This window comes from Salvia miltiorrhiza, chromosome 2, assembly GCF_028751815.1.
Source record: "Salvia miltiorrhiza cultivar Shanhuang (shh) chromosome 2, IMPLAD_Smil_shh, whole genome shotgun sequence".
Lineage (NCBI taxonomy): Eukaryota > Viridiplantae > Streptophyta > Magnoliopsida > Lamiales > Lamiaceae > Salvia > Salvia miltiorrhiza.
Window position 1 is genome coordinate 12,976,638 of NC_080388.1, and position 72,089 is coordinate 13,048,726.

The 72,089-nt window shown below is 38.0% G+C and overlaps 2 protein-coding genes and 1 long non-coding RNA gene across 5 annotated transcripts in view; 1 reads left to right on the top strand and 2 right to left on the bottom strand.

The window, feature by feature from the left end:
- Positions 1-8,747: 8,747 nt before the first annotated feature.
- LOC131011263 (uncharacterized) lies at positions 8,748-9,543 on the bottom strand. Its single transcript, XM_057939050.1, has 2 exons — positions 9,180-9,543; positions 8,748-8,935 (listed from the first exon to the last, which is right to left on the bottom strand). The coding sequence occupies exons 1-2, from the start codon at positions 9,442-9,444 to the stop codon at positions 8,763-8,765; spliced, it is 438 nt and encodes a 145-aa protein (XP_057795033.1). The 5' UTR covers positions 9,445-9,543; the 3' UTR covers positions 8,748-8,762.
- Positions 9,544-14,715: 5,172 nt separating this feature from the next.
- On the top strand, positions 14,716-20,656 carry LOC131011264 (uncharacterized). The gene is made up of 3 exons (XR_009096824.1): positions 14,716-16,506; positions 16,583-16,621; positions 16,927-20,656. It is a non-coding gene; the product is annotated as an uncharacterized LOC131011264 (long non-coding RNA).
- A 48,855-nt stretch (positions 20,657-69,511) lies between these two features.
- LOC131011265 (uncharacterized) overlaps positions 69,512-72,089 on the bottom strand; it is a 4,903-nt gene continuing 2,325 nt past the window's right edge. For 2 of the 3 annotated variants that reach the window (XR_009096826.1, XR_009096825.1), the window contains 2 exons: positions 70,417-70,480; positions 69,512-69,803 (listed from right to left, as the gene is read on the bottom strand). Coding sequence is in view for 1 of the 3 variants with exons in the window: in XM_057939051.1 (XP_057795034.1) it covers positions 70,458-70,480 (23 nt within the window). In the remaining 2 variants the exon portion in view is untranslated. The other variant, XM_057939051.1, reaches the window with a different exon arrangement.

Below are 72,089 nucleotides of genomic sequence, written 5' to 3' on the forward strand. Positions count from 1 at the left end.
TTAAACTTAGTTTTGTAATAGCCTTGGTGGAGCAGATTGTTGGATTAAGGTTTCTCTTTGCTGTTAGTCAGTGTTCAGTTTTATCAATAGAAAAGCACAAACTGAAAGCTGTAAATAACACAGAGACTTTTACGTGGTTCGGAAAAACCCTTTCCTACATCCACGGCTGGTTGATCAGACCAACAATCCACTCCGCAAATGCTTCACTGGTGCACTGCAAACCGTACCCGTGTGCTTGCCTGGTGCACACAACCGTAAACTGAAGAAAACCCTTCTTCAGCACCCACACACCTCGCGTAGGATTTCCCTGCTAAGCACACCTCGTGCTCAGACTTTTCACTCAGAGTTCAAAGTACCTTCCTGAACTCCAAACCACTCAAACACTCTTATGGGGGGGGAGGTTTGAACGAGTGCCAACTATACTTACAAAGAACAAGTTCTTGAAGCAAGTTTGACCTTTGGCTTCTGGGTAAACAGATATATGCCTAGGGTCTAAGAGAATGTATGTAATCAGCAGTGACTGATTTTGGCTTTGGAATTCTCTTCTTCGATTCAAGCTTTGGGGCGGTTAAGCTTTAGGCTGAGTAGCAATTTCGGCAGAGCTTCAGCTTATGTCGTTGAATCGGTGAAGGTTGAAGTGATCCTCGAGCGCTATTTGTAGGAGAACTCTTGAATAGATCCGTTGGCGTAAATCGTCCTCAAGATTTCTTCTGTTGGAGAGCAATTTGAATTTGGGCTGAGGCTTCAATCTTCGAGGTTCCTTGTCTGTGTGGAAACGGCTCTCTTTGATGGACAGGAGATGTGACATCTCTGAAAAGTAACCACCAGATATGAATGACCTCTGCAGAGATAAGATATTCTGAGATCTCTGCATTTAATGCGGCTGTACTTGTGCGTACGTGGCTTCCTCTGAACGTTGGAAGATCAGTCCTAGGAGGAATGTTCAACTGATACTTGACTTTAGTATCAGTCCTTTGCGCGCATTAAATAATCAGTCTTCAACTGATTCTTCAACTGATACTTCAGTTGGTATCTGCAGTCTTCAATCTTCAGTCTTCGTTCTTCAGTCTTCAGTCTTTGACACCGCAACTAAACTAGAAACGAACTCTAACACTTGAGTTCAAAACGATTCTAGTCTATTACATATAAGTCCTATGAATTTTGGTATCATCAAAACAAGGGTTAGGATATTCCACAAGGTTCCCAACAATTTCCCCCTTTTTGATGATGCCAAAACCACACAGCAGTTCTAGATAGCAAAAAGACTGAACTCACAGTACAAGTTCTAAACATGGGGTGAAAACAGTTCCCCCTTAACAATAGAACCTAAAAACGTGTACTTAGAGCAAGAACGAAAACAGTTCTAAAAACTGAACAAAATGAAGACAGAAAAACCATAATCAGAGCCTGGACAAAGAGTCATTGTCTTCAGGTTGAGATCAATAAGAAGTTCATTTCATTAAAGAAGACTGATAAGCCATCAGTCGAGGTACAGAGCAAGACTTACATTGGAGTAATATGAAAAAAATAAAAACATCATGGGAAACCCATGGACTCCAGCAGTCTGCTTGGCTGCACCTTGAACTTCTTGATCTTCATCTTCTGTCTTCGTGTCTTCATGTTCCTAAGCATGTTCCACTCTCACTTATGTTCCGTTGAATTGAGGTCTTTACTGGAACGTCATCCTTACAACTTCTGGTGATCCTTTGCTGTTCCATCATCAGTCAAGAGTCAGAGGACAGGAGCAACCTCAAGAAAAGGTTTCTCTCTGACTTCTGAATTTCCCAACTTTCCCCCTTTTTGGCAACATCAAAAAGAGAGATGGCGATGGAGGCTATGATCAGACGGTACCCAACTCCTGGTCTCAGAAGCTCGTGAGAAGATTTGAGAACAGAGTGAGTCCGGATAAACAGAAGAGGAGGACGCCAGTGGTGGGGTGAGGAGAGGATGGAGACGGAGAAGTGGAGGAGGACAAGAAAACGTAGAAGGCGGAAGATAGAAGAAGGCTACCTTGGAAGAAGGAGAGGGCTGCCTGTTTAGCCCTATTTTGTGATGATTTTACGGGTCTTGTTGTTGTGCATTCGAGCATGCTTCGTGTCTTTTTGATCTATCCTTCACTTTCTCGATGTTATTTGGGTGTATTACTGTTGTGTGCAGGAATCGGGAGCAGCCGCGCGTTTTGGCGTCGTTTGGAGCAGTTTCGGAGGCAGAGCTCACGGCGGCCGCCGTCCACGGCGCTGCCGTCTCACGGGGCCGCCGTCGAGACGGCGGCCGCGGCCTCGCGGCGCGGGCCGTGCAATTCTTGGAGGAAATCCGCGAAGGGCCATCACGGCGGCGCCGTCCCACGGCGGCCGCCGTCCACGGCGCCGCCGTCTCACGGCGGCCGCCGCCCCTGTGCAATTCCGGCAGTTACGAAAATTGCTATAAAATCCGATTTTGAGGGTTTCATTAGCATCCGATTTTCTCCCAGCCTCCACCTGCGATTTTATGCCTTTATCCCTTAGCTTAGGTAGATAGAAACATTTTAGATACTTGCGGATTCCGCTAGATCGTTGTTTTCATTGAATCGATTGTAAGTTCTTCATTTTGATTAGTTAATCTCTACAAGCTTTCTTGTTATTGCATTGCCTAGATAATCGAGCACTTAGATAATGATATTTGATTTATGCTTTTGATGTTTTCATCGCCTAGATAATTAGTGTTTATGATTGTTGATTTACTATCGTTTTCTAGATCGCTAGTTAGAACCCTAGGTTTACTAGTCTTCCTGCGTTCTTAATCTGCTTCCTTTTTATTTCGCCTAGATAGATTTATATGCTTCCCGTTGATTCTGCACTAGATAATTTTACAAGCTTAATTAAATTACGCCTAGATTTAAAGAGAGAGAGTGTCAGACCCAATTACCCGATTAGAGTGTTTAGGTTTTATTTCTGTTCTTGTGAGTAGCACAATTGAAGCCCTGCTAAGTCTTCCTTGAGAGACGACTTGAGTCACCTTACCACCCTAGGACGACCTCGTATAAATTCGAGTCCATCCGTTAGGTGTTTTTGGATGAGTCAAATTTTGGCGCCGTTGCCGGGGAGGGCTTTAGGCATTTGATTGTGTTGCATTTGTTTTCAGTGTTTATTTTGTTCCTTTCTTTTGACTTGGTTATTTTCTCCCTCCGGTGCGTTTGATTTGGTTTGCTAGTGTTGTGTATGCAAGGTCGCCGCAGCTTGAAGAGAAAGCTTGCACCTTACTTTGACAACATTCACCGACCTCGTGAGGTCCTTTCTAGCCTGGAGGAGGAGTCCGAGTCCAGTTCGAGAAACTTTGTGGAATCGCAGTATCAAGAAGAAGAAGAAGAGGATCATCCCAATCCTGACCAAGAAGCCATGGCGGAGCAGAATGTGCAGTACATGGGAGATTTCTCGAGGCCGATTATTGGGAACACTAGCACGTCAGCAATAGTGCTTCCCACTGCGGTCCGGAATTACAATTTGAAGCCCAACGATTCAAACCTGCTGCCGCTCTTTCATGGGATGCCAAGCGAGGATGCTTTACAGTTCGTCCGAGATTTCTGCACCCAAGTACAGACCTTCCCACTGCTGGAGCTCACCGAGGATCAGTTGAGACTCAAGTGCTTACCTTATGCACTCAAGGACCGGGCCAGAACGTGGTTGCTGTCGCTGCCTGCTGTGTAACCATCGTTGCCATAGGATCAGCGCTGGAAGAAGCTGCCACCCTTTTCAATTGTACTCTCTCTGATGGCCATTGAAAACTCGTAGCAGCCATACTCTCAATGATGCTCCACGCCTCGGAACTGCCTTTCTGAAGCAGGGAACCTCCTGCAGCTATGTCCAAATGCATTCTTGTACGCTCTCCATAAGCATTGTAGAACATGATAATGAGCGTGTCTTCATCAAATCCGTGGCTCGGACACTTTCTCAACTTCTCTTTGTTAGGTCCTGAGGGTCTCGAATAGGTGTATGGGGGGGGGGGAATACACCTATAGGCTATTTTTGACTTAATCTACTGACCTCAATCAGAGGGATCTCAGTCAGAGATCAAAACGAAACTTTGCACGCAAACAAGGACTCCTGTTTTACTGAAATCAGTTTTGACCAACAGGGTTGACGACTGATACTGAAAGCTCTTCAGTAATGAGTTATCAGTTAAGTTACTGGAACTTAACTGATCCAAGTAAGGGCTTCAGTCGTGTTTGCAAAGATAGAGATGATATCACTCTTCCTTACTATCAGAGGATAGTTCAGTCAGATTGATATCATACGCAGCGGAAATTAAACTTAGTTTCGTAATAGCCTCGGTGGAGCAGATTATTGGATTAAGGTTTCTCTTTGCTGTTAGTCAGTGTTCAGTTTTATCAATAGAAAAGCACAAGTAAGAATGTAAAACTGAAAGCTGTAAATAACACATAGACTTTAACGTGGTTCGGAAAAACCCTTTCCTACATCCATGGCTGGTTGATCAGACCAACAATCCACTCCGCAAGTGCTTCACTGGTGCACTGCAAACCGTACCCGTGTGCTTGCCTGGTGCACACAACCGTAAACTGAAGAAAACCCTTCTTCGGCACCCACACACCTCACGTAGGATTTCCCTGCTAAGCACACCTCGTGCTCAGACTTTTCACTCAGAGTTCAGAGTGCCTTCCTGAACTCCGAACCACTCAAACACTCTTATGGGGGGGGGGAGGTTTGAACGAGTGCCAACTATACTTACAAAGAACAAGTTCTTTGAAGCAAGTTTGACCTTTGGCTTCTGGGTAAACAGATATATGCCTAGGGTCTAAGAGAATGTATGTAATCAGCAGTGACTGATTTTGGCTTTGGAATTCTCTTCTTCGATTCAAGCTTTGGGGCGGTTAAGCTTTAGGCTGAGTAGCAATTTCGGCAGAGCTTCAGCTTATGTCATTGAATCGGTGAAGGTTGAAGTGATCCTCGAGCGCTATTTGTAGGAGAACTCTTGAATAGATCCGTTGGCGTAAATCGTCCTCAAGATTTCTTCTGTTGGAGAGCAATTTGAATTTGGGCTGAGGCTTCAATCTTCGAGGTTCCTTGTCTGTGTGGAAACGGCTCTCTTTGATGGACAGGAGATGTGACATCTCTGAAAAGTAACCACCAGATATGAATGACCTCTGCAGAGATAAGATATTCTGAGATCTCTGCATTTAATGCGGTTGTACTTGTGCGTACGTGGCTTCCTCTGAACGTTGGAAGATCAGTCCTAGGAGGAATGTTCAACTGATACTTGACTTTAGTATCAGTCCTTTGCGCGCATTAAATAATCAGTCTTCAACTGATTCTTCAACTGATACTTCAGTTGGTATCTGCACTCTTCAGTCTTCAGTCTTCGTTCTTCAGTCTTCGGTCTTTGACACCGCAACTAAACTAGAAACGAACTCTAACACTTGAGTTCAAAACGATTCTAGTCTATTACATATAAGTCCTATGAATTTTGGTATCATCAAAACAAGGGTTAGGATATTCCACAAGGTTCCCAACAATTTCCCCCTTTTTGATGATGCCAAAACCACACAACAGTTCTAGACAGCAAAAAGACTGAACTCAAACTGCTGGAACTGCACAATGTATCTTCCAGCTTTTTTGATGATGACACCTCTCCCATGTATCTGCCAGCTTTTCTCCCTCAAACTGCTGGAACTGCACAATGTCCATCTTTAATTTCAGGGTCAGGCCAGAAGGATGGAACTTGCGTAGGAAAGCTTGAGCTACATCTTCCCACGTAGTAGTTGCACTCAAATTCAATGTATGATACCACGACTTCGCTTTATCCCGTAGTGAGAAAGAGAAAAGACGAAGACGGATAATATCATCAGATACTCCATTCATCTTTACAGTGCTGGAAAGCTCCAGAAATTGCGCCAGATGCGCATTAGGATCCTCTATAGCGTGTCCTCCATACTGGTTCTGCTGGACCATCGTGATTAAACTAGTCTTCAGCTCAAAATTATTCGCATTAATACGGGGAGGTTCCTGATACTCATACTGAGGAACGAACATCTCTGCAATCGGAGGCTGATTCTGAGCTTCTTTAGCAGCTTGAGCGTCCAACAGCTGTTGCAGCTGCTCCTGTAGAGCACAAATCTGTTTATCAGTAGCCATCGTATGCAATGCCTGAAAAAAAAAATGAGAATTAGAAAAATAAAAATAAAGAGAAACAGTAAACGCCTGAAGTACTACTAAGTCCTATCGGAAATATTAAAGAAACTTCTAATCAGTCCCCGGCAACGGCGTCAAAAAGTTGATCACTAATTTCTTAGCAACAAAAACTGCAACTAACACAGGCAATTGTAGCAAATAATAAGCAATCGAGTATCGTATCCACAGAGACTGTAAAACCGAAATTACTTTAGCTATTCCCTAAACAGACACTCACAGTAGACAGGCAAAGCAAATAGGAAGGTGAATCAAAAACTAAAGTTGACAAAATAAAATCTAAATAGCAGAGAAACAATGATAACTAAATCAAATAGAAAGAAAACTCTGACCCTAGGGATGTACTTTTACTAATTAACTACATGCATTTAATATATTGATTCAATTACCAATTTAATCCAACCCTAATGAGAGATCACAGAACTATTCACAAGCTTCTCTAACGAACACCTATGAAAGTAGATTAATTTACCCCCTTCACATTCAAGACTCCAAGGAATAAATTAACTCCCAAACGTACACAAAGAATAGCTCCCTATAGTTTCACCTATCCCATTCAAGTGTCAAGGCTACTACTATAACATGCATTCCTGAATCGGCTGAACAATTATCGCATTCAAGACTCAAACTGAACAGCTAGACATGTAAATTATTGGCCAAATAATTCACAAGAAATTAAGCACCAGGAATCACGAATCACAAGTTGGAAGGCAAATTGATATCAATAAATCATACACACATAATTAATCAGCTATGTACAAACCCTAGGTTCAAATTAAAGAACTAGCCAGACATACTAAAAATAAAATAAAAGTATAACAAAGAAGAAAGCAATAATAAAAACTAAATTATATAAAACCGAAAGCAGAACAATTGTAGCAGCTTGAATCTTCAATCTTGTGGAAATCCAATCCAAGCAGTAAATACTGGAAAGAAATAAATTCTAAAGCTATGAAATTGAAAAATAAAAGCTGGGAACTCTAGATAGGTCAAAAGAGAACCTATTTATAGTCTTAGGGTAAAATACAGTGTTTGAAACCCAGAAGAACTCCAAAAACGCGCAAAAGTTGAAAAATCCGGGTAGCCGGCGACCCACCCGGCGGTCGCCGGCCCAAGCACAAAAATCCTTCATAACACGGCGATCGCCGCGTCTCTTCCAATGTTCCAGAAGTCCCGGCGACCTAGGCGGCGATTTCCGGTCAGGTCGCCGGAAATCCTTCTTCGGGCGGTGGTCAACAGTGTTTGACCGCCGAGTTCTGACTGCTACGCGCGATGTTTTTGTTTCAGCCATAACTTTCTCGTCCGAACTCGAATTTGTGATCCGTTTGTGCTCACGAACTCCTATCGAGACGATCTACAACTTGTATTTGAGCATAGTTTTCCAAATTCAAACTTAATAAACCTGAAAGTTCCTTCAAAGTTCGAGTAAGAATCGTGTTTCACAAGATTAAGCAAATTAAGCACAAAACAACCATCCAACACTCAATTTCCTATAAAAATGACATCATATGAATACTAAAAACCATGGAAACATGAGTGTTATCAATCATATGATTTTTTGCGAGAAGAATAGAATTCTACTTATGTTCATAATTAAAATAAAAATACTTAACGTATATATATTTGTTATTTAAAAAATTTAACGTGTATTTATTTGTAAAAATAATTAAATTAATTCAGCTAATAGGTCCACATATATGATATAAAAAAATTCAAAATATTTATTATGTTGTTCATCAATTTTTCCTCTATATTCATACAAAATATATTATACGAGTTATTTAGTGACATGTTCAGTATTGCATAATAATTATTCATAAAATTAATTGAGTTGTTCATTATATTATATATGTTATTCAATATATCATGTGTATTATTCTGCACAATTGGTATATCGTCCACTGATTAACTCGTTGTTTGGAAGTTCTAATAGTTTAGGACATCACAGTAATTATTCATTAAATTAATTGAGTTATTCATTATATTATTTCTGTTATTCAATATCTTATGTATATTATTATTCGCAAGTTCTAATAAATTATTCATTTCTATGTCTTATGATCTCAAAATACTATGATTAATCATGCCAATCGAACCATCTGTTAAATAATGGGCAATTGCGACATTATTTCATATGTTGTAACATATTCAGTAGATTGTTAATATTGTTCGCACAACGTGAAAGTTTATTTAGTTTAATATGTTAAATTATTCAGATCAGTTAAATGTTCATTCAGCAGAATCTGTATTTCATATTTTGTAACATATACAGTATATTTTTCACTTTATTCGCAAACATTGAAAGTTTATTCACTAAAATTATACTGGGTAATATTCGCTTTATTCGCAAATATTGAATGTTTATTCACTAAAATTATACTAAATAATATTCACTTTATTCGCAAACATTGAAAGTTTGGTCACTAAAATTATAGTGAATAATATTGAAAATTCATTGAATAACACTTTTTTATTAATCGAATAAGTAAAACAAGTAATTGAATAAATTAACTAATACAACGAATACATTATAGATATGTACAGTATAGTGAATAAGTCACTATAAGGTGTTGAATAAAAATACTAATTTTCTGAATAGAAAACAAATATTATATAAATCCAATACTTTGTATTAGCATAACACAATTCGAGCACAAGCATCGAGCTCAAAAACACCGCATACTGTATTAGCATATCTAGTATGGGATCCTTGGCGAAGGCTCCTACTTTCTTCAACATCCTCTTCAATGTGCAAACTATCTCACACACAAAGATATTAAGAAAACGAATTATTTTTGAACAAAATCAATAAAATTAAGAACAGATCCACTAATCAGAATCAATAAAATTAAGAACACCTCTTCGATGTGCATAGTCAGAAACAAACTGAGTTTATGATACCTTGATAGCCATAGTTCAACAGAGATTCACGAACGAAGATTTTGATAACCGTAGAGATGTGAACTTAGCTTTTAGAAGGGAATTGAAATCTGCCTGTACCCGTCGAATCAGAAGGCGAACAGCGAACCTCGCCGATTTCATGACCCAACATCGACGAAAATCGTGGACAGAATCCGGCTTCGGTGACAGCCTGCAATCCCGACGGCGGCGGCGTTTTAAGGCAGAGGCCGTACAGACGAGTGAATGAAATCTGGACACGCAGCAGCGCCTTCAGATGTGCGCGACGACCAGTTACCGATCTTCGACCACGGCGGCGGTTGGCGAAAGTGCAAAGAGGTGCCGGAGTCTGCCAGAGCGACGACATCGCCGGATTATAGAATGAAGAGGTCGCCGTCCAAAATCACACGATTTGAGTCGCCGCTGCACTATAGATGAGGAGTCAACATTTCTGGGATGCGTAGGGTTAGACACGTGTTGGTGGGATTTGGTAAATAGAGTAATTACCAACATTAATTTCGGATGGTTTGTTCAATAAAATCAAAATACCAACTATACCCATCAACGAATTTACAACCTTTTTTTTTATACATCACAAATTTAAAAAACAAAAATAATAAAAGGAATGGTGAGATCTTGACCGCCTATTTCTATTCAACTAGCGGTTAAGATTTGTTCTTTAATCTCTACTCTAAGGGGATTCTTTGTAGATCCCCACCCTATATATATATATATATATATATATATATATATATATATATATAGGGGAGCGCTCCAATGAGATCCCTTATATGTGGTGAAATCTTAGATTGATTTGTGGTTGTGGGTGTTGATTTCATGTATCCTATGAGATCCTCTACATATCGGGTGCGGTTCTAGTGAGAACCATAATTTTCGTGAGAACTTGAGAACCATTAAAATTACTGCATCTGCTATACATATTAATACCGTAGATCTTGATGATCGAATAGCTAAAAATGGTTCTCCGTTCTTTTTTTATTTATGGTTCTTTCTTGAACCTCTCCATATATATATATATATATATATATATATAGGGTGTGGTTCTAGAGAGAACTACATTATTTGTGAGAATGTGAGAACCATCAAATCTAATGCATCAACTGTAAAAATTAATGCATTCACTGTTAAAATTAATGCACTCAGAAAAATAAAAAAAAATTATTCCCTTCAGGATTCGAACCCAGGATCTGCATTCATCCAACAAGATGATGCATCCACCGTGGATCTTGATAATCGAATGGCTGAAAATGGTTCTCCGTTCTTCTTTTATTTAGTGGTTATTTAGTGAGTCGGGGGTATTTAGGGGCGATGGTTCGGCCGGAGCTTCTGAATACTCTCAACTTAGCCCACTAACTTTTTCTCTGTAGACGAATACTCTTTTTCCTTGCTAAGGTTTTTCCTTTCGGGTTTTCTTAGCAAGGTTTTAACGAGGCTTGACCCTTAGTCTGTTTTTCTGTGCTTTTAAGGGTTCTTAGGTTCTCCTTTCTCTTTTTTAATAAAAAATTATAAAAAATTTTATTCATGGATGAAAATTTTCTCTTACGTTTATAAAAAAAAATTGTTTATTAATGGATGAAAATTGAGCTTAAAGTAGGAGTATAATTAGTTCTTTAATTAAGTGAGTTTAAAAATGGGATGAAATAATTAATGGTAAAAGGTAGTTCAAGTAAAAAGGGAGGGTAAAAGGATACAAATAGCACATTAGGACTTTAATTGGTGGACAAAAATAATTATTATTTTAATTACTTAAATTTTATATTTAAAATAATTACAAAAATTATATTATATTACTCCCTCCGTCCCAATAATGAAGACACACTTTCCTTTTCGGGCTGTCCCAATAATGAAGACACATTTCTATATATGGAAATAATTAGGGTTGCCAAATTAGAATTAACTTAACCTTAATGACTAATATAAATAACAAAAAAAACCCTAGCCCTAGATAATGAAACGTCCGCCTCCCTCATATCAGCCTCATCTCTCTCTCTCTCTCGAATGTTCTCTCTTCTCCTTCACCATTTCTTCTCCGATCTAATCTGCCGCCCTCCAATACGTCGCCGCCCTTCTCCGATCTGATCTGTCGTCCTCATACTCCTCCGCTACGCCTCCCTTTGTCTCCGATTTTTTTACCCCTTCAAAAATTGCGCCGCCCTCCTGTTAGAACCCTAGGGTTCCGCCGCCCTCACCCTGAATCCGTCTCCACCATCTGTTAAATCCACCTCACCCATCGTTCAAATGGTCGATAAATTGGGTTGGGAGGCCTATTTGAACTCTGAATTCGTCCCTGATTCGGAGGACGAAGAATTCTTTGATCTTTTACCTCCGTTGCCTTCGCCGTCGTCTGGTTATGTGTATGAGAGCAGCGGCGATTTACAGGGGTTCCAGGAGTCCGGCGGTGCTTTTGAGGAGGGTTTGACGGTGGTGCCGTCTCCGGTTCGACGCCCCATTTATCGCCGGCCCTCTACCGCGATGAAGGTCGAAGACTCGGATCTACTCCCTTTTCTGTGTACGGAGAAGTGGGACGACATCGTGCGCGAGCGGGAAGAGGCTACCGGCGACGATTGGTGGCGCCGATGCTCCCCTGCTTTGCGAAGAATGGTCGAGACCATGTATCCGGCTCTAAAAGGGTGAGATTGTTCTATTCGCTCGTGTTTCTGTGCAATCTAGGGTTTGGCGGAGGAGTTCAATGTGGTAGATGGATTATTAATGCTGAAATGATGATTCTTTGCTCAATATGTTCCCTTTGGTTGCGTTCTTAAAAAATCTATGATTAATCTGCAATTTATATGATATTGTGGGCTGATTGCCCTCTGATTTCGATTTTGGCAGCCTCTGTGGTTCTTTCTTGTGACTAATTTTGTGTGATTGAATGTGGTGTTGGCCCTATGTGTTGGTATGAGGGCTGATTGCTCTCTGGTTTCGATTTTGGCAGCCAATGTGGTTCTATCTTGTGACTAATTTTGTGTGATTAATGTGGTGTTGGCCCTGTGTGTTGGTATGAGGGCTGATTGCCCTCTGGTTTCAATTGTGTTGTGGCATGCATATTCAAAAACTTCCCTCTAAAATCACTTAAGCTTTACAAAATGGGGGTCATTTACAAAATGGGGGTCATTTACAAAATGGGAGTCATTTACAAAAATTATGGTCCATTTTCTACTGATTTTCACATGTTTCTATAGAAATCCCTAAACCTGCCCCTTCAACTATACCCAAATGTGCCTTAAAAACTGAAAAGAACAACTAAACTAACCAATGCAGGCAGTCTCAATCAACATGAGTTGATTGAAGGCAGCCTCCATTGATCTAATACTACAAGTGTCTATTCCCAAAGCTTCTTTCAGTTGGGGAATACCTTCAACTACTCCTTTGTCAAGCAAGTACTGAATGCACTCTTCCACAAGCTGTTTTGGCATTTCCAAAGTCAATGGAAGTGCATCTTGTCTTGCAAGCACTCCCTTCTTCATATGTGGGAGCTTGTAACTGTTTTGCCCTCTCACTTTCATTATCTCAGTTAAGCAACCCTGTAAACTCAAGAAAACATTATTCAATGTTTGAGCAAACTGATTGCACTTAGCTCATTGAATGAAATCTGAACTGCTTTAACTAAATCTTCCACGTTTGAGCAAACTGATTGCACTTGCAAGCTTTGAATAGCCCTAAACCAACCCAAGTCATTGATGTTGGTGTCAGGGCTATTTGGAGGTTGATGGACAATCCTAATATCAAAGCCATCTGCTGTTGCAGCAGCCCTAAAATCTGGATCACTGTCTTTAATATGCGGCTTAGCATTATCTTGTTGTATGAAGATTGTTTTGCTTGCATTTGCAGGCCATTTTGCCTTTATTGCTGGAATAATCTGTTCAAGCATGCAACATAAAGGAAATAAATATCCATTGATCTTAAATTAAGTTACATATGAAATGAACAACTGAAAACCTACTAAATTAGAATGGCATTGCATACATTTGTCATTTGACATCCATACCTTATTGATGATGCAATCCTTGATCACTTCTTTAGTGATGGACTGAATTGTCTTCTCTTCTAATGTTCCAGCCTGCCTGTTCTTGCTTGATCTCTTGGCTGGAACCATCTCAGTGAAAGGAAAGATTCCTATTTTGCCATCAAACAACACACTCCCATCTGTGTCGAAAATTGGTCTACACACCGCACACATAAACATAACCTTAGTGATGAACTTCTTACTCTTGCATGTGCGATGTGGTTCAGTTTCTTGTGGTGTTAAGTAAAATTTGTGGTTTGTCTTGGTGATATAGAACCACTTCTCATCAATATGCACTACATTGTGCATAGGCTTAAACTTTAGGGCCATGCATATTCTATCATACTCAATCTGTTCAAGAGAGAACTTAAGCCGTAATAGCTTGTTGGGGGCTGTCAAATCAGGTCGGATAGCACTTGAATGAGCTCGGATCAGCCCTCTTGATATTCATCTACCCACTGTTGACTTCGAGCAGTTGATACCTGTTGCTAGCCTTCGAATTGTTCCTCTTTTGTGCAATTCCAAACTTGAAATTAAATCTAAATCGATATGAACTCTTTTCCTTCTAACCTTGTTGATTTTTTTACTTTGAACACATATTAATTGACCTTGTGCTTGTTCTTCCTTTGCAGCCTTCCCTAGACGAGCAATCGAACTCCTACAGCAGCCCCACTTCGTCATGGCAGCCTTTTGAGTGCCGTAGTTCAGCTTGCCATCTGCACTGTTGCGAAGAAGGAAGAGTGCAACAGCTTGCCTTTCTTCACTTGTTAAATCCTTTCTTCTAGTCATCTTTTTCTTTTTCTTTTTTGTGAATTTTGTGAGAAAGCTGGTGGGAAATGGCAGATTCTGAACTCCCTTTTATAAGCTGTACCTCTCGAATTTTTGGTGGGAAATTTAAGCCCCCAGATTCTGAAATGAAATTGAATGAGCCGCCATTTCTTTTCAATTAATGTCTCTTTTATTTTCAGTTTGTAAATTTTGAAAGGAGTGCAGCATCCTTTTCAGTTTTTCATTCTTTAACTTAAGTGGAATAAAAAATATTGGAATTAAAATGAATTTGAATTGATAACAGTGAATAAAAAAAATTAAAATCTGGATAAAAAAATTAATTTTAATAAATTAATTAAATTTTCAAAATTTAATTATTTAAATATTTAAAATATAAAGTCAAAACTTAAAATGAAAGTCAACAAATTCACTAAACTTAAATTAAGCAAAACACTAATGATGTGTGCCACAACACTTTATCATCTAAACTACCTCTCCTTAATCTCCGTGCCCAAATGAAGTGTGTCTTCATTATTGAGACGGAGGGAGTATTATTTTAAAATAAAACATAATTAAAAATATATTATTATTTTAATTAAATTTCAGATTTAATTAATTTAAATTTATATTTAAAATAATTAATTGTATAAATAACTACTTAACCACAAATTTACAAATATGCTTAAATAACTAAGCCATAGCTCTTTAATTTTCGTGCCCAAAAGAAACGCTTCAAGTTTGGCGGGACGAAGGGAGTAGTAAAAAAATTGATGGAAGAAGAGAGAAAAAAAAATGAAGGAAAAAAAAAATAGGGGTAGAAAACTGATCATTTTATTTGTATTCCGATAAATCAGCATACAACTAATATGGTTATTAGCAGAAACAGATCATGTATCCGTGTCCAATTTCAGTTGCTCCGTTGTTTATCTGCATCTTATTAACCATATTCTCGTGATGTAGTAATGATCAAGCAGACTTCACCAGTGATGTTTCCATCAACTGCGGCCCAACTGCAGCTTCAGCGGGAAGCAACGGTCGTCAACGGCCATCCGTCAGTTTAGTTCTGCTGATCCAATTCCCCACAAGACGGCGAGAATTTCCGGCTCACAATTCTCATATGCATTTCAAATCAATGCGGGTAAGAAAATTATCCGCCTTCACTTTAATCCCACTCCATACATAGCGATACTTTATTAGCGTTGAAGCATGCCCTTTTACCTTGCTTAGTAATTTTAGTGCTTCACTTACTGCTGATGCTCTTTGTGTGAGTACTTTTGCTAAGAATTCTGCAATAATAGCTGTAATATCTGCATTGAGTATCATTCTGCGGGAGATTTGGGAAGCTAGGAGCAGTGAGGACGAACACAAGCTGAAATCCAATTAGCCAATAGAAACTCCGATGGCAGATAAGATTTAGGGGTTTTAGAGGAGGAGCGTCTTTGGTCAAGTTGGGCTGTCGATAAGATTAATAAAGGAGAAGTTGATCAGATTGTAGATTCAAATTTAAGGGAGGAAATCTAGCCAAAGAGTTTGAAGACATTTATTTATGGAGGTTGCTGAAAGATGCTTGCGTGATGAACCAAAGTGTCGGCCAACAATGTCTCAAATTGTGGTACAACTTGAGTTTGCACTAGAGCAGCAAGAGAGCAAAGAACAATCTGATGCGCCAGATATATTTGATCATGTTGCTAATGATGTGTATCCATCTAATGAAGACAATATATCCTCCGAAAATGCTGAGTAACGGGGAGAAGCCTCTACTGAGGTGGATACATTTACATCTATTTTCAATACAATGCGTGATTCTCGAGCTGACAAAGGAGATGGGAAGAAACCGAAAGCACATAGCCTATTAAGATTCTGGATATGGGGTGTCTTTAGGAAAAGAATTAATAAGCTTAATATCAGGTAGACAGGTATGCATTCATTCTGTCAAGATAGATTTCAACTATTCTGCATCATATTGTGGGGTTTCAGTCGTTCCTTGCTGACTTTACCATGGCTTGATCTCAATGAGTTCCAAAATGAGATATTTCTGACTTCCAGAATGGACCACCAAAACATCGTTAATCTACTTGGATACTGCACTCCTGAAAATGGAGAGGCGATGTTACTCTATGATTACATGGCTCAAGCCAATTTATTTGACCATCTCTTCAAGTCCGGAAATTCCTCATTGTCATGGAAACAATGCCTTCAAATTTGTATAGACGCTGCCAAGGGATTAGAGTATCTTCAAACTGGGTGTGAGTACCCCATCATCCACCGAGATGTTAAGCCCACCACCATCCTGCCACCCATGGTGAAAGTCATGTCTGATGTATACTCATTCGGTGTGGTGTTGTTTGAAGTTTTATGTGGTAAGCCAGCAATATATATGAGCTCAAGCTTGGCGTCCAGGGTTGAAGTATTTTTGAAGCAAGGAAAACTGGAAGAAATAATTGATCCTAATCTTAATGGCCAAATTGATCCCGGATGCTTTAAGATATTTACTGAAACAGCCATTGCATGCCTGAATCTCCGAGGGAATGATCGGCCAGCAATGAGAGATGTTGTACATAATTTGGAGTTGGCTATGGAAGCTCCAAGCAGCTGGTGATGGCGGCGGCTTCATTACGTTTGAGCTTGGATCTGGTATGACTTATTGAATTTGTTATGATCTGGTCTTTATTTTTGTATACTCTTTTACAACTTTATTCGTTATTGACAGGGCCAGATGCAGGGAATACACTTTTGGTGATGAACTAGTGTAAGGATGTGTTTACTTTTGATCTGTATCTATCTCTAATATAAAATGTATCTTGGACACAACCTATATAAATTGCAGAGAATTGAAACTTCCAAGCTGCCGTCTTAAGCGGATGATGAAGGGGAGAAGAAGATAATGGAGAAAGTAACGGACTTATAAGATCCTTTGAATAAGGATACAGCAAAATTATGTGTTAAATATAAAAAATTATACAAGGATTTAATGAAATAAAAATAAAAGCATAGGGAGTTTTTTAACTGTGAATCCAATTTTTAACTCTGATTTCCACTGGCTTCTTGGGATAGGTTTCCATCATCTATTTCTTGGAGCTGCATTGCTGACTCCAGGCTCCGAATGACATCCCTCATGGTTGGCCTATCAACCCCAAAGTCACTGAGGCATGCTACGGCTGTTTCGGCAAACTTGTTCAAGCACTTGGGCCCAATCTGGCCATTGAGATTGGGATCAACAATCTGTTCAAGTTTCCCTTCCATGAAACATGATGTAGCCCATTTTCCCAAGTTCACTTGCTCTCTTGTTAGCACGTGGTCTACTGCTGGCCTTGCACATAAAACTTCAAACAACACCACCCCAAATGAGTACACGTCGGTCTTTTCTGTCAATTGCTGTCGCCTAAAGTACTCCGGATCCAGGTAGACAGTTGTGCTGTCTGAATCTGAAGAGTGTAGTTTTGACAGGCGAAAAACATGTATCTTGGCGACCCATTCCTCATCTAGTAGAATATTCACAGACTTGATGTCGCGGTGGATGATGACTTGCTCAGCGCCACTGTGAAGATAGTTCAATGCTTTCGCGGTGTCCACACATATCTGGAGGCGTCGCTTCCATGTTAAGGGGGGATTTCTTGAATTGTAGAGATGATCGCGTAACGTGCCGTGTGCCATGTAATTGTGGACTAAGGCCATCTCCCCTTTCTCATTGCAATACCCGATCAGTGATACCAAGTTATGGTGCCTCAGCTTTGACCAGAAATGGATTTGGGTGAGGAGTTCACTGGCTGCTTCCAAGGTTGATGAATTCAGTCTTTTAATTGCCACAATGGTGGCCCCTTTATCAATCAGCCCTTTATACACCTTCCCGAATGCTCCCATGCCGATGACAAAATCATCGTTGAAGTCCTGAGTTGCTGTTTTGATCTCATGGAGTGAGAAGTATCTGCATGGATTTGAGAATTGATTGGCAGCAGCTGCAAAATCACTCAGATCATAGTTCCACGAATTTGCTGCAATATAATTACACAATGAATAATTTTGAAAAATGTTATTGAAAATGCAGCATGACAGAGTGAGTATCCACCTGGTGCTAAGCAGATTTCCTGTGAGTCAGATGGAATATCCCGGCGCCAAAAGGCACGCCATGCCCGGCATGGGTTATACTTGTTTGGTTTCCTCAAATCTTTACTAGTAGCTGGAGCGTAATTCAAATCAGTGAGTTTGGTTTGAGGATATTTAACAGTCTGCATATCTGCGTAGGCTTCTGCTAATTGCCCAGGGCTTTCAGATGATATCTTAATGTCTTCTTTCGCTGGATTTCTGGTCTCCTGCTGCTCAAGTGCAAACTCGAGATGCTGAACAACTTGGGACATTGTTGGTCGAAACTTGGGTACATCATGCAAGCACTTTTCTGCAACCTCCACAAACGTCTTCAAGCTGTTGGGTAGAATCTCCTCTCTCAGACTTGAATCTATTATCTCATTAGCATCTCCTTTACTAATCTTATCAAGAACCCACGTGGTTAGACACCGCTCATCGTTTGAAACCATTGAATCTATAGCTGGTCTACCACATAATGTCTCAAACAACACCACACCAAAGGCATATGTGTCACTTTTGGTTGTTAACCTTTGGGTGGTCATATAATAGGGGTCGAAGTACCCAAATGTGCCCTTAACCTTTGTACTAACATGGCTCTGCAACTTGCTCCTGTCTTCACGTTTTGCTAAACCAAAATCCGAGACCTTAGCTATGAAATTTTCATCCAGCAGGATGTTAGAAGGCTTTACATCGCGGTGAATGAATCCGTGGCTTGTGTGGAGATAGTCTAGACCTCGACCAGCTTCTATGCAGATATTGAGGCGCTGCTTCCACGTGAGAGAGCTACAATTTCTGTTCCTCCGGGCATTTCTATAGAGATGGTCAGCTAGTGTACCGTTGGGCATATGCTCGTACACAAGAATCATTTCTTTCCGCTCCCTGCAATAGCCAATTAGGGGGACGAGATTGATATGTTGGAGCTCAGAAAGTGCCTCGATCTCAGTCAAAAACTCGCGTACTCCTTGCTTGGAATTCGATTTCAACCTCTTTACAGCAACAGTTTTTTGCCCGTTATCAATGAGGCCTTTGTAGACTTTACCAAATCCACCCTGTCCAATGAGATGTCCCTCGTGGAAGTTTTCCGTTGCTGATTGAATTTCGCGTAGTGGAAAATAGCGAAAGAGGCGTTCGGCCCTGTCTGATGGCCTAATTTCTTCATCAGCGCTGCTAGCTCCCCAGATGTGTTTCAACTTATAAACTGTGATATTTACCAGAGATGCTATAGTTATTGCAACAGTTGCAGTTGCATTTATGTGACCAAGAAGAGAGAGCAAATATCGGATGGTCGTTGATGGTGGATCCTGATCAGGCGGAGGCAGGGGATTCAGACTGGCCAGACTATTGTCAGGGTTGCTCAACTTAACTATCTCAAATCCTGCAAGAACACCATGTCCATATCTGAGTTCATCATATGATTGAATGGAGATCAAGATATCACGTTTGCCATCCGTTTTGAGCCCTCGCATCATCACAATGTAGTCCCTATGCAGGACAAGATGATTCCCATTGCTTGCTGTCAGTATGTCACTATTAGTTTGTGCAATCATGTCATTGATGAGGACCTTGAATCTCAGCTCACCACTTCCTGCAATCTTGAGTCCGACGTCCGAGAAATGAAGCCTCACCAGGTACCTGAATCCCAACGCGACCGGTATTTTCCAGCTACTGCTCTTCTTCTTCTCTACTTGTTGCGTTGCCCACTTGGGGAACACGGAATCCGAATCTCCGTAAGACGACTGTTTAATACTTCGCCTCTCGATTATCTCAAGTGCAGTCTCGTTATCAACATAGATCATAGACTTCTCACCAACAACTTGGAGTCCAATATCTCCACTGTCAAAGTAAGAAAGAGCGGTTGGTACTGCAGCAATCTCAATGCCATTTACGAAAGCATACGTATCTTGTGATCGACTTGTTTCAGGGTAGAAAGTTATGGTGAGCTGTTCATTCCCTTGCACGGTCAAACAGAATTCCGTGGCGAAAGTATTCGCAGCAATAAGCGAGGCGCTGAAGTTGCTAAGCAAGGTAAAACTACCGGATTGAACGGTGAACAAGTCCTTGAATCCTCTAAAACCTTGATACTTAGAGGGATTAAAGTGAAGGCGGATGATTTTCTGACCTGGATCGACTTGAAACGAGTAGGAAAACCGGGAACGCGAGATTCTAGCCGTCGTGTGGGGAACAGGATCATCCAAGATCAAGTAATTGGTAGCCGTCGAGGTGGTTGACTTGCCAGTTAGTTGCAGCAAGGAAAAGAGTTCCGGTTGGGCGTCTCCGAGCCATTGTCGGCCGTTGCGCGCTGCAGAAGCTCTAGCTGAGCCGCAGTTTATTGAAACATCACCCGTGAATTGAGTCGAACTAGTGCTGCCTATTGTGGATGGGATGAGGAAGTAGGCAAATAGCAAAAGGATTGAAATTGGACACAGATTCATGTCTGAGGAGAATGTGGCGAAGAATGATGAATGAAGACTTTCCACTGTCAACTCCATGCAATAACATATTGGAAAAAAATAACTAGAAGAAAAGTAGTTGTAGTTGGCGCGTTGTTACGTTGTTGAATGTATCTTATTTGATAAACGGTGGTTGTATAATTTTTCGTCGAATCTCCTGCGTAGTTTGCTTGGAATTTCCAATATTTTCAAGTGTACAATACCTGGTGTTATTATTATAAGGGAGCTTGGGGTTAGAGTATTTTGGTAAACAGTAGTATTTCATAATTTATTTATATATATATATAGGGAGAGGTTCAAGAAAGAACCACTAAATAAAAAAAGAATGGAGAGCCATTTTTAGCTATATTCGATCATCAAGATCTACGGTGGATGCATCATCTTGTTGGATGAGTGCATTAATTTTAACACCAAATACATTAATTTTTAGAGTGGATGCATTAGATTTGATGATTCTCACGTTCTCACAAATAATGTAGTTCTCTCTAGAACCACACCCTATATATATATATATATATATATATATATATATATATAGGCCAAGGTTCAATGAAGAAGGCCTAAATGTAAGAGAGAAGAGAGAAGTAATCTCATCCGTTGATCTTGTCTAATCTAACGGACATGATTTATTCACGCCATGTTCAACGGATTTTTTCGTTGAACATATGGGGGGTCGAACCCCAGAACCCCCAAAAATATTGTATATGTTCAATATATTTGATGAATGTTCAACGAAAAAATCCGTTGAACATGGCGTGAATAAATCATGTCCGTTAGATTAGATAAGATCAACGGATGAGATTATTTCTCTCTTCTTTCTTACATTTAGGCCTTCTTCATTGAACCTAACCCTATATATATATATATATATATATATATATATATATATATATATATATATATATGGGACGCTCCAATGAGACCCTATAATTTTAGTAAGATCTAGGGCACAATCTGGTGCGTTTATTTTATCAATCCTATGGCTGATATTGTATCTGGAGGGAGATTTTTTTTCGCAGGGTTAGAATCCTGGAGAGAGCAGAATATTTTAAATTTTGTTATTCATCAGTATAAACTACATTTCCAATATTTTCAAGTGTACAATACCTGGTGTTATTATTATAAAAGAGAGATTGGGGTTGGAGTATTTTGGTAAACACTAAACAGTAGTATTTCATAATATATATATATATATATATATATATATATATATATATAGGAATGAGATCATGTAGTATCCAATGCTTATAATAGATCCGTAGATCCAAATCTAGACCACACATTTATGATATGTGGCGCATCAAGATGCATAAAGGCATTTCAAGGCAAAATATGGAGAGGGGTAAAATTTGAATGTAATTTTCGGATTTAATAATAATAAAAAATATATATATTTTTTAGATTTTCTCAAAATAGATATATTTTAGATGCATATAGTTTCACACGAAGATGCATAAAGTTTTCACATGAAATGCATAACTTTGAACAGAAAATGCAGTTTTGGTATTTTCACCACCCCACCCCGCACCACCCCCCAACCCACCCCACACCACCCCCCAACCCTCCCCATTACCACCCCCCAAAATAGTCATGTTTCACATGCATATAAAATCAAACAAAAGTGCATAAAGATTTTACATAAAAATGCATTAAATTATTCAAAAAATGCATTTCATTTTAATAAATCTGGTATTTTCGCCACCCCACCCCTGCCCCACCCCCACCCCCACCCCACCCCCACCCAATTTTTTTTTTAAACTGATTTTCTGACCACTGACCCCCGACCCCCCCCCCACCCCCCCCCCCCCAATTTTTTTTTTCAAAACTGATTTTCTGATTGTTGAGTCGCTAACCCACCCACCCCCCCCCCCCTCCAATCCCCAATTTTTATTTTTATTTTTATTTTTTTAAAAACTGATTTTCTGACCGCTAACCCCCCACCCACCCTCCAGCCCAAAAAAATTAAATTTTTTCAAAAAATGTAATGCATTTCTGTGCGAAAGTATATGCATGTAAAACATGTAATTTTTTTATGCATGTAAAAAACAGTTTTTCAAAAAAAAAATTTTTTTTTTGGGGGGTGGGTGGGTGGGGGGTCAGTGGTCAGAAAATCAGTTTTTGAGAAAATAAAAAAATAATAAAAAAAATTTTTGGTAGGGGGGTGGGTGGGTGGGTGGGGGTAGGGGTGTGTCAGTGGTCAGAAAATTAGTTTTTAAAAAAATAATTTTTGGGGGGGGGGGTGGGGGGTGGGGGGTGGGTGGGGGGTGGGGTGGGGTTCTGGGGTGTGGGGGGTGGGGTTGGGGTGGGGTGAAATCTTATGCATTTTTATATGAAACTTTATGCATTTTTATATGAAAGTTCATGCATTCTCGTATGAAACTTTATGCATCTAAAATATATCTATTTTGAGAAAATCTATTTTTTTTTTTTCAAAAATTACATATATATATATATATATATATATGAGGAATGTTATGCTACATACCTTATGTGAACACCACTCACGTTTAGCCCTCGTTAGCATTATTTTTTTTGTTTTAGACATTTATTTTTATTCTAATACTTCATAAATTGTTATTAGGATCATTAATTTTATAAATAACATAAAAATCAAAGTTCAATTTGTTCATATTCCCTTTATCTTCAAATAATTAATAAAAAGGACAAATTAGACTTTGATTTTTATGTTATTTATAAAATTAATGATCCTAATAACAATTTATGAAGTATTAGAATAAAAATAAATATCTAAAATAAAAAAGATAGTGCTAACGAGGGCTAAATGTGAGTGGTGCTCACATAAGGTATGTAGTATAACATTCCTATATATATATATATATATATAGGGAAGAGTTCAACAAGAACATAAATATTTGCAAAGTCTAGAGTCATAATCTCGTTCGTTAGATCAATTTTAATCAAGGACTGAGATTAAAAGCTAATATAATTAATATAATAATTTTTGAAAATAAAATTGGTAAGATTATAGTATCCCTTAAATTACTCACTTCCCTCTCTCCTCTCTCCTCTCTCATCTCTCTCTATCCCGTCCCTTTTTCCATCTCTCTCTCTCGTCTCTCACACAGAACACACACACACTGAACCCACCCAGCCTTATCCCATTCAATTTTCCGGCAAAGCAGCGGCAGGCGAGCCCACCGCTGCCGGCGCCGCCTCTTCCAACGCGTTCCGACCTCAGCGTGGCGCCGCCTCTTCGACCGCCGCTTCCCTCCGTCATTTCTCTGTTATCCACACCACTACCACCGCCTCCCTCCGTCCGATCTGTGTTCTTCACACCACCACCGCCGCCTTCGAACGCCCTCAAGTTCAGAGCCACCGCCGCCCAAGTTCAGCAATCGGAAGCCGCCTCTTCGACCGCCGCCTCCCTCCGTCCGATCTATGTTCTTCACACCACCACCGCCGCCTTCGAACGCCCTCAAGTTCAGAGCCACCACCGCCCAAGTTCAGCAATCGGAAGCCGCCTCTTCGACCGCCGCCTCCCTCCATCATCTCTCTGTTTTCCACACCACCACCGCCGCCTCCCTCCGTCCGCTCTCTGTTCTTCACACCACCACCGCCGCCGCCCAAGTTCAGAGCCACCGCCACCAAAGTTCAGCCCCCAAGTTCAGAGCCACCGCCGCCCAAGTTCAGCAATCGGAATCTTCGACCTCCGCCTCTTTCCGTCCTCTCTCTGTTATAATCCAATGAACTTTTAGATATCTGTTATTGAACGCAGCCGTCGAACTTGTAGGTACAGTAGTCGCCGGAGCAACTTGTAGTTCATAACTTGTAGTTATGAACTTGTATTTATAATTTTATTGAACTTATACATATAATTCTGTGAACTTTTGAATTTGTGGTATTGAACTTCTGAACTCCGGCCACCACCCCCTTCTCCGTATCTTGAACATTCGCCGGAGAAGAGGAAGGGGGCGACAGAATTTACAGAGAAAGAGGAGAGAGAGATGAGGGAGAGAATGGAAAGTGAGTAATTTTAGGGATATATGAATCTTACCAATTTTAATTATATTAACTTCTAATCTCAGCCTTTGATCAATATTGATCTGACGAACCAGATTGCGACTCCATTCTCCATCTAATATTGTGTTTCCGTAGAATGCAACCCTATATATATATATATATATATATATATATATATATATATATATATATATATATATATATATATTGCATTACAATTTATAGTTATTGTTAATGGACTGAAATGTAATCCATTTAATCTGTCATAATATAGTATTTCATATTACGATCGTTTTGCGGCGTCATCGTTTGGATAATTGTTTCTATGACTGACGATCGTTTCTTTAAAGTTCAACGACTGTTAACTTAGCGATCATTGTTTTAAAAATATGGTCGTTAAGTTATGAAAAAAACCTTAATAATTAAATAAAATGTTACTAACAGTCGGGTAATTGATCATTAATTATTAATTAAAAATTAATTAAAATATTAACAATCATTATTTTATAGTCGTTAAAGTGCGAAAAATATATAAAAATAAAAAAATAATACTTACGACCATTTACTATTATTTTAATTTGGGGCTATATATATATATATATATATATATATATATATATATATATATATATATTGACTTGGGGGAGTTGGAGAGGGGGAGCAGTGGGGTTTGAACCCGGGACCTCACTGTTCACACACAGGAGGTCGCACAGTTTGGTGTCTCCTTGGGGACAACTTACGACCATTTACTCGGTCATTACAGTTTAATAAATAAATAAATAAAAATAAAAATAAAAATTCATGTAACGATCATTACGTTTTGATGTTGTAATACGATATAATAAATTTAAAAAATCAAATAAACTAACAACCGTGGTTGTTATATTATTTATTAAAATAAAAAATTATAAAAGATACGGTTGTTACTCAATCATAAAATGGTTGTTAACGATCATTTTTTTCAGTCGTTATTTTCGGTCTTTATTCACATGTTTTCTTGTAGTGCATCAAGCACGCTCTGATACTAGAAGACAAGCAATCTTACCTAAAATAAAAATTTTCTAAAATATGAGAGAATCTCACTGTACAAAGCATCAATACCAAATAAAATTGTAAAAGGGTATAAAGAAAATACATGCATAATTTCAAATGTAACTAGTCATACTCCTACCAGATCAGGCTCAAACGGTCGAAACATATGCGAAGTGAATACATCCAACAATAGATACCATCACAACGTGAAGAAGCTGCCACCATCACTAGCTGCTCAGACCTTCCATAGCCAGCTCCAAATTCTGGATAACATCTCTCATTATTGGCCGATCAATCCCTCGGCGATTCAGGCATGCGAATGGCTTCTTGAGCAAAGCATCCGGGATCAATTTGGCCATGGAGATTAGGATCAATTATTTCTTTAAGTTTTCCTTGATTTCAAATATCTGCACGCCAAGCTCATTGACTCCGCGTCTGAGCTCATATCTATCGTCGGGCTACCACATAAAACTGTAAACAACACCAAGCCAAATGAGTATACATCAGACTTGTCTCTCATGTGTAACAATGCATATTTATGTATTTCGGATTGTTAATGTTGTTAATGATGTGTATCCATCTAATGAAGACAATGTATCCTCTAAAAATGCTGAGCAACTACAGTTGGGAGAATTGAGGTGAAGACAACTACATATATTTTCAATAAGACGTGTGAAGAAACCAAAAGCATATAGAATGTTAAGATTCTGGACATGGGGTGCCTTTACAAGCAAGATAAAACCATCTAAGATAAGAGAATTAATAAGCTTAATATCAGGTATGCATTCTTTCTGCATAATATTGCAGTAATTATCTGTTCATACATTAATTAACTTGCCGAATTTTGATTTGACCAGCATTGCAACTGTGACCAATTAGTTCTCCGATTCAGAGATGATTGGAGTTAGTGGAAGATGTTTTGTGTTTAAGGAGACTTTATCTAGAGCTAAATCATTTTTATTTTCCCATATATTAGATAGCATGGCTAAGAAATATTTTCCCATGTATACTAATTCTAGTATTACTTTATTTAGATTGTATTACCAACAGGGCAAACAGTTGCAGTTAAAAGAGGTTTGCTTGATCTCAATGAGTTCAAAAATGGACTGCCGAAATATCGTTAGATATTGCATTCAAGGAAATGGCTCTATGATTACATGGCACAGGGCAATTTATTTCACCATCTCCACAAGTCGGGAAATTCCTCATTTTCATGGAAACAACGAACTTCAAATTAGTATCACTAAACTGTGATTTTTCCCACTCAACAGAGGGGGCCTGCGCCGAGATTGCCACCCGTGTTACCACGATGGTGAAAGGAACCTTTGGTTACCTGGACCCGGATTACATCCAAACTTCTGGATTAATATTAACAAAATACATTGTTACACATACATGAATGTCAAGCATTAATGCATTTTGCACTTATGCTCGACACACACTCCTTACTTTTGCAAATGTGTGAGAAACTGAATAAAGTGATGAACTTCATGTATGTGTGTGCTTTTCAAAGACTGTGCCTACAATGTTTTTGAAGAAAAATCCATGTCCGCCGTCACTGCAGGGGACTGAAGCTTCAAAAAGGTGAGAGGTATCATTGCATTATGTCATGTCAATGAGGTTCTCAAGAAATTTTATCACAGAGGCAACAGGTTGGAAAGATTGTTGGAGAAGATTTTGACAAGTTCAATCAAAACAGATTTTCCCTTTTAAAACACTTGTCCTTCTCGGATATTCCATTTTTCAACAATTAGTTAAAGGTTTTGAAAGAAACTGATCAGTTAGAGAAAGGTTTTGAATTAAGACTCAAAGCTCTTAACTGAAATAACTGATTTTAAATAGTAAGCTTTAAAAATACTTACTGATCGACTGATCATTGTAGCCAGTCCATACCACTTGATCCTGGTTGAATCATCAGGATGACTTCTCTTCAGATGAGCGTTTGACTTTATTGCTTTCCACGTCAGCGGTCGTAGAACAGCAGTTGGTTGACAACCAGTCAGCATGACTGTTTGAAAAGATCTTCAAACACAGCATCACTCTTCGGGGTTGATGAGGCCGATCCTTCCACACAGATCGTTGAACCTTTCTTCTGGAAGAGCTTTGGTCAGCAAGTCCGCTCTCTGAACAGCAGTTGGAATCCATTCCACAGAGATATTCTTCTTTTCGACGTGATCACGGATGAAGTGATGTCGAATAGCAATATGCTTGACTCTGGTGTGATGAACTGGATTCTGGGAGATTGCAATAGCACTGGAGCTGTCGCAATAGATTGGGACTTCCTTTTCGTCTATCCCATAGTCCTTCAACTGTTGGACTAACCACAGGAGTTGTGAGCAGCAACTTCCGGCAGCAACATATTCAGCTTCAGTTGTGGAGGTGGCGACTGAAGTCTGCTTCTTGGAAAACCAAGAGATGAGCTTGTTGCCTAGGAATTGACAGGTTCCGGAGGTTGATTTGCGATCAATTTTGCATCCAGCAAAATCCGAGTCTTAATATCCGGTGAGCTTGAAGTCGTTGTCTGCTGGGTACGACAATCCTAAGTTGGGTGTGCCTTTAAGATATCGCAGAATTCGCTTTGCTGCATCCAAATGAGCTTCCTTTGGATCTGACTGATATCTTGCACATACCCCGACTGAAAATGCGATGTCTGGTCTGCTCGCAGTCAAATACAGCAATGATCCAATGATTTCTTTGTACTTCGTCGAAGAGACTGATTTTCCTTCTGAACTTGGATCAACTTTCCAGTTTGTGTTCATTGGGATCTTGACTGATTTCATGTGCTGAATACCGAACTTGGCTATCAGTTCCTTGGCATACTTGGACTGACTGATCAGTATTCCTTCGCTAGTCTGCTTGACTTGCAATCCGAGAAAGAAATTCATTTCTCCCATCATGGATATTTGGAACTTGTTGGTCATGATGTCAGCAAACTTTTTGCACATGCGTTCGGATTTGGATCCGAAAATTATGTCATCGACATAAATCTGAACAAGTAAGAGATCTTCTCCTTCTTTGAGAGTGAACAAAGTTCTGTCCACAGATCCTTTCTTGAAACCTTGTTCAACGAGATACTCCGAGAGAGTATCATACCACGCTCTTGGAGCTTGCTTCAAGCCATAGAGCGCTTTCTTCAGCTTGTACACCTTTTCTGGTCCAGCAACCTCAAAGCCTGGAGGTTGTTCCACATAGACTTCATCGGTGAGCACTCCATTGAGAAATGCGCACTTCACATCCATTTAGTGTACCTTGAAACCTTTGTGAGCTGCGAAGGTTAAGAAGAGTCTGACTGCTTCCAATCCGGCAACTGGAGCGAACTTTTCGTGGTAGTCGATTCCTTCTTCTTGATTGTATCCTTTTGCTACAAGCCTTGCTTTGTTTCTCACAACGTTTTCTTCTTCGTCTTTCTTGTTTTTGAAAATCCATTTCAATCCAATCACCTTTGCATCGTCTGGTCGATCCACAAGCTCCCAAACTGAATTCCGGTTGAATTCATTGAGTTCTTCTTGCATTGCGATGACCCATTGAGTGGACTTCAGAGCTTCTTCAACATCCTTGGGCTCTGTAGATGATAAGAAACCTTATCTTCGTTGATGCAGTTTTGATTGATGTCAAAGACGAGGTTGCACATTGATCTTCGAGTCTTGACGCCATTTGATGGTTCTCCAATGATGTTCTCCTTTGAGTGGAGTTCAAACCATCTTCGATACTTCTTGATCTCTTCTGGAGATGGTGGGGCTTCTTCAGTCAGAATGGTTCTGAAGTGTTGAGCACCTTCTGGAGCAGGGGAGAGTTGAGCTGGAGCTGCTTCGGCACGTTCAACTCGATCTTCAGCAACTGGAATTCCTCCTTGACTGATGCCATCTGCATTGGCTCCAGTCTGAACTTCAGACCTTTGGCTGATCTTTTGATACTGAAGCTTCTCAGTATCTTCATCTTTTCTTGGTCCCCATACCAAGACAGTAGAGGGCTCGGTGTTGTGGATTTCAGCTTTGGAACCTTTAGTGTTCTGGACACACCTTTCAGTTTCTTGTTCCCTGAAATCATCTGTAGACTCATCAAAGACCACATGAGGTGTTTCTTCAACACAAAGAGTTTGAGAATTAAACACTCGATAGGCTTTGCTCGAACGTTCTGTTCTAGAGTATCCAAGAAAGACTCCTGGATCAGCCTTGCTATCAAATGTGTTTAACCTCTTCTTTTCATTGTTGTGGATGAAACACCTAGAACCGAAAGCATGAAAATAGGCAATTGAAGGCTTCCTGTTCTTCCATAACTCGTATGGAGTTTTTCCATGTCTTTGAGTGAGGAATGAGCGATTCTGTGTGTAGCATGCGTTGTTGACTGCTTCGGCCCAAAACTTCAAGGGGAGTTTTGATTCGGCTAGCATCGTCCTTGCTGCTTCCTTTAAAGACCTGTTTCTTCTTTCTGCAACTCCATTATGTTGAGGAGTTCTTGCTACAGAAGTTTGATGACTGATTCCTTGTCCATCACAATACTCACGAATGACAGTATTGAGGAACTCGATCCCACAATCTGATCTGATGCTGATGATGTTGACTTCCTTTTCCACGCTCAGTCTTCTTAGCAGCTTTGGCAGTTCCTCCAGTGTCTCTTTCTTTTTGAAGAGAAAGATAACCCAAGTATATCGTGAATAATCATCCATGACAACTAAGGTGTACTTCCTACCGTTGTAGCTTCTTGGAGAGATTGGGCCATATAGATCCATGTGAAGTAGTTGAAGAATTCTTCCAGAGGAGTGTCCTGACTTCGACTTGAATGACATTCGTGTCTGCTTTCCTCTTTGACATGCTTCACATTCTTGCTTCTTCTGGAACACAATAGAAGGAAGACCTTCTACCAGTTGATGTTTAGCAAGCTTGTTGATCGTCTTGAAATTGAGAGTCTCCTGTGCCACAGCCAGTTGAGCTCTGAGCTGCTTTTGCTGACGAGACACGTTTCTGGTGGGCTGTCTTCCCATGAGACGACGTAGAGACTTCCTTGTCTGGATCCTTTCAGAACCACCTTCTTTTGATTGTTTCTAACAGTGAATTCATCATTTTTGATCTTCACTGTGAAACCGCTGTCACAAAATTGACTTACAGACAACAGATTATGTTTAAGACCAGAAACAAAGCTAACATTACTGATACTGGCATTACCCATGTTGAGCACACCATAGCCTTTTGTTTCTTCGATTGAGTCGTCTCCGAATGCAACTTTGGATCCAACTTTCTCAACATACTGTGATAGATATTCTTTGTAGCCCGTCATGTGCTTCGAGCAGCCGCTATCCAGATACCATGTTCTGATTGAAGCTTTAACTTCTTCCTTCTTTTTGTGTTTCCTGATTTTGACCTGCAAGGAAGAGTTACTTCAGGTACCCAATCAAGATTTGGGTCCTTCGATGTTAGCTCGAGTTCCCTTTGGAACCCATATCTGCTTCAGAATTGGTCTGACTGATCTCTTGCGCTTTGCTGATCGTCTGACTGAAGTTGTTGGCGCTTCAGTTTGCACACGAGCATTCTTCTGTTGAGATTTTCTTTTGAAGGCCTCATTCTTGTAGGAGTTCTGTCTGTTGAGTGGTTGAGGTCTTCTTTGCTCAGTGAAGTATCTTCCTTGAGATACTCGAGTCTTTCCAGACTGATGGAGACTTGACTGATGTCGTGGAACATGAGTCATTTGATGTCCAGTTACATGTCGTCGTGGATGTTACTTGGCTCGTCTGGACTCATCATTGTTTTGTCTCCATGGATGTTGTTCTTTCTGAAGCTGAACTGATTTCAGCTTCTGACTGATGTGGCCGTTCTTCCCCCTGGACTGGTGAGGGAGATTCTTCTTATTTCCTGATGTTCCTTCCCCGATCTTTGACTGAAATATGCTTTCCAGTCTTCTCAGTAGGGTGATTTGGTTGGGGGCCTCCTTTGCTCGTCTGTAGCTCCGTGGAGATGGAACATTTAATCTTGCCATCAGTTTGCGTTTGCGAACTTCATCCATATCATGATCTCTTGATTCTTCTGATATTGTGACTTCAGAAGTATCGTCCCTTGAAATGATCATGATATTCTTTCCTTTGTCAGCTGCAACCTTTCCTCCAATGCTTTCAACAAGGAATTTTGATGGAAAGTTGCTCATCATGGGTGACTTCATCATGCAGTCCTTGACTGTTTCTTCCAGCTTGTGATTGAGCCTTTTGATCTCATAAGATGCTTTATCACATTTCGAGTTGGAGATTCTGAGCTTTTCTTCCAGTCGACTGTTCTCCATGATTAGCTGATCAATACAAGTTTCATCCGGAAAGTAGATGATTGTCTGATTCCTAGCTCGTTCATCATTGATCTCCTTTTCCATTTTTTGATTCTGCTTGAGGAGATCTTCGAACATTTTCCTCAACTGATAGTGATCAGTCATGAGCTTTCTCCAGATTCTGAGTGGTCTCCTGAAAGCATCAGGAAGTTATCAGTGTAAGGAGTTTTTGAATGAGAGATTACCTCTGAGCCATTCATTCCATTGTCGTAGCTGTTGTCAGCCACGCTTTCAGATCCATTGGCCATCAAGGCTTGACTCTCATCGTCTGAGCTGGTGCTGTCGAAGTCGGATGATTCTGATGTTTCTTTGGAAGAATCAGCATTGTCAGCAACCATCGCTTTCTTCTTTGAGAAGTTGCGATCTTTCTTGGCTTTCAGCTCTTTGCGCTCAGATTGAGTCAGTTCAGGGCATTCTTTTCGAAAGTGCCCTTTCTTTCTGCATCCAAAGTATTCCATGTCTTTGATGTCGTAAGCGGCTGACTTCCTTTCTCCGCTTCGATCAGTGGAATGTCTGGAGTTGCTTTCTCTTTCCTTTCCTTTGTAGTGCTGCTTGTGGAACCTTCTGTACTTCCGGAACTTGGACTCCATTTTGTTGAATCTTTTAGTCAACAAAGCATATTGACTGAAGAAGTCCTCAGGGTTGAGTTCCGCTGGTTCCTTGATTTGCTTCTTGCCTTCTCTTGCTGATGCTTTCAGTGCTGCTCCTCTTGAGGTTGATGGACCATCTTCGTCTGATCCTCCAGCCTTCTTGATTCCAAGATTTCTCTGAAGGTCGAACTCATTTGCCATGTGATCAGAGAAAAGCTTGTTTGTCGGGAGCTGACTGAATCCAGGCTTATGCTGATGAGCGACTGAGTAGATCTGCCATTCTCCTCGTGGTAGTGCTCGAAGAATCTTCAGGTTGATTTCTCGTTGAGTGTATTTGTCTTTAGAAATGGATTGAACTTCATTCAGGATTTGATTGAATCTGAGTTCCATTTCTTCGACAGATTCATTCTTGAGCATGAGGAAGGAGTCGAACTTCTGGCAAGCTATGGATAGGTTATTCTCCTTAATTTCCTCGGAACCTACGCACATTCTTTCAAGAATGTCCCACATCTCCTTTGCAGTTCCGCAATTGATGATCTTCATGACATGCTTGTCGGAAACGGTACCGGAGATGATGCTTTTGGCGAAGTTGTCAAGCTCATCTTGCTTCCTTTCTTCGGTGGTGAAGTCTGCCTTTTGCTTTGGTTGGACCTCATCGTAAGGATCCTGTCGTGGATCAACAGGAACCCGTTTGACGGTTTTGGTGATAGTGATTGGTCCTTTGGTGATGACTTCCCACATTCGGCAATGTTGGGCGGTGAGGAAGCTTTCAAGCCGAAACTTCCATATGTCGTATTTTTCAATACTAAACATAGGTAGAGAAGAAATCTGCTGTGCTTAGTCTCGATCAAAAAAGAGAGAACATATAACAGCAGATAGAACAGACAACAAGTACAAATTGAAAGAGAAAACTTTTTCGAGACCTTTGAGAAAAAGGATCTAGTTCAATTAGAACCTAATCAGATACAGAGTGTTCTTGCGAACAACCTGCTCTGATACCAATTGTTAGGTCCCGGGGGTCTCGAATAGGTTTATGGGGGGGGGGGGGGGAATACACCTATGGGCTATTTTTCTTTTCCTCAAGGTGAGGGATCTCAAGATAGAGATCTAAATGAAACTTTACACGCAAACAGTGACGCCTGTTGACTGAAAACAGTTTTGACCAAACAGGGTTGACGACTGATACTGAAAGCTCTTCAGTAAGGAGTTATCATTTAAGTTGCTGGAACTTAACTGATGCACTTATGGGCTTCAGTCGAGTTTGCTAAAACAGAGATGATAACACTCTTCCTGACTATCAAAAGATAGATCAGTCAGACTGATATCATATGCAGCGGAAATTAAACTTAGTTTCGCAATAGCCTCGGTTGAGCACGTTGTTGGTCTTAGGTTTCTCTTTACAGTTATTCAGTATTCAGTTTATCAATTGAAACAACACAAGTAGGAAAGTAAAACTGAAAGCTGTAAACAACACAGAGACTTTTACGTAGTTCGGAAAAACCCTTTCCTACATCCACGGTCGGTTGATCAGATCAACAATCCACTCCGCAAGTGCTTAACAGGTGCACTGCAAACCAAACCGTGTGCTTGGCGGGTGCACACAACCATACGACTGAAGAAAACCCTTCTTCAGTACCCACACTTCACTCGTGTAGGATTTCTCTTGCTTAACACAACCTGCGCTAAGACTGTCAGAGTCAGAGTACCTTCCTGAACTCCGAATCACTCAAACACTCAAATCTTTCTGTTTGAAATGAGGTTTGAACGAGTGCCAACTATACTGCAAAGAACAAGTTCTTTGAAGCAAGTTTGATCATGGCTTCCGGGTAAACAGAGGTTTGCCTAAAGTCTAAGAGAATAAGTGTAATCAGCAGTGACTGATTTTGGCTTTGGAATTCTCTTCTTCGATTCAAGCTTTGGGGAGGTTAAGCTTTAGGCTGAGTAGCAATTTTGGCAGGGCTTCAGCTTATGTCGTTGAATCAGTGAAGATTGAAGTGATCCTCGAGCGCTATTTGTAGGAGAACTCTTGAATAGATCCGTTGGCGTAGAACGTCCTCAAGATTTCTTCCATTGGAGAGCAATTCGAATTTGGGCTGAGGCTTCAATCTTCGAGGTTCCTTGTCTGGTGGAAATGGCTCTCTTGAGGGACATGAGATGTGACGTCCCTGATAAAGTAGCCACCAAATAGGAATGACCTCTGCAGAGATAAGATCCTGAGATCTCTGCATTTAATGCGCCTGTACTTTTGTGAGTACGTGGCTTCCTTTGAACGTTGGAAGATCAGTCCGAGGAAGAATGTTCAACTGATACTTGACTTTAGTATCAGTCCGCTGAGTCCACGTGGCACGCATTAAGTAATCAGTTCCGAACTGATTCTTCAACTGATAGTTCAGTTGGTATCTTCAGTCTTCAGTCTTCAGTCCTTCGTCCTTCAGTCTTCAGTCTTCAATCTTCAGTCTTCAGAACCGCAAGCTAAACTAGAAACGAACTCTAACACTTGAGTTCAAAACAGTTCTAGTCTATTACAATTACGACCTATGAATTTTGGTATCATCAAAACAAGGATTAGGATATTCCACAAGGTTCCCAACAAGAGGTTTGAAAACTTGCCAACTAAACCACAAATAACAAGTTCTTTGCAGTCAGTTTTACCTAGGCTTTGGATATACAATATTTGTCTAAGGTCTAAGATAATGTATGTAATCAGCAGTGACTGATTTTTGACTTTGTAATTCTCTTATTCGATTCAAAATTTGGGGAGGCTTGGTTTAGCTGAGTAACAAATTTGGCAGCGTTTCAGCTTATGTTGTTGAATCGGTGAAGATTGAAGTGATCATTGAGCGCTATTTATTGGAGACGTCTTGAATAGATCCATTGCGGAGATGATCTTCAAGATTTCTTCCGTTAGAGAGTAATTTGAACTTGGACTGAGGCTTCAATCTTCGAGGTTCCTTGTTTGGTGAGAACGGCTACTTTGAAGAGCAGGAGATGCGACATCTCTGAAAAGGTAATCACCAAAATGAATGGCCTCTGCAGAGAAAGGACGATCCTGAAATCTCTATATTTAATGCGGCTTTACTTCTGGAGTGCGTGGCTTCCTTTGAACGTTAGAGGTTCAGTCCGAGGAAGAATGTTTAACTGATACTTGACTTTAGTATCAGTCCGTTGAATTCACGTAGCACGCATTAAGTAATCAGTCGAAACTGATCATTCGACTGATAAGTCAAATATCAATGTTTGACTTAGCCTTATTTGTTACATCAGTCGACATCTTTAGTCTTTTAGTCTTCAGTCTTCAGAACAACAACTATACTAGAAAAAGAACTCTAACACTTGAGTTCAAACAGTTCTAGTCTATTACAATTGAAACCTATTGATTTTGGTATTATCAAAACTAGGATTAGGATATTTCATTAAGTTCCTAACAACATTTAACAATTAACAATTAATCATTCAAGTTTGAAATTTAAACACGTGGCATTGTTATAGTCCAGACCAGAATCACCAAGTGATCTATTGGGCACGAGGAACTAGAAAAGTTTACAGATCATATACCATTTTACATATATAACAATTTATTCACAAGTAATATATTTATGAGCACAAACATTTACTTTATGTGAACATACTTTTCATTTGGTACATAATTAGCAATACATTTGTTGGCACAAATGTGTACTTATCATAATCATAATATAAGCAAATATAATCACGAATAACAACAGATTTCGAGCAAATCAAACATAATAACTTCAATAATGACAGACTTCAAGCAAATCCAAGACAATAAGTTCAATAATGACAGAAGCATTACTTTTCAAAAGTAAATATGAGAACGAAGCATAAAAAGAATAGCAAAATCTTCACCACCATTATTAAATCTAACATAATTCCTGTTAGATATAAGATCAAACACTAATTTCTGAGTAGGAACAGCCCCAAACCCAACCTATTCTTAACATTTTCAACAATCTCACAACCAGCGGTATCATTCCTATCATAGAACAAAACGGCAGACCACTCTACCCTAGGTCTAGGTAATAAAAATAAATCCTCTACAAATAAATCCTCTACATTTGCAGCAGTCACAACCAAGTGTTGTCCAGACTCAAAAGCTAAAATACAAGAACAATGGATTGAAGTTTTCTATAAACCAAAATATGTTGCTCCACCCAACATATTTTCATTCATTCATACACAACCAACCCCCAAAACCTACATCTTTAATAGACTTTTTTTACCATCATTCATTATAGAAATCAAGTCACATAGCTTCGCAAGTTTACATTTAATTTTATACCTACATAAAAACAAACAGTATTTAAATAGTGCAACTTCCAAAACCAAAACTTACTTTTCTTAATAGATATACTTACTTTCGTACAAAATAAGTAATACATTTGCTAGAACAAATGTATACGTATGATAATATCAATATTTAATTTTTATGAATATAAGTATTACATTTTGTAGAAGTAATGTTACTTTCATTAAACATAAGTATTACATTTCAAATAAATATGTATAAGGGACACAAACATATAGAAATTTCAAACCAAAACTACGAAGTATTAATTGAAAACTTAACAACATAATCTCTTGAGCACACAAAATCTAAATTAGGAATGGAGCATATCTCTTGACAAAAACAGAACCAAAATAGATAAAATTCTTCTGACAACGGGATCGAACAGAATCGAAAAGGATAAAAAAGAAGCATACATAAGGACTAAATCGAGCATATCTAAACAAGATTGAACAGAATTGAAAAGAACTCAAGCATATCTCTTGGACTGAGTGGTGGGGCGGCGAAACACTGACGCCGACTGAAAGTATGACTGGGGGATGGATGGGTAAAAACAACCATTAACTTTATATTTTAACCGCAAGTAGTTAGTTTTTGCATGAAAGATTCTTTAACAATCTATATTCATATCTTACTTAAGAAAAAACACACATATTATAAAAAATTCAAATGCACCAAAATTTATAGATTTAACTTTTTGCTTCAAAAGTGCAAAAGTCATAAGAGTTTCTTACAAATAATTCCAGAGTTACTAATAATTATTATTCGGAAAAAAAAATAGTAATTAACTCACATATTTATTTCCAATGCCGCTCATGCCGATCTCTCTGCTTATAAAAAGAGAATCGAGGTTGTCGTATGTATGTTAGATTGCAGATTCTACAAATATATATATATATATATATATATATATATATATATATATATAAGTTCAATGAAGAAGGCCTAAATGTAAGAAAGAAGAGAGAAGTAATCTCATCCGTTGATCTTATCTAATCTAACGGACATGATTTGTTCACGCCATGTTCAACGGATTTTTTCGTTGAACATATGAGGGGTCGAAACCCATAACCCCCAAAAATATTGTATATGTTCACGAATGTTCAACGAAAAAATCCGTTGAACATGGCGTGAACAAATCATGTCCGTTAGATTAGATAAGATCAACGGATGAGATTACTTCTCTCTTCTTTCTTACATTTAGGCCTTTTTCATTGAACCTAACCCTATATATATAGGGTTGGGTTCCGGTGGATCCCTATGCTTATAATAGATCCGTAGATCCAAATCTAGACCACACATTTATGACATGTGGCGCATCAAGATGGTGACACGTGGCAAGGTATTTCAAGGCAAAATCTGGAGATGGGTAAAATTGGAATGTAATTTTCAAAATTAAAAAAAAAATTTAGATTTTCTCAAAATAGGTATATTTTAGATGCATAAAGTTTCATACGAGAATGCATGAACTTTCATATAAAAATGCATAAAGTTTCATATAAAAATGCATAAGATTTCACCCCACCCCCCACACCCCTGAACCCCACCCCCACCCAACCCCCCCCCCCCCCCCAAAAAAAAATTTTATTTTTTTATTTTTTTAAAAATTGATTTTCTGACCACTGACCCACCCCTACCCCCCACCCCCCCACAATTTTTTTTTTATTTTTTATTTTCTCAAAAACTGATTTTCTGACCACCGACCCCCCACCCCACCCCCAATTTTTTTTTAAATCAGTTTTTAAAAAAATAAAAAAAAATTTGGGGGGTGGGTGGGCCAGCAATCAGAAAATCAGATTTTGAAAAAAAAAAATTGGGGGGTGAGGGGGGGGTGGGTGGGGTGGGGGTGGGGCAGGGGTGGGGTGGCGAAACTACCAGATTTATTAAAATGAAATGCATTTTTTGTATAATTTAATGCATTTTTATGTAAAAACTTTATGCATTTTTGTTTGATTTTATATGCATGTGAAACATGCCTATTTTTGGGGGGTGGTAATGGGGAGGGTTGAGGGGTGGTGTGGGCTGGATTGGGGGGTGGTATGGGGTGGGGTAGGTGAAAATACCAAAACTGGAAAAATTAAATGCATTTTTCTGTTCAAAGTTATGCATTTCATGTGAAAACTTTATGCATCTTTGTGTGAAACTATATGCATCTAAAATATATCTATTTTGAGAAAATTTAAAAAAATATATATATTTTTTTAATTATTAAATCCAAAAATTACATTCCAGTTTTACCCCTCCAGATTTTGCCTTGGAATGCTTGGAAGCTCTTTGCCACGTGTCACCATCTTGATGCGCCACATGTCATAAATGTGTGGTCAAGATTTGGATCTAGGGATCTATTATAAGCATTGGGATCTATATGATCCCATTCCTATATATATATATATATATATATATAGGGTTGCATTCCATGACAACCACTATCATATATAGAGAACAAAGACCCAATCTAGTACATCTATCAAACTAAAATCAACGGATCACATATTTCGCTGAAATGATTTTTTATGCAATTAAACATCAAGATTTAGTATTTTGATATAAGCGGAAGGGCAAAAAGGTCAAACCTACATTTTAGAGATTTTGCTCAGTCCTTCGAATCCCGTAATCTTCGCCATTTCCATTATTGGGTGAACAAATCCGATTGAATTGATGAGATAAAGATGATTTCATCGAATCTTTTGTTAGTCGTCTCAATTAATGGAAAATATCTCACAAGTTCTGCTCAGGGTCCGACTGAATTCTTCTTCATACGGGAGTATTACTGGGTTAGAAATCGAAAGTTCATAATCAAAAGCGACGACCAAACGGATTTCATATATATCTACTTTAGTGGAACACAAAAATTCATCTTAAAAGGTAATCTCTACAATACACGAATAACTCTTCATTTTTGTCGAATAATAATTTATTTTTTTTAAGATAATTCATCCACCCTTCAACAATTAGGTTGAATTGCATTCAAAATAACTCTTCAATTATGTGTAGTTTTATATATTTTTTAATGTTTAATATTCTGAACTGATTTGGCATAGATATACGTTTGTTTACTGATTTGAGTTCATTGAATGCAACCCAATTTTGTGTATAATAAGATTGTTATATAATTTTGTCTTATACAATTTTTTCAGTCTATTTGTTAGAAATGGAACCTGATCGTCGAAATGAAATGGTAGTTCCGGGTAAAGTCCACTTTATATATCTACTTTTTAGAGTTCCAATTATATTTTATGAAAATATTTGATGAACTTGTCAGATACAGTTACAGTTTGATTGCATTTACAATACTAGAATGTCATATGAGACACGGCAATGTTCATTCTTTGATGCATTGCATCGTGAGTTGCGTCTGTATCAAACCAACACTATTGGTGTAACTGACATGGTAAAGTTTATTATTGTCTTAATCTTTAGTTTGTGTTCTATTAGTAATAATGACATTTTGGATTGCTATGCAGTTTTTTTCCCTATATTTCCAGATGATCAGCCATATATTTTATGTTTCGATCTACGTAAAGAGTTTATATTCATTGTAGACAATTCAGTGATGCTGAACCAGCATCCGATTGTATCAAACTACGGCATTTTGTGTGATTTGTTTGTAAGCCTTGTCTTTCCCTGAATTTAATAGATTGTTGTGTGAATTTTTTTTTATTAATTTCTTTCAAATTTCAGCGTTCGTTATTGTCGGAATTTCTACAATACAATGAAGAATATTTGAGTGCTACATCTGTTGCAAATTCAACTATTGAGGTTGTAGTACTCAAATGGGCAGACAGAAACAACAAAATAGATTCTTCGTTGTACTTGATGAGACACATGGAGACTTTTGTTGGAGATACATCGTCAGATTGGAAGAACGGGTTGTTGAACGCAACACAGATTCATCTATGTCTGTTGAGACTGAGATACTGCGTTGCCATAGTATCTTGGGAAAAGAACAAAGTCAAGGACGAGGTTTTAATAGATTCGTCTGGATATGTTATTGAGCTTGCAGATAATGCAATGAAATTTGATGCAGTTTTGTTAGGATAATAAAACAGTTAGTTTTTTTTTAGAGTATAAAACAGTTATTTTTAATTATGATATTTATGCAGTTTTTTAATGAAACATGTGAACTTTGGAATAACATTATTGAATATAGTCTATTATTGAATATTGATATGTCACAGTTTTTGAATATATTTTTTCATGAATTATTTAGAAATGTATTACTGCTTTTGTGTGTCTATGTAGGTTTAAACAATTATTCTATTAATATTTAGGTCGTTCGTCAACAACGTTCTTTCAACATGCGGATAACATTAAATGCCAGCAATGTCGAATAATTAAAAAGTGTATTATGTATTTATAATAAATATGAATAACATAAATTTCAGAAACATGAAAAATTAGTATATTGTAATCTAAAATTATTGCTTAAATAGGTGTAAAACGGTATTATTTAAGTTTTGTGCAGGTTTATTGAATAATTTCGTTGAAAATTTTATGAACTTTACATGTTCATTGAAAGTAATAAATGAACATGCGGATAATCTTGTTGTACGTGAGTTAAGGTTTAGGGTTTAGGGTGGGTTTAGGGTTTAGGGTTTAGAGTGGATTTAGGATTTTGGGTTTAGGTTTTAGGGTTTAGGGTTTAGAGTGGGTTTACGATTTAGGGTTTAGAGTTTAGAGTGGATTTGGGGTTTAGGATTTAGAGTGGGCTTAGGCTTGTGAATTCACAATCAAAAAATTCTTGTTGTGAGTTCGACTGTTTAAGGTTCAGGGTTTAGGGTTTAGGGTTTATGATTTAGAGTGAGTTTAGGGTTTAGATAGGGTTTAGGGTTTACGGTTGTGAATTAAATTTTCGTTGTGAATTCGACTGGTTTTGAATTCACAACCAAAAAATTCTTATTGTGAATTAAATTTAGGTTGTGAATTCACAACGAAATAATGTATTAACATAACATTTTATTTTAATTCTAATTAATCGTGGACAATATATTACCTCTACCAAAATGTTAAAATAAATTTAAATTAAATTAAATTAAATTAAATTAAATTAAAATGCAAATATTGTATTTTTCTTCTTTACTTATGATACGTTCACAAATTTTAGTCATCGTTTAAAAAATTTTGTTTGGTATATTATATTACCGTTTTCTTTACTTAATATTTACATAATATAACATTTTGGATTCTCTATTTCTAAAATCATATGTATGATTTGAACAATTATTTCGTTAATCGTATTAGTTTTAGCATGTTACTTAATGATTAATATAATAGATAGTCAAATGCTAAGCCAATATTTTTTGGGCAAGCAAGAACAAAAAAAAAAGGGCAACACCAAGAAATTCTACCTTATCCTGCATTCGGTAACAACTAACAAGTGGTTAATGTGGAACTAATATAAAACAAGTGTAAAAGAAAATGAAAGACTTTTTGACTATTCACTGCCAGTTAATAATAATTTCTCAAAGAGCACTCCTATTTGACTTGGTCTTGATTATTCCTATCCTCTTCCTCCTCGCTTCAGCATATCTGGCCCATCTGTTAGCGGCCGCATCCGACGGCCGATATAGCTCCACGCCGCCGAAAGCCTTTTCAGCGGGAAGGTTGAGATCGATCTCGAGTGGGCCCCCATTGTTGGCCGATCCAGGCCCATAGTCCGACGGTTGTAAATGGGCCGCGATTGGGCCGGAAGCACACTGTGCCGTTGGATCTGGCTGAAGCATCCGATAATGTTGGGTTAATCCCATTTCGGAATTTTCTCTTCTTAGCCCAGAATTTAACGCCTCTTGTTTCATTGCTTTGAGTTGGGAATTGTAGGCCTTGAGCTTGTTGTAGTATTTCTTCACGTTTTCTATCTCCTGCTCGAGGAGAATGGAATCAGCATGTTACTTAATGATAATTTGTATGAACTTACGAACTTATGTTTTGAACTGCAATATTTGTTCAAATCATTTAAGTATTATGTAAGTTCATTGAATAATTTCATTAATTGCAATTTTTTTGAACTTAACATGTCCATTGAATGTAATAAAAGAACATGTACATAATATATATTACAAAAAACATTTATTGCCAATATAGATCTAATCAGTTAATATATGAAGTTTGAATGTGTTTATTAAATATGTTCATTGAGAATAATATGAACATTATATGTTCATCGAACATGTTTTATTCGATGAACTTACGTCTTGAACATGTATGTAATATGTACAATTAAATCGATAGACCTCCATAGTGTTCCAAAATATTAAATGAACATGTTTTATTCAATGACCTTAGTTTTCGAACTTACTTTGAATGTGTTTATAAAATATATTCATTGAAAATAATATGAACATTATATGTTCAACGAACATATATTATTTGATGAACTTACAGCTTGAACATGTATGTAATTCACAATTAAATCGATAGACCTTCATATTGTTCCAAACATACCTCTATGTAAATAAATTTCAAACATAAATCTATGAAAAATAAAACTAACAGTTATTGGGGTTAAGATAGTTATTCTGTCTGTCAATTAAATATTAAATGAACCAAATATGTCTTCATGAACTTAATTGTTGAGCAATAATATGTTGAGCAAAAAAGTATTTTGCCGTCAATCATTTTTCAAGCACAGTTATGTATTAATTATACTATGATGTTTGTGGTTTGTTCATGTAAATGTTAAATAAAATTATTATTAGAAAAATGAAACGGACAAAAAATATTATAAAACAAGAGATGACTGAACTTCTAATCCCAACTTGAGGCTTGACAGAGTCATCACATTGTGGATAAATCAATTGGCCATCTGGTGTTCTTGATTGGCTGATTTCTACAGTTAATAACGATATGTAGAATAATGAATGTCGATGCAATAAATTAGCAATCCCTTTCTTGATTTGTGAATGGAGTTTCTTTGTAAAAGACGAATCTTATAGATATGTTTCCATAGTTAACAGATTTGATTGGATATAATTTTATGGAGTAACGTATATGATTTGAAAAGGCAATTACCAATGTATCCTTACTGCAAAATAATAATCGAAACAAATATTAAAAATCAGCCAAATCAAATCAAATCGCCACCGTACAATATCTTAGAATAGACGCACACGATTCGGTCTTCGTTCTCTACATAGGGGAGTGGTCTCCATTGAACTCTCCCCTATATATATATATATATATATATATATATGTATATGGGGCCGCTCCAATGAGACTCCCTAATTTTAGTGAGATTTAGGGCATGATCTGGTGCGTTTATTTTATCAATCCTATGGCTGATATTGTATCTGGAGGGTGATTTTTTTTCGCAGGGTTCGAATCCTGGAGGGAGTAGAATATTTTAAATTTTGTTATTCATCAGTGTATACTGCATTGTTCATCAGTATATACGGCCCTGCTCATCAATGTATATATCTTATTCATTACGAATTTTTTAAATATTATTTTTCATCAGTATATACATCTTGTTCATTAGATATACGTTTTGTTCATTAGTATTATATGTCTTATTCATTGTATTCATGTTACACGAAAAATAGGGGATCTCACTGGAGCGCGCCCCTATATATATATATATATATAAACAATTAAGATGCCTGACCTATGAAAAAGGAGAGAAAGAAAGAGAAATGCACATCATTAGAGGAATAATAAGATGGTGTTAATTGCAGTTCTTACTGTCGATAAATTTGAATTTGCAATTTGCAGACTTGCTTCGTATATGGATGTCGATAGATAGAATGGCAGCTAGGGCTACACAGAGTAATTATGTGAATGAAACTGTGCGCAGAGCCCAACTCACTCGGCCCAATTAGCACAACAATTCCTTCGAGGCCCAATTATTGATGTGGATAAATTATATTGGTGTCAATAGCTTTTTCTTATTTTATGGCTTATTTGGTAGTGGTAGGTATGTAGTATCATTATAAGGGTTAATTTCATGGAATGTTACTAAACTATGGCACGTGTATTAAATTGGTTACTAGACTTTAATTTGTTTCAAAATGATTATTGAAATTGTATTTTGTAGTAGTATCACTTAATGTTTTAAATGAATTTTTCTTATAATTTTATTCCATAAAAGTATATAACATTTAAAATACCATATAATCTTCTCTATTAAAATTAACTCCTCCCATCTTCCCGGTCCTGCCTTGGCCTGATTTTCAGCTACAGTCACAATTGGAATAAACCAGAATTTTAATTGTTAAATTGTAAGCTACTCCCAATACATAACTCTGTTGACATTTTCTTGATACGAACATCCATCTTCCATAAGAGAGCAACAACACATCTGAGCCTCGATTTCTTTCATCCACGTTCGCATCAGCTTTCGTTGCTCGACACCTCGTCCCTTCACTACAAGAAAAATAGGTTCTTGTGATGACATTCTGAGTGACGACAAAAATTTTGTCACTACAAACGTGTATTGTGACACAAATTTTTGTCGTCACAAAAATGTGTAACAATGATAAATTTTATTGTTGTCAGTAGTTATTGTCACTATATGTTAGTGATGACCATAATTTTATCACTATAAATATATATGTAGCGACAATACACGTTGTCGTCACAAAAATGTGTAATAGTGACACAATTTATTTTTGTCAATATTTATCGTCACTATACGTCAGTGACGATCATGTCGTTGTCACTACAAACATACATGTTGTGAGACTTTTTTTTTGTCACAAAAAACTATAATAGTGACAAGTTCTGTTGTTGTCAATATTTTTTGTCACTAAAAGTCAGTGACGGTCTTATTTGTGTCACTATAACCATCTATGTATAGTGACTATTATTTTTTGTCGTGACTATTATTTGAATAGGGCCAAATGGCCCTATTCAACATACAACATCAAATTTTGTCCACCATTTGAAAAAACATAAATTTTGGCCATTTTTTGTATGTCATGACTATTCTACCCTTCTCTCTCTTTCTCCTCTCGGCTGCCGCTCTCTCCTCTCTCTTTCTCATCTCCCTCTCTCTCTCTCTCCAGCGGCGCCGAGCTTGGAGAATTCGTCGGAGCTCTCGCGGCTTGGGCAGACTTCGTAGGAGTAGAGGATGAGGCGGCGGCGGTGGAGGAGATCCGGTCCTCTGAAATCGGCGGCGTGGAGGAGGTCGGTCAGGTGGCGGAGGATGAGGCGGCGGCGGCGGTGGATCTGATCTGATGAGGCGGCGGCGGTGGATCTGATCTGATCGTTGCGCCGCCGCCTCCATCGGCAGATCTGATCTTCGCCTCCTTCGATTTTAGTCATCTACAGATCTGATCTGATCTGATCTGTGCTGCACGTATGGCACTTATGGCACTATTAATGCCATAAGTGCACACTTCCCCCTAGGGTTTAGATATTCCATTTAGAGTTTAGATTATCCATTTGGGGTTTACATGTTCCATTTAGGTTTAGATTATCCATTTAGGGGCCGTTTGATTTGCAGTTTAGGATTGATTAGGATTAAAATTATCTTGAGAAATTAGTGTGGATTAGTGTGGATTTATATTATTTCATGGGTGTTTGATATCATGGCTACTTAATCCTATATTATGTTTGATATCCATAGGATTATGTTGGGTTATATTATTTAATACCAAAACTATCCTCACATAATTTTAAAAATATCATGTGTGTCCACCATTACTTGGGCATTTGCATCGATATGCGTGAGGAAGGGTAGCAGAATTTTTATCCAACTTCTCAGTATTAAATTTATCCGAGGGGGGGGGGTGGGCGGATTATTAGTATGGGTTAATCCCACAAAATAGCATGGAGAAGTAGGATTAAGTAGGAGTTGACCATATTAACTGCACATGATATCAAACATCACACTAATATGTATTAATTTAATTTATCCTACCTATAAACCCATATCAAACAGGCCCTAAAGGTTTAAATGATGTTGTTGTTTCTGTATTTGTGCTGCACGTATGGCATTTATGGCACTATTAGTGCCATAAGTGCCCAAATGACCATTTTACTTAGTTTTATTTTGAATTTTCGTTGGCACTTATGGCACTATTCACTTATGGCACTAATAATGCCATAAGTGCCAAAATGACTATTTTACTTGGTTTTATTTTGGATTTTCGATGGCACTTATGGGTGCCATAAGTGCCATCGAAAATCCAAAATAAAACCAAAGTAAAATCTTGGCACTTATGGCACTAATAGTGCCATAAGTGCCTAACCCGACCCGGCACGCGACCCGTGTGCCTGATCCTACCGGTCCGCCTCATTAAGGGTAAAAACGTCCAAATCAATAAAAATGGCCAAAATTTGTGTTTTTTCAATGTGTGGCCATAAATTGTGTTTTATGCTTCATTTTGCCTACTTCAAAATTTTACTCATAAAATAAATTAGTGATAAAATATATTGTAACACCCCGATAACTTAGATTTATTTTTATAAGTTTAATTAATGGTATTTTTTCTTGTATAGCTTATTATTATTATTATTATTATTATTATTATTATTATTATTATTATTATTATTATTATTATTATTATTATTATTATTATTATTATTATTAATGATTCCTATTAGAATTAGAACTCCTTTTATCATCTTTATTCTTTATCTTAGTAGGAGATATACATAGAAAATAATTTTTTTATATTTATCAAAAGCTCTTTAGAAACTAGTATAAATATGGGATCTATTTTCAAACCCTAAAAGAGACGGACACACTAATTAATTAGGGTTTTAGAGAGCAGAGAGGGCCAGAAATGTGTGGAGTCAGATTTTAGCAGGAAATCAAGTTCTGGCAGTTTCGGGAGAAAGGCCATAACTTCCTCCACAGAACTCCGATTCAAGCGAAACAGGCGCCCACGGAAATCTCTCTCAAAGACGAAGAAGTCGTATTTCTGGGAAAAATACGATTTGAGGACGTTTGAGGCCTAAAACGAAGGCTTGAAGCTGACTGGTCTGTTCAGCTACGATTTTGACGAATTCTTCTGGTGCGGCGCTATTAAGACCTTCATTCCGAATTTTAGTTAATTGCCTTCGACTTTAAGGTGAGGGATTATATGCTTGTTGTTATTTTCATGTATGTTTGAATATGCTTTTATTTCATGTTTGATTATACTTGCTCAGCCATGTAGAAATACATGTTCAGAATATCATGTTCAAGTACATGATCAGAAACGCAGAATATCATGTTCAAGTACATGATCAGAACGCAGAATATCATGTTCAAGTACATGATCAGAAACGCAGAATATCATGTTCAAGTACATGATCAGAAACGTAGAATATCATGTTTAAGTACATGATCAGAAACGTAGAATATCATGTTCAAGTACATGATCATAAATTCAGAAACACTCAGAATTCAGAATATGTGTATGACAATGTGAATTATTTGCATGTTTATGTGTACGTGAATATTTGCATGGTTTCTCACTGAGTATATTTTCAATATGCTCACCCCCTTATCTTTTCAGTTTTGCAGTTCTGGAGTCGAGGTGGCCATGGAAGTGGAGAATGACTAGTGATAAGGATTTTACATTGAACAGTTTAGTAGGATTTGTTAAGTTTTAGTTTATCGTTTTATTTATTTATTTTTATTTTATGATACTACTTTAGTTTTAGCAAGTTGATTTTAAATTAGTTTAAATTTTGACAGTCAAGGAATTTTATTTTTAACTATTAGTTCTTCAAGATTTTAGTTTGAAAAGTTTATGAAAATTTGGGGCGTTACATAGTGGTATCAGAGCGGGTCTACGTTCCTGTAGACTCGTGCTAAAAAAAAAATTATTTTGCTTTTAAAAAGGTTTAAGTAAGCTTAAAGGGTTAAATAAGTCTAGTCATTCGAAACTCATGTGCTGCATCGACCCCAAGGTATGTGTTTTAATTGTTTAAGTATATGGCCGTTATGATGTTTTACATGACTTTTTTTTTTTATGCCTTTATGTTCTAGTACTATTATGTTTACCTTCGTTAGAAATAGTTGAAATTGTGAAATTGTTAGATGGCACGGACACGTCAAACTCCCACTAGAGCTCAAGTTACTCTACAAGCACGAATTGAGAAATTGCGCGAAGAATATGAAAGATTAAGTGAACGTTGTGAATTCTTGCGTGTACAATGTGAGAGATACGAAAGGATTAGGAGGCTGGAAACGGTGTACGACTGCTATACATGGAGTAGCGACTACGGGTTCGTGGAACACTGCGAAGGATGAAGTTACCTCACCATAGAACTAGATTATATGGCTCAAGAATCGTGACTAGAATTTCGAGGACGAAATTATTTTAAGTGGGGTAGGTTGTAACACCCCGATAACTTAGATTTATTTTTATAAGTTTAATTAATGGTATTTTTTCTTGTATAGCTTATTATTATTATTATTATTATTATTATTATTATTATTATTATTATTATTATTATTATTATTATTATTATTATTATTATTATTAATGATTCCTATTAGAATTAGAACTCATTTTATCATTATTCTTTATCTTAGTAGGAGATATACATAGAAAATAATTTTTTTATATTTATCAAAAGCTCTTTAGAAACTAGTATAAATATGGGATCTATTTTCAAACCCTAAAAGAGACGGACACACTAATTAATTAGGGTTTTAGAGAGCAGAGAGGGCCAGAAACGTGTGGAGTCAGATTTTCGCAGGAAATCAAGTTCTGGCAGTTTCGGGAGAACGGCCATAACTTCCTCCACAGAACTCCGATTCAAGCGAAGCAGGTGGCCACGGAAAGCTCTCTCGAAGACGAAGAAGTCGTATTTCTGGGCAAAATACGATTTGAGGACGTTTGAGGCGTAAAATGAAGGCTTGAAGCTGACTGGTCTGTTCAGCTACGATTTTGACGAATTCTTCTGGTGCGGCGCTATTAAGACCTTCATTCCGAATTTTAGTTAATTGCCTTCGACTTTAAGGTGAGGAATTATATGCTTGTTGTTATTTTCATGTATGTTTGAATATGCTTTTAGTTCATGTTTGATTATACTTGCTCAGCCATGTAGAAATACATGTTCAGAATATCATGTTCAAGTACATGATCAGAAACGCAGAATATCATGTTCAAGTACATGATCAGAACGCAGAATATCATGTTCAAGTACATGATCAGAAACGCAGAATATCATGTTCAAGTATATGATCAGAAACGCAGAATATCATGTTCAAGTACATAATCATAAATTCAGAAACACTCAGAATTCAGAATATGTGTATGACAATGTGAATTATTTGCATGTTTATGTGTACGTGAATATTTGCATGGTTTCTCACTGAGTATATTTTCAATATGCTCACCCCCTTATCTTTTCAGTTTTGCAGTTCTGGAGTCGAGGTGGCCATGGAAGTGGAGAATGACTAGTGATAAGGATTTTACATTGAACAGTTTAGTAGGATTTGTTAAGTTTTAGTTTATCGTTTTATTTATTTATTTTTATTTTATGATACTACTTTAGTTTTAGCAAGTTGATTTTAAATTAGTTTAAATTTTGATAGTCAAGGAATTTTATTTTTAACTATTAGTTCTTCAAGATTTTAGTTTGAAAAGTTTATGAAAATTTGGGGCGTTACATATATTATTGTCAATATTTATCGTGACTATATACAGTGACAATATTTTTGTCCGACACAAAAATTATATACTCCCTCCGTCCACGAAATGAGTACTCATATTTCCTTTTTCGTCCGTCCACGAAATGAGTACCCATTTCCCTTTTTGGCAAGTGTACCCCACACATCTCTTTAATTAATACACTCAAAAAGTGGGACCCTTAAACTATTCACACTACACTCCATACATTTCTTAAAATCCGTGCCGTCCACAAATGGGTACTCATTTCGTGGACGGAGGGAGTATTTTTTTTTGAAGGACACATAAATTATATATTAGTGACACATTTTTTTTTTGTCAAAATTTATCGTCACTATATGTTTGTGACAATTTTTTTTTTGTTACTCCAAACATCTCTATATTATAATAATATTTTTCGTCACAAATAATAGATAACAGTGATAAATTTTATTGTCATTAATATATATGTTTCACTATATGTCAGTGATACTCTAAATTTTTCACTATGAAGATGTATATAGTTCATGTCCCACTCTTTTTAATAAGTATAGGGGAATAAAAGTTAGCGTATAAAATGATAGAGTAATAAAATAATTAAAATAATGTGATTCGTTGAAACGAGTTTAATTTCGAACAATATTCATGTTAAATATATTGATTTAATAATTTAACTGTAATTACTCATTAGTCTAACGAAAATATTTCTGGTATTGAAGTCTTAGGCTCCGAATTGCAATGATTCTTAAAAATAAAATACTTATAATAATTTAAAAGGTTGATGCTTACATATAGTTTCATAAGTCATGTAAAGTCACTGAAATCAGTCCACGTAAAAAGAATATAAATTAAAATTTTAAAATTAATCAGTATCAAAATCATCTTCACTTTCATGTACATTATCTTCTTGAGTGTTACTAGCATCATCTTCATCACCATCATCGTCGTCGTCATCATCATCCTCTTCTTCTAGATGTGCTTCATCTTGGTGTAACTGTAGATGTGGCGATAGTTGATACTAGGATTTCATTTCTACACCATTGGATGGAATCATCATGATGCTGAATTAAGTCAACTGTAGAATGTGATTCATTCTGCTGATAAGACTCAGTAGACGTGATACATTCATTATCCTTATTCTCAACCACATTCCATAAACTTCGAGCTTGTGTTGGGATAACGACTTTCCAATCACTACCCAATTTGATGTCATTAACATAATACACCTGTTCTGTCTGAGTGGGCCAACACATATAGTTCACTAGTCTTCCATGGCTTTAACATGTTCACACTTCTGTAATTGTATTTGTCCTTCTGTACTACTTTACCTTCAAACCAATCACAATAAAATAATCTCACTTGATGATTTTCCAAATAGTCCACTTGAACTATGTCTACCAGCACACCATAGTATTCTAGTAATCCAGAATCATCGTCACCAACTTTCACAACCACACCATAATTTCGGGTTCGCTTGTTCAAATCATGACGTTTTGTAGGGCTGGGAATTTCGGGATCGGGTAATCGGGTACCCGATACCCGACCTGAAAAAATCGGGTATTGGGTACCCTATACCCGAAAAAATCGGGGTCGGGGTCGGGTATTTAGGCTGTGAAAAAATCGGGTATCGAGTATACCCGAATTACCCGATTTTTTAATTAATAAATTTTAAACTATTTATTCATCCCAATTCATCCCAACCGAGTTCTGTTCTGTTTCCAGTTTCCCAATTCATCCCAATTCCTAAAATTTCATAAGTTATCTCTCCTTCTCTACGCCTCCCCTCTCTCTCTCTCAGAACACACCCCTCTCTCCTCCTCTCTCCGCCATCTCTCTCTCACCAGCCGCCTCGCCACTTCTCCATCGCCGGCGACGAAAGCTATGTCGCCGTCGCGGCTCTCCCTTCCCCTATCTTGCTTCTCTCTCTGTCAAAAAGGAAATCCCCAAAATCCTAAACCCTTTCCTTCGATTTCAAGGGAGAGGCAGTCGGAGCATCGCCTTGCCGTCGCGGTACAGCAGCAGCGTCGCTCAGCCACCTTCTCTCCCGTCTCCGTGACATCGCGACCCTCGCCAATCGCCCCCAGATCTGAGACTTCCGATACCCTCGACCCTCGCCGTTCCGCCGCCCAGCCGTTTCCCAGATCCGAGACCCTTGTATGTATGTGACGTTCCCGTCGTTCCGCCGCCGCCTACGACTTCGCCCCGCAGCAGCCGCACCGCCTCCGACTCCAACAGGCCCTGCTGCTTCTTCTTCTGTACAGATTTGATTTTGATTCTTGAAAGTTGCTGTACAGATTCTTGATTTTGATTTTGATTCTTGAAAGTTGCTGTACAGATTCTTGATTTTGATTTTGATTCTTGAAAGTTGCTACAGATCGGGTAATTTAGGGTACCCGAATACCCGACTCGGGTATTAGGGTACCCGATTTCAAATTCGGGGTCGGGGTCGGGTAGTGGGTTTAGGGTATTTTCGGGTTCGGGTACCCGATTTTTTCGGGTAGGGTACCCGAACCCGACCCGATTCCCAGCCCTAACGTTTTGTATGAAATCGCAATCCATTCACTATACATCCATCATAGTGAGTTACTCTTTTATCAGGGCCATATGATAAGTACATTAGATTCTCATGAAATCGATGACTTTCTTCAGTCGAGGTCGATATGATCTAATAGAGAATTAGATTAGATAAGAAATCGAAATAAAGGTTGAAAAAGAAAGTTAACATGATCACTCTAAAATAGAACTCGAATTTGAAGAAGATAGAATGATCACACTGAAAATTTAATTATCTCAATAGTTGATATAAAATTACTAATGATGAATTTCAACAATTTTTTTTTACTAGTGATGAAACAACGTGATCACACTTTAAATTTTCTACATCTTATAAAAGAATACTGTTAAATTAGTGTGATCATGCTTTTTTTAAATGAAGCTTCTGCCTCAAGTTTGCAATTGGAAATCGAGCTTCTAGACATAAGCATGATCACGCTTAAAATTTTCAATGTCTTATAAAAGAATACTGTTAAATTAGTGTGATCACGCAGTTTCTTAAATAAGTTGGTACCTCAACTTTACAATTCGAGTTTTTAGAAATAAGCATGATCACACTCAAAAATGAAAATTTATAAAACTTACCCGTTGTTCAAACCATTTTGTAAAAGATTCTACGTTTGTACATCCATTTTTTGCCAGTTCCTCTTTATGCTCACTATATAAATGCATTTCAAACAATGTATGAGTTAAGAGCGAGTAAAACTTATAGTATTTTTAATTTAATCTAACACTTAATGATATTGAATATATATAATTTAGTACCTTATAAATTCCAACACTTCATCACAATTCTTCAAAATATAAGTGTGCACCTGCTTCAATGCAATTTTCTCAAGAGACGCATATACTCATTTTCCTAGGAAATGAACGTTCTCGGAGAAAACAAGCAAGTTGTGTTGTGCTAAATCTTTGCTCTTTTCATAGTTACGTTCTACTTTATTAAATTGTGTTTCAATATCCTTCATATACATTGAGCAAAATGTCATGCATTCTTCAGCAATATAGCCCTCTGCCATTGACCCTTCTGGATGTGCCTTGTTAGTAACATATTATTTCAATCGATACAAGTACCTACAACAAATAGTACACATAAAAAATTTAAGAAAAATATATTATTATGCATATAAATGTAGTTATCTACTAACCTCTCAGTGGGATACATCCATCGGTATTGTACCGGTCCTCCCAAAATTATTTCTCTGACAAGATGCATTGGTAGATGCATCATGATATCAAAAAACTGTGGAGGAAAAATTCTCTCCAACTTGCATAATGTCAATGCAATTTGATTTTTAAGAAGATCCAAGTTCATTCTTTTCAATGTTCTCGAACTTAACTGTCTTAAAAAATTACTTATTTCATGTATCGCTTCATGAACATTATTATCTAACAACTGTTAGGTCCGGAGGGTCTCGAATAGGTGTATGGGGGGAGGGGAATACACTTATAGGCTATTTTTGAAAATAAAACTTTAAATACAAACTGACTCAACCTTTTTAGTTATAAGAGTTTTATCAAAGCAAGGTTGACGACTTATACTGAATAATCTTTAGTAAAGAGTTATCAGTTAAGTCAAAGACTTTAACTGATACACGAAAGGCTTCAGTCGAGTTTGTTAAACAGAGAGATGTTATGAATCTTACTGACTATCTGAAGATAGATCAGTTAGACTAATAACACACGCAGCGGAAAACTTTTGTTTCAAAATAGCCTGTGAGATTAATCACGTTGTCAACAGTTAAGTTTCTCTTTGCAGTTGATCAGTTTTCAGTTTAAGAAACTTAGAATACAAGTAAGAAGGTAAATACCGAAAGTTGTAAATAACACAAAGATTTTTACGTGGTTTGGAAAACACTTCCTACATCCACGGCCAGTTGATCAGACCGACAATTTCACTGGGCATGTGCTTACGAGTGCACAGCAAACCTATGCGTGTGCTTACGGGTGCACAGCAAACCTGAACGTGTGCTTACGGGTGCACAACAAACCTATGCGTGTGCTTACGGGTGCACATCAAACCTGAACATGTGCTTACGGGTGCACAACAAACCGAAACAACTGAAGAGCCCATCTTCAGTACCAACACACTGGGTTGGATTTCTCACTCCTAGCGCATACTGGGCACTAAGATCTCACGGAGACAGAACACTGGCCTGAACTCTTTTTCGACACAAACTCTCAATTCAGTCCGTTGAAATGAGGTTTGAACACTTGCCAACTAAACCACAAAGAACAAGTTCTCTGCAGTCAGTTTTACCTAGGCTTTGGATATACAATATTTGCCTAAGTTCTAAGAGAATACATGTAATCAGCAGTGACTGATTTTTGGCATTGTGATTCTCTTCTTCGATTCAAGCTTTGGGGAGGCTTGGTTTTGCTGAGTAACGAATTCGGCAGCGTTTCAGCATATGTTGTTGAATCGTGAAGATTGAAGTGATCCTCAAACGCAATTTATAGGAGACGTCTTGAATAGATCCGTTGGCGGAGATGGTATTCAAGATTTCTTCCGTTAGAGAGTAATTTGAACTTGGGCTGAGGCTTCAATCTTCGAGGTTCCTTGTTTGGTGAGAACGGCTACTTTGAGGAGCAGAATGTTGGATTTGTATACTATAAAGCAAGAACGTTTTATGCTTGTATACAATGTTTCCTGTTACCACTATCTAATCTCCTATCTGATTGTGTTCATGATTGTACATGTATGTCCTTTATCTCTTTATAAGTAGATTATATGGTGTGTTGTAGATCACAGAAGATCATATAATTGGAATAATCTTAAGAGATATAAAATGATCACAGTCGAGATGACTTCAGGACGAGTCATTGGTTTAGGCATCAGGACGAGTTTGTCTTGACTACTTGTCTATACTGGTACGTCATAACGTATTGATAGGACCACAGTGAGATGTATTCTTCTGTCTGACTTGAGTGAAGAATCAAAGATCTCGGTGACTTAATAGAATCTTAATACTAATAAGATTTCAAATATATATGTTGATTCGTATATCACTTTGACTTACTATGAGTGAGAGTTATATAGTAACTTGAGTACTCTGTATCTTGGGTGATAGCGGTCAATATATGATATTTGGTTATCTGTATTAGTACCCGTATCCGGTATAGGATAATAACATCCCCTTAAGGAGCTCAATAAGGTTTATTGCGTCAAACCCTGCAGGTTGATTAAGTTCAGGCGCAATAATAAGGTTTGCGTGGTACTGCTTAAGGATTACAAAGAAATTAATTAATTTAAGCTGTCAGAGCTGTAATTAATTAATGGATGTCGGATATTTTAAATACGGATGTTAGGTCCTGAGGGTCTCGAATAGGTGTATGGGGGGGGGGGGGGAATACACTTATAGGCTATTTTTGCACAATCTACTGACCTCAATCAGAGGGATCTCAGTCAGAGATCAAAACGAAACTTTGCATGCAAACAAGGACTCCTGTTTTACTGAAATCAGTTTTGACCAACAGGGTTGACGACTGATACTGAAAGCTCTTCAGTAAGGAGTTATCAGTTAAGTTGCTGGAACTTAACTGATGCAATTAAGGGCTTCAGTCGTGTTTGCAAAGATAGAGATGATATCACTCTTCCTGACTATCAGAGGATAGTTCAGTCAGATCGATACCATACGCAGCGGAAAATAAACTTAGTTTCGTAATAGCCTCGGTGGAGCAAGTTGTTGGTTTAAGGTTTCTCTTTGCTGTTAGTCAGTGTTCAGTTTTATCAATTGAAATAGCACAAGTAAGAATGTAAAACTGAAAGCTGTAAACAACACAGAGACTTTTACGTGGTTCGGAAAAACCCTTTCCTACATCCACGGTTGGTTGATCAGACCAACAATCCACTCCGCAAGTGCTTCACTGGTGCACTGCAAACCGTACCCGTGTGCTTGCCTGGTGCACACAACCGTGAACTGAAGAAAACCCTTCTTCAGCATCCACACTACACTCGTGTAGGATTTCCCTGCTAAGCACACCTCGTGCTCAGACTTTTCACTCAGAGTTCAGAGTACCTTCCTGAACTCCGAACCACTCAAACACTCTTATGGAGGGGAGGTTTGAACGAGTGCCAACTATACTTACAAAGAACAAATTCTTTGAAGCAAGTTTGACCTTTGGCTTCTGGGTAAACAGATATATGCCTAGGGTCTAAGAGAATGTATGTAATCAGCAGTGACTGATTTTGACTTTGGAATTCTCTTCTTCGATTCAAGCTTTGGGGCGGTTAAGCTTTAGGCCGAGTAGCAATTTTGGCAGAGCTTCAGCTTATGTCGTTGAATCGGTGAAGGTTGAAGTGATCCTCGAGTGCTATTTGTAGGAGAACTCTTGAATAGATCCATTGGCGTAAATCGTCTTCAAGATTTCTTCCGTTGGAGAGCAATTCGAATTTGGGCTGAGGCTTCAATCTTCGAGGTTCCTTGTCTGGGTGGAAACGGCTCTCTTTGATGGACAGGAGATGTGACGTCTCTGAAAAGTAACCACCAGATAGGAATGACCTCTGCAGAGATAAGATATTCTAAGATCTCTGCATTTAATGCGGCTGTACTTGTGCGTACGTGGCTTCCTCTGAACGTTGGAAGATCAGTCCTAGGAGGAATGTTCAACTGATACTTGACTTTAGTATCAGTCCATTGCGCGCATTTAATAATCAGTCTTCAACTGATTCTTCAACTGATACTTCAGTTGGTATCTGCTGTCTTCAGTCTTCAGTCTTCGTTCTTCAGTCTTCAGTTCTGCAGTCTTCGACACCGCAAGCTAAACTAGAAACGAACTCTAACACTTGAGTTCAAAACGATTCTAGTCTATTACAGTTAAGTCCTATGAATTTTGGTATCATCAAAACAAGGGTTAGGATATTCCACAAGGTTCCCAACAACGGAGATTTAATAAGTCTAAATACAAGCCCCGACTCATCACCAGCAATAAAGGGGTAAGTCAGTATTGGTTCTCTAGTGGAATGAACTAATATTTATAAATTAATTATGGTCTGGGCCGACCATGGAGAATTAATTTATTTGAGGCCAATTTTTATTCCTTGTATCTGGTCCCTGGACTGGCCCAAAGTCTCCTTGCCCTAGCAAAGAGAGAACACGTCTATTACTAAGAAACTGGCGCCTCCTCGTATTTATTTTTATTTAAATACAGTTGTCTGCTTTCAGGAAAAATACACACTAATTAATTAGGGTTTTGAGAGAGCAGAGAGGCGCTAGAAACGTGTAGGCAGTTTCTCCCTTGGGACTTTCATAGAATGTTGTCTATCCAACGGTGAAAGCTGTGCGGGATACAGTTCAGAAGATCTGAGCTGGAGTCATATTTTTGCATGAAATCAAGTTCTGGCAGTTTCGGGAGAATGGCCATAACATCCTTCATAGAACTCCGATTCAAGCGAAACATGCGGCCATGGAAAGCTCTCTCAAAGACGAAGAAGTCGTATTTCTGGGCAAAATACGATTTGAGGACGTTTGAGACTTCAAGCGAAGGCTTGAAGCTGACTAGTCTGTTCAGCTGCGATTTTGACGAATTCTTCTGAATTCTTCAGGTATTTCTGAACTCCAACGTGCAGCACTTAAATTCATTGGGGCATGTTAGGGATTAATCGTTGTATGATAAATTAATAATAATCCAAGAAACGATCTTCGGGTAAATCGAGTATTAATTCAGTTCAATATTCCTTCATTGGTATCAGAGGCCAGGATTAATTTCTTGGCTCTATTATTAATTTATGTACGATTAATAATATGCGTTGTTTTTACTGCTGTTGTTCTTCGTGGTCTGTTGATTCGTGGGGTACATCGTTTTGACGTTGTAATCATTTTTCACCATGAGAAAATCCGTGGTTAGATTAGGATTTCAAATTGTATTTGTTTTTCCGTTGTAATCTGTAAAATTGAAAACCGAGACGAAGACGACGACGAATCAACATCGAATGGGCGGAGGTTGGAGAGCCGGAGGTAGGGCGGCTGTGCGCCAGGCTGCTGCTGCTGCGCGCCGGGCTGTACGCCGGGCTGCTGCGCGCCGGGCTGTTGCTGTGCGCGCTAGGGCTGTACGCCGGGCTGCTGCTGCTACGCGCCAGGGCTGTGCGCCGGGCTGCTGCTGCTGCGCGCCGGGGCTGTGCACCGAGCTGCGCGCCGGGTTGTTGCTGCTCGCGCCGGGGCTGCTGCTGCCGCGCTGACCCTGCTGCTATCGAGGCAAGGTGGCGCATGTTTCCCAAACCCTAGGGGGCCCAAACCCTAATTCCCTATACGGGCCTGATGGAGTTGTTCGGGCCGAGTTTTACATTTGTTAATAAAATGTAATAGATTAGTTTTGGGATTCCACGAATGGGTCACGAAGAACTTTATTTTTAAATTCTGTTCTTTGCATGTCGTGGTGTTAATCCTTTATGCTCTTTACCTGCTGTCTTTGTCTTTGATTGTTAATATGTGTTTATTAACTGCGCTTAGACAAGCATGCTAGGTTTATCGTTTTCTTAAGCATGTTTTACATGTTGCGTTCTAGAAGAGCATGTTTAGGATTATGTGTTTGAGCATGATCAAACCTTTTGAAAGTAAAAAGACTAAGTTGTATTAATAATTTTATAGATGATTAAAAATTATTTAAATTTCCACAAACGGTCTCAAGACAAAGTGTTTTTAGAATATGAGTAAACGTCCACACGAACGTGGCTTACTTCATATTTGATTTCACAAGTTTGTTAAGTTGAGATTTCTATTAAAAATATTTAAATCCATTTAAGTAGTGGGAGTTATGCGGTAAACGTCCACACGAACGTGGCTTACTCGTATGATTTTCATAAGTACTTTAGAGGATGGATTTTAAATAAGATAACTAAGAAATTAAATTGAATGCGGCATGGTCCTAGTGAGTATGTCAAATTTGAGAATTTAATTTCAAAGTTAGATTGTGGTTATTACTTAATAATTTTTATTCTTAAAATTATGTAGACCTCCACATGCGGTCTCAAGACAAAGTGATTGAGAATATGAGTAAACATCCACACGGACGTGGCTTACTTCATATTTGATGTCACAAGTTTGTTAAGTTGAGATTTCTATTAAAAATATTTAAATCCATTTAAGTAGTGGGAGTTATACGGTAAACGTCCACACGAACGTGGCTTACTCGTGTAATTTTCATAAGTACTTTAGAGGATGGATTTTAAATAAGATAGCCAAGAGATTAAATTGAAAGCGGTATGGTCCGAGTGAGTATGCTAATTTCGAGAATTTAATCATCAAGGTTAAATTGTGGTCGTTGCTTAGATATCATTTCAAGTACAATGTACAAGTACAACTCCCCAACGAAGTCCCTTCTTGAATATGATATGGTCTAGTTAAGGTGCCAACTATTAATTTCCTTTGTCAAAAGGTTAAGTTGACATGGATGGAAATTAAATGACTAGGTAAATAGTCTGGTTGAGGGGTTCATGTGTAAACGTCCACACGAACGTGGCTTACTCATGGAATTCCTTGAGCGGTTGGAGGTTTCATTAATATTGTTTTATCAAAAGGTTACAATATTACTGTTACGAATTATGTGCTTCATGTTCTTACATGTTTGTTTTTTTTACATTCAGATATGTCTATGTCTCTTTTCTTCTTTATTCTTGCACAAAGTTTTTTAACCGGTCCACATATATAAAATGGAAACGCAGTTTTGGATTTTTTATCTTTATCACAAACTAACACAATTTTTGTGTTGCTTACTATTCCACGTTCTTATGGTCCGAACAATAGTCAACTGATGAGAAAAATGAATTACATAAAAGGTGGCATAAGACGAATAATGTGGCTATATGCTGTATTATGAGTATAATGTCACAAATCTTGTAGCTCCAACATCAGGGCATGGACGATGCTATTAGCATCATGCTGAATCTCAAGAAAGTGTTTGGAGAGTCGGACTGAGCTGCTCATTTAAATTTGATGAGAGTAATCTTGTTATTTTTATGAGTGAGCACAGCTCAGTGCACGAGCATGTCATGCAAATTTTGACAGACTTGACTTGCTCAGTGGGAGTATCGACGGTAAGGCAAAAGTCGATATTATCCTAAACTCTCTTCCCAAGTCTTTTAATTAAGAACTTCTGCCTCAACGCTGTTATGAGCAAGAAAGATAATACCCTTTTTGAGTTGTTGAATGCTCTAGTTACGGCTAAGGAAGTTGTGGGAAAGAGATGCGCAAGCACTTGTTATTGCCAAATGAGAGCCATCTTCTTCGTCGAATGACGGGAAGAAGAAGGGTCCAAGGGGCAAGAAAGACAAGGGAAATAGTGGGAGTAGTGGTGTGATAAGATTGAGTATTGGAGATTTTTTCTTTCAATACTCAAGGCAAAGGGTTAAGGTACTTCACTTGCTATAGTAACTGAGACATATCAGCTCATTTTCTACCCAGTTGTGAGTAGTGGTTAACGAGAGAAACTGATAATGATTGTTACACCTTGCATGGCTTTTTATAAGCTGACAAGGAAGCTGAGAAGTGATGAGATGATTGTCTTCGTAGGCAACGTGACTAGAGTCGCAGTTGTTGCAATTGGAGACTTGTCTTTAAGTTCTAAAGACATAGTTTAGCTTTTGAGAGTTCCTTATCATGTTCCAAAATTTTGAATAGATGGATCTTATGTCATTTTTGATAGTGGTGTTTCTATCATAAGAGATGACAAAGTTGTCTATTCTGGTATTTTTGAACATCTCTCTTCATACTATAACTTGTCTACAAAATACCTTTATATATATTGTATTTACATCATTGAACAAAAGAAAGAGAAAAGTTAAGGCTAATCTCTTATGAGGATCTTACACATATATTGATACCCTAGATTAGGTCACATCTATCTTACCAGGATCCAAAGGCTCGTGTCTAAATAGTACATTGGATTCAATCCAGATTGTACCATTTGGAACCTGCGAATCCTGTATAGAGAAAAAGATGGAGACCGGGTCATTCATAGCAAAGGGGATAAAGGGCCAATAATGTGTTAGGAATGATCTTTTCTGATTCATTATCAGTGTTTGGGATTCCAACCCAGTTTACTACACCGTGTAATCCCTACATAAGATGGTGTGGTGGAGAGAAATAGGTCACTCTTGGAAAAATATGTCTGATGATGAGTTATGCATCTTTGCAATTAGTCCTAAAGAATCAGAAGGTGGTTATTAGCAATGACACACGATTCTTAGAAGTGGACTATGGGAATAATCACTAATCCAAGTCAGATAGTGTGCTTCAAGAAATTGAAGACATTAGACAGGTGATTCCATCACCCAAGCCAAGTGTGCAAGAGTTTTGTACCACAAGACACTGCACGCACTGTTGACACACATGTGCCACCACAGATCCATTGTAGTGGGAGGGTTGTGGGACAACCCGATCGATTTATGTTCTTGGGAAGATCTTTGGATTCAGTCCCTGGTAGTAAATATAAGAGAATCGACCCAGATATCTACTTGGAATTAGTAGAAGACGAGAATGTAGATTCCTGGCACGCCTCAATGGAGCAATCCATTAAGAATATGGGTGTATACTAGAAAATCTTGCTACCAGGAGGCAGTAAAGCCTTAGGTTGTAAGTGAGTATACAAGATAATGACAAGCCCGAATGAGCAAGGTCGTAGCTTTCGAAGCTAGACTGGTGGCGAAAGGTTATGCCTAGTGTAAGGGTATAGGTTATGATGATATTTTCGCCAGTGCCATGCTCAGAACATTCTGATCATTTTACCCATAGCAGCTCACTTAAACCATCGAGGTCTGGCAAATGGATGTCATATATATTACCTTGGAAAAAGGTAAGGACATCCATGTGCAACAACCTGAAGGTTACGTGAGGGAGGGAGAGAAGCATCTCATGTCAATCGCTCTCGTGTCATCGGTCATGTGGTTTATCTTGCATTTTATGTAGATCATATCCTCCTAATTGGCGACAATATGGAGTTATTGTCAAGACATAAAGTAATGGTTATCCGAACAGTCTCAGATGAAAGACTAAGGAGGTACAATATACATCTTTGTGATCAAGGTTATAAGGAATCACTAGAAAAGGATGTTGAGCTTATCTTAAGCGTCCTACATTGATACTGTGAATGCTCATTTTAGTATGAATACCGCCAAGAAAGGATTGCTACCTTTTAGATATGGCGTTTTTTTATCTAAAGACTATGTCTTAAGATGTCTGTTGAGGTTGAGGAAATGAAGGCAGTATTCTACGTTTCCGCAGTAGATAGCTTATGGATTACTATGTACGAGATCTTATATTTGCTATGCAGTTAGCATGGTTGTAAGATATCAGTATAGTCCTACTTAAGGACACTGAACTGTGGTAAATTATATTCTCAAGTCCATGACTAGAGGATAAGGATAGTTTACCAGTTAGACAGTTTAGTTCCTTTTTGGATTATACGATTTCGGATTTCCAGGCTGACCGGAAGAAAGAATAATTACCTCGAGCTATGTGTTTTCCTTGGGAGGTAAAATCTTTTGGTTTGACCACTACCTCCAGGATCTAAGGGTGATTCCTAGTTTGCGTGAGAGCATCACCTTCGTGATACCTCAAGTGCAGTTGCAAACTCTAAGGAATCCAAGAACCACAAGGGGTCAAACACATGGAGAGTAAGTACCAAGTTATACGATTATTCGTAAATCGAGGTTTTGTGCTCATAGAATAAATTCTCACATATTGGAGAAACCTACTAATCTTTTCACAAAAGGCTTATCGCAAATAGTCATTGAAAGATGGGAATGCGGTTGATGCCACCCACTTAGGAAACTTTAAGTATAAGTGGGAGAAGTGTTAGGTGATTGGTAAATAGACACATTGTATACTAAAAGTTTACTTTAGTATAAGTGGGAGATTGTTGGATTTGTATACTGTAAAGCAAGAACGTTTTATGTTTGTATACAATGTTTCCTGTTACCACTATAAAATCTCCTATCTGATCGTGTTCATGATTGCACATGTATGTCCTTTATCTCTTTATAAGTAGATTATATGGTGTGTTGTAGATCACAGAAGATCATATAATTGGAATAATCTTAAGAGATATAAAATGATCACAGCCGAGATGACTTCAGGACGAGTCATTGGTTTAGGCTGCGGTATAGATGGAAGTAGTTTGTCTTGACTACTTGTCTATACTGGTACGTCATAACGTATTGATAGGACCACAGTGAGATGTATTCTTTTGTCTGACTTAAGTGAAGAATCAAAGATCTTGGTGACTTAATAGAATCTTAATACTAATAAGATTTCAAATATATATGTTGATTCGTATATCACTTTGACTTACTATGGGTGAGAGTTATATAGTAACTTGAGTACTCTGTATCTTGGGTGATAGCGGTCAATATATGATATTTGGTTATCTGTATTAGTACGCGTATCTGGTATAGGATAATAACATCCCCTTAAGGAGCTCAATAAGGTTTATTGCGTCAAACCCTGCAGGTTGATTAAGTTCAGGCGCAATAATAAGGTTTGAGTGGTACTGCTTAAGGATTATAAATAAATTAATTAATTTAAGTTGTCTGAGCTGTAATTAATTAATGGATGTCGGATATTTTAAATACGGAGATTTAATAAGTCTAAATACAAGTCCCGACTCATCACCGGCAATAAAGGGTAAGTCAGTATTGGTTCTCTAGGGGAATGAACTAATATTTATAAATTAATTATGGTCTGCGCTGACCATGGAGAATTAATTTATTTGAGGCTCATCTTTATTCCTTGTATCTGGTCCCTGGACTGGCCCAAAGTCTCCTTGCCCTAGCAAAGAGAGAACACGCCTATTACTAAGAAACTGGCGCCTCCTCGTATTTATTTTTATTTAAATACAGCTGTCTGCTCTCAGGAAAAATACACACTAATTAATTAGGGTTTTGAGAGAGCAGAGAGGCGCCAGAAACGTGTAGGCAGTTTCTCCCTTGGGACTTTCATAGAACGTTGTCCATCCAATGGTGAAAGCTGAGCGGGATACAGTTCAGAAGATCTGAGCTGGAGTCAGATTTTCGCAAGAAATCAAGTTCTGGCAGTTTCGGGAGAACGGCCATAACTTCCTCCACAGAACTCCGATTCAAGAGAAACAGGTGGCCACAGAAAGCTCTCTCGAAGATGAAGAAGTCGTATTTCTGGGCAAAATACGATTTGAGGACGTTTGAGACTTCAAATAAAGGCTTGAATTTGACTGGTCTGTTCAGCTGCGATTTTGACGAATTCTTCTGAATTCTTCAGGTATTTCTGAACTCCAACGTGCAGCACTTAAATTCATAGGGGCATGTTAGGGATTAATCGTTGTATGATAAATTAATAATAATCCAAGAAATGATCTTCGGGTAAGTCGAGTATTAATTCAGTTTATTATTCCTTCACAGAAGATAGGACATCTCTGAAAATGTAATCACCAAAAGGAATGGCCTCTGCAGAGAAAGGACGATCCTGAGATCTTTGCATTTAATGCGGTTGTACTTCTGGAGTGCGTGGCTTCCTTTAAACTTTAGAGGTTCATTCTGAGGAAGAATATTTAACTGATACTTGACTTTAGTATCAGTCCGCTGAATCCACGTGGCGCGCATTAAGTAATCAGTCGAAACTAATTCTTCGACTGATAAGTCAAATATCAGTATTTGAATTTGCATTAATCGTCACATCAGTCGACATCTTCAGTCTTCAGTCTTCAGTCTTCAGTCTTCTGTCATTCGTTCTTCAGTCTTCAGAACAGCAACAAAAATAGAAAAAGAACTCTAACACTTGAGTTCGAACAGTTCTAGTCTATTACAAGTGAAACCTATTGATTTTGGTATCATCAAAACTAGGATTAGGATATTTCATTAAGTTCTCAACACTTTCCCTCTTTTTGATGATGCCAAAACCACACAATAGTTCTAATCAAGAAAAAGACTGAATTCAAAGCACAAGCTATTAAACAGGGTGAATACTATTCTCCCTTAACAATAGAACCTAAAACTTGCACTTTGAAGGAAGAACACAACAGATTAAAGAAACAAAAATAGTAATCAGAGCCTGGACAAAAAGGTATTGTCTTCAGGTTGAGATCAAAAAGAAGTTCTTTTCATTAAGAAAAATTGTCGAGACATCAGTTTAAAATACAAGAAGAAAGTAGATCTTGCAAAGAAGAACCAGTTCTAGAAACTAGGGTTTCTGACCATACAGATTGAAGACTGTCTTCCAGATCTTATCAAAATCATCTGAGTTGAAGTTTGAGGGCACATTCCAGATCTTGCAAATGACTCTGACTTCTCTCTTGATTGTTTCTCTATTGACGCCATTTCTGACTCTTGAAGGGCAAACTGTCGTCTTTAAGGGATTAGAAATCTGAAGTTTTGCTTCTCTTTGAGTAGTTTGCATCCTTTCAACCATTCTTCTTTCATGCCAGTTAACAAGAAAGTACTTCCATGCTTCTTTCTGGAAATCCGAATCCCTACTAAGATTGGCAAAGATAATCCAATTGGTGTAACATTCTTTCAGCTTCTGCCACCATTCGTTCATGTCAGCTGGTATCCATTGATCTTATCTGTCAAACTTATCTAGGTAGGATACCAGGACTCCTTCGCTGATATAGTACTTCATTTTCTGTTCTTCCCGAAGCATTTGAGGGAAGGATTGTTGAGGAGGCGGTCGTAGAGCATTTTCGCCAAGGTGGAGAGCCTTCTTGGCCTTAGGCTCTGGATCTCTGGATGAGCTTTCTTCCCTTGTTCTCTTTCGGCTATATTCTCCTGAAATAGACGGGACAGGAGCAGTCTTCGAAGTAGCACGAGCAAGGATAGCTCTAGAATCGACAAAGTTTTGGGCTAATTCTTTTGGGAGAGCATCAGAGAGACGATCATCCATAATCTCTTCCCCCTTTTTGGCATCATCACGAGGGATATAGATGACTTGAAGTTGTAGCTCTTTGATGTCGGCAAGCATGGATTGCAGGAGAGCAGAATCAGAAGAATTGTGAATACTTTGAAGCTCACCTTCTAGCTGAGTAATTCGAGCATTGACATGACGAAGAGCTTCTGCTACCATCAGTTGAGCATCGGTAGAGGTCATGAAGTCTTTCATGAATTCGATTCGAAGGCCATGAAGTTCTTGTTGGAGTGTCAGAAGCTTCTCTTTGGTTTGAACTTCGTGTTCCAGGACATAGGTGTGAAGGGCCTTATGTCTGTCATGTGTGAGTGCAGCAATGGCCTTGGTAGGAATCATGTCGTGTTCATAGTCAAAATGAATTTGACGTAGTTTAGTCAAGGCCGCATCAAGCTGTTTAATCCGAATATCATGATCAATCATGTCCTCCGTTACCTGTTTTTCGACATCACGCAAATATTTGAGAAATTTGGTGCCATAGATGTCGCGCAGTTCGCATTCATGCTTGAGAGTGGCGATCTCATTTTGCTGATCAGAGATGACGTCCAGAAGAGCTTGAATTGGATCTTCTGCATTTTCAGCAAGTTGGAATGTGACCTTGGGCGGGATTCGACGTTTCCATTTCGTGACATATCCATCAGTCTCGAGGTCAGAATCGTATCTGACAACCCGTGGTTTGCGAGGAATCTCTATGAATTCAACAGGCAATTCAGGGGGAACATGCGGTGCCGTAGTTACGTTCTGCTTTGTTAAATTGTGTTTCAATATCCTTCATATACATTGAGCAAAATGTCATGCATTCTTCAGCAATATAGCCCTCTTCCATTGACCCTTCTGGATGTGCCTTGTTAGTAACATATTATTTCAATCGATACAAGTACCTACAACAAATAGTACACACAAAAAATTTAAGAAAAATATATTATTATGTATATAGATGTAGTTATCTACTAACCTCTCAATGGAATACATCCATCGGTATTGTAACGGTCCTCCCAAAATTATTCTCTGACAAGATGCACTGGTAGATGCATTATGATATCAAAAACCTGTGGAGGAAAAATTCTCTCCAACTTGCATAATGTCAATGCAATTTGATTTTTAAGAAGATCCAAGTCCATTCTTTTCAATGTTCTCGAACTTAACTGTCTGAAAAAATTACTTATTTCATGTATCGCTTCATGAACATTATTATCTAACAACCCACAGATTGAGATCGACAGTAACTGTTGTAAGATAATATGACAATCAAGGGTCTTCTTCCTGTAATGTGACATGACGTAGCGTTAACACGTTTTGACAAGCTCGAAGCATATGCATCTGGATACTTCACTGATGCCAAAAATGAACTATAACATGCTGAAGGCACCAAATAAGAATTTCCCCGTTACTTTGGATGTAGTTGAGGCCTTATACCCATTTCTTGCAAATCAAGTCTAGCATTAATAGTATCCTTCGTCTTCCCACTGATGTTTAACAATGTGCCTAGAATATTGTCACATACATTCTTCTCAATATGCATAACATCTAGGTTATGTCGTAATTGTAGACTTTTCCAATATGGAAACTCAAAGAAAATACTATGTTTTGTCCAGTTCAACTCCACGTGACGCTTCCTCTTCTTCCGATGTAATTGTACCTTTCCAAATTTAACTGGGTTCACATTAGTTAACTGTTGAACAACATCATCTCCAATCAACGAAATAGGCTTATCTCTTAGTTCACTTTTTCCATCAAAAGCAGCTCTGTTGCTACGCCATTTATGACCACAAGGCAAAAAACGTCGATGACCCATAGAGCACACCTTTTTCCCATTTGGCAACCACCTACTGCAGGTTTCTTTATTACATACCATACATGCTAGATACCCTTTTGTGCTCCACCCTGATAGATTTCCATACGCTGGGAAGTCATTTATAGTTCATAACACCGCGGCATGCAAGTTGAACATAGAATCGGTCGAGGCATCATACGTTTCAATGCCATGATCCCATAACTCATTTAATTCATCAATTAATGGTTCTAGAAACACATCAATATCATTTCCAGGAGATTTAGGTCCTGGAATAAGCATTGAAAGAATAAAGAATGGAGCTTTCAAGCACTTCCAAGGAGGAAGGTTGTATGGCAAAAGTATAACAGGCCATGTGCTATGGCACAAGTTCATGTTCGAGAAAGGATTAAAACCATCACTTGCTAAACCAAGTCTAACATTGCGAGGTTCCTGCCCAAATGATTCATATTTCTTGTCAAAGTCCTTCCACTCTTGAGCATCACCAGGATGTCTCAATACTCCATCATTTGTGCGTTGTTCCAAGTGCGATCTCATATCCTTTGCAGTCTCTATAAACAAGAATAATTTCAGCAATCTAGACTTCAACGGAAAATAACACAAAATCTTTTGAGGGATTTTTTTATGTTGTTTCCCATCAGTTGCATCCTTAGCCAAATCATTGAATTTATATCGTGACGCTGAACAATTTGGGCACTCTTCTTCGTTCTCACACTTCTTCCTGAATAGCACACAATCATTGACACAAGCATAGACCTTTTCATAATTCAATCCAAGACCTTTAATTATTGTCTTAGCCTCATAGTAAGAGCTAGGGAGTGACTCATTATCTGATAATGCCTTTTTTAACACTTCTAGCAACATTGAGAATGATTTGTTGCTCCATCTATTAATTATCTTGATATGCATCAGCGTCACAACAAATGATAGCTTACTGAAAGTATTACAACCTAGATATAACTCTTTATCAGCATCTTTCAGTAATTTCATGTCGCAGCCCGACGCCTAGCCAGTGATAGCGTAGACCGGGTATCAATACGACTAAATAAATTAATAAGGTAAAAAGAGAAAACTAGATTGAACGTCAAGCGGAAGCAATCACTGAAACGTGATAAATCAAGAAAGATAACATCATCATCAGTGTCGAAATTATTAGCTTTATAACTTTTAAATCATCGAGATTCTTGTCAATCCTTACAAAGCAGACATAGCTAATTACTCACAAAGACTCTGGATATACAGAGTATCACAGCAAAATGCAAACAGACTATATGTATGAAGATATATAGCCGAGAGTAAATTTCTTGATTAAGTCCAAAATAAACTTCAACATTTTGATGTTACCGCAAGGAATATAATTACGGTATAAGGAAGATCATCCGAAACAAAATCCCTGCCAACACCAGTCCAATCTCCCTCTTCACTTATCCTGCACGTTTAGAAATACATGCAGGGCTAAGTACAGAATACTCAGTGGACATATGCCGAAAATCAATGAAAACTCGCTCTTAGAGCTATAGATTGAACTTGTCACATAAGCAATACACGGGGATTTTACTCAAAAGAACCCATGTAAGCAGTTAACAATCATAAACCCCATAAATAAATGACCGGTCAAAATTCTCGTTATGTATGTACCACATCTACAAATCATCATCATTAAAGGTACTGAGAAGTAGGCCTCCTTCTCAAGTACCGTGACCGACCGACCCGAAGGACAGCTCACAATCACCTCTGACCGGTCGACCCGAAAGACGGATCACGGTCATCTCTGTGTACACAATCCCTCTTGTGGCAGGACCCGGATTCGTCTCATCAGTAGAGGGTGACATACAGGCTCATCGTCATCAAAACTCGGCAAGTCAATTAGTTCAACATCAATAAATCTCAAATTATTTATCAAACTCATAAACATCATCATCAGTAATAATTTTCATCAAACTGAAATTTAACAGTTAACTCATGTCATTTACTTCATTTTGTATAAAAGGCCTACGATACGCAGGGGATCTCTATATACGTATAGTAAAAATAATGCCCACCTGATGACTTTAGCTTACTCTCGTAGCACTCGGGGGGGGACTCACTTCCGTCTTCTGCTCATATCTTCAGATACCATCACATCGGAGTAGTTCATGATAAGAATAAAAGAGATTAGTCAGAAACTTCGTGACTAAGAATACCATTCCTATCTTCGTACTATTTCATCTACTCATCACTACACTCCGTCTATCTCGATCTCATATAAAAACTCTTTCTAAGTATTCACTACTCTATTCTTGACTTACCACCCAATTTAGGTCTAAACTCTGTCAAGGAACAACTCATAGATAAACAATCCAAAAGCATATAGCAATCACATACACAAACTCATTTTTGAAAAAAAGTAAAATATATTTAGTCGGGGAAAATTCCCAAAAATTTATTTTATAAATCATTCTTAAACCAATTATTCAAAAATTAATTCACATAAACAAGTTATGCCATTTTATTTTATTTTTCATATATAAGCTCGATTCATCTTCACTAAGCCACATATAGGCATCTTTAATTCATATCTCATCTCATAATCAAAATCTTATTTAATTCACTCTTTCTGCACTGCCTTAACTTAAGAGAATAAACTGTTTCTCCTCGGAACTCTCCTGGGTTCGAGACTTATACTATTGGAAACCTCTTTGAGTCTAGTTTCATTTAAAAAGAAGTAGGTTGAAAAACTCCAAGTAGTTTAAGAGATATGACTGTTCTCCCACAGTCTACCATATTCGACAGTTTTGTGCAACCAGAGGTTTTGATTTTTGAAAAATAGTAAACATTGCCTAAATGACTTGAAATTTTGTGGGTAGCTATATAACACATTAATCTATTTACCATAAAAATTGGGAAGGCAAAACGTCAGGGGAAGCTACTGAGAAGGGTGACTCTAAGGTCTATTCTTCGAAATTTTCGGTAGAATGCAGTTGATGTTTTTCATTTTAAAAGGGTAGTAAATTAACGATGTCCAAATGACTTGAAATTTTACAAGTACGTTCATAACACTCTTATAGATTCACCATAAAATTTTCAAGATTTTTGGGTATCAAAAACCCTGTCGAAATTCATCAAGTCAGTAGCTTTTTTCAAGCTTGCCAAATTAACTCATCAATTTGCCAACTTAAGCATATAACCAACTATACCCTATTTCTCATCAAACTAATTCATTGAAATATTCATCAAACACCTTTAGTCATTATTCTAATCCATCAAATATCATACCAACACTCTCATAGACTCATAATCATAATCAAATCATCACTCACTCCATGAACTCCAAACTTCTCAATATCATATAAACTAACTCATCCAAAAATTCATATATCAATCTAAATCCATTCTTTACATGCAGAAATGGACTAAATAGGATCTCAATAGCATGAATATAATCTCAATTTAAGATTAGATGATGAAATTTTTGAAGGGGTATGAACCCTAATTTTCAAAAATTGCAAGAATGAAGTGGGTGATGTTTTCTTGCTTAATCTATCAATATATACTCATATCTAACTCAAATATAACTAGATATGAGTAAATCTAATACTTACTCAATGATTCTTGAGTAGAAAATGAAAATATTCTCTTGACTTCAAGCTTTAAAAACCTTCCGTAGTTGCTCTTGATTTGAAGTGTATAGATGTTTAGAGCTCGTTTTAATGGAAGCTTATGGTATATATAGAAA

What these genes read in the sequence shown, in the direction of transcription:
- LOC131011263 (XM_057939050.1), bottom strand. Translation starts at nt 9,444, where the DNA reads ATGTCGTCGCTCTGGCAGACTCCGGCACCTCTTTGCACTTTCGCCAAC. An exon ending in TTCGCCTTCTGATTCGACGG is followed by an intron (nt 8,936 to 9,179) that starts GTACAGGCAGAT and finishes TGTGTGAGATAG; the next exon opens with TTTGCACATTGAAGAGGATG.